The sequence below is a fragment of the Siniperca chuatsi genome, linkage group LG11 (assembly GCF_020085105.1).
Source record: "Siniperca chuatsi isolate FFG_IHB_CAS linkage group LG11, ASM2008510v1, whole genome shotgun sequence".
Taxonomy (NCBI): domain Eukaryota; kingdom Metazoa; phylum Chordata; class Actinopteri; order Centrarchiformes; family Sinipercidae; genus Siniperca; species Siniperca chuatsi.
Window position 1 is genome coordinate 18,704,916 of NC_058052.1, and position 72,089 is coordinate 18,777,004.

At 38.8% G+C, this 72,089-nt stretch overlaps 2 protein-coding genes across 3 annotated transcripts; one reads left to right on the plus strand and one right to left on the minus strand.

Moving 5' to 3' along the window:
• Positions 1 to 2,633: 2,633 nt before the first annotated feature.
• LOC122884663 (carbohydrate sulfotransferase 15-like) lies at positions 2,634 to 21,303 on the plus strand. Its single transcript, XM_044214874.1, has 8 exons — positions 2,634 to 2,941; positions 14,515 to 15,153; positions 16,257 to 16,596; positions 17,669 to 17,806; positions 18,656 to 18,812; positions 19,025 to 19,181; positions 20,489 to 20,636; positions 20,810 to 21,303. The coding sequence occupies exons 2-8, from the start codon at positions 14,680 to 14,682 to the stop codon at positions 20,998 to 21,000; spliced, it is 1,605 nt and encodes a 534-aa protein (XP_044070809.1). The 5' UTR covers positions 2,634 to 2,941; positions 14,515 to 14,679; the 3' UTR covers positions 21,001 to 21,303.
• A 140-nt stretch (positions 21,304 to 21,443) lies between these two features.
• Positions 21,444 to 44,020, minus strand: LOC122884664 (G-protein coupled receptor 26-like). 2 transcript variants are annotated; one of them, XM_044214877.1, is made up of 3 exons: positions 42,795 to 44,020; positions 42,098 to 42,211; positions 21,444 to 23,510 (listed from the first exon to the last, which is right to left on the minus strand). In XM_044214877.1, the coding sequence occupies exons 1-3, from the start codon at positions 43,463 to 43,465 to the stop codon at positions 23,402 to 23,404; spliced, it is 894 nt and encodes a 297-aa protein (XP_044070812.1). In that variant the 5' UTR covers positions 43,466 to 44,020; the 3' UTR covers positions 21,444 to 23,401. The 2 variants fall into 2 exon arrangements, with proteins under 2 accessions (XP_044070812.1, XP_044070810.1); XM_044214875.1 differs by lacking the exon at positions 21,444 to 23,510 and adding an exon at positions 39,069 to 41,012.
• Between the last annotated feature and the right edge of the window lie 28,069 nt (positions 44,021 to 72,089).

Genomic DNA, 72,089 nt, shown 5'->3' on the forward strand with positions numbered 1-72,089 from the left:
CTGAACAAAGTTTAATATATATATATATATATATATATATATATATATATATATATATATATATATATATATATATATATATATATATATATACAACAGCTGCATAAAATGGTGCTACAACCAAATTAAACCAATTATTATTCAGTAGGAATAAAACTAAAACACAATAACAGTTGGAACAGCCAAAGGTAAAACACTAAAAGAGGGCAAAGTCATGATTCCTAGTTTAAAAGGTGAGTTTTGAATAAACTGCATTAACAGATTTTTTTGGCCCCTCGAGGGCAGCGGAAACACTGAGTTAATATGGTGAACTTGCTAGCAAACACTTGCTAATTTACACATTTCACTCTCTTTTACCCTCTTTGTTTGGTCTCTACCAACTCCTGAGGGAAATATCTGGCTCTTTAGCTGCTAAATGCTCCACAATGTTCATCAGCTAGTCGCTAACTGTGTCTGTCTGCTGTTTGGTGCTGAGCAGATGGTGTACAGTAAGTTTTTTAGAGCTAAAAACAGCTGCCTGCTGTGGCTGAAAACAACAATATGAGAGTGGCGAGAGCTGGCCAACGTGGTGGACCGACTGACCGACATTGCTATCCCTAGAGTGATATCATCATTGAATGGTGTGTTTGAAAATGAGTACATCTATTAACATAAACCACATGTGATACATTCAAACTGATCAAAACTGATTCAGGTGACTGTGGGGAAATCTATCTGTTAGACTGCATTCAGTCACACAGCTTGTGCATCTCTGTGAGATGTGAATAAATCATAATCAATTTAACAGGAATTAACAGCAATTAGACTCAGAGTCTCATGCATATGGATAAGCTCGAAAGGGGAGGCAGTTTATTCAAATGAGACTTTATCTTCATAGACCAGCGTCAGTTTCCCAGGGCAGGCTCTTTCACTTGTCAGAAATGAACCATCTCACCTCTTTAAATTTACAACCGGTGGGAGCTCCAAAGATGAACATCATGGCAGCCCTCAACATTTAATTTCATTTCTCTTATTTTTTTCTGTTTATTCCCCGCAAGAAACAGATGTCATGACGAATGGTGAGAGAGTTGGCTTTTGACAACAGAATTAATTTCCTTCCTGTAAAGAGGAGGAAATGTGTGAATGGCAGGGCTTATAGAGAATGCTCTATCTTGTGTGATGTAGAGTGAACTGAAAGGATTTCATTTAATCATGATAGGTCTTTTCGCAGTGTTAAACCCGTCCATGCTGACAAAAACTGTAACTGGTAATGCACTTTGCTTTCTTGGACATACTTTGTTTTTTGGTGGTGTCTTTTTTGGATTTAATGACAATGTTGACAATGTGATGTCACACCTAAAATTCACAGTGCTGTTGCAATGGAGTTTAATAGTAGGCCTATAAATAATGTATATGAAATATCAGATAAATGTCAGCCTTATAGAATGAAAGACTAATGTCTTATTAGCAATCCGACCAGTGGTGAAACATGTCAATTGTACAAGAGACATTGATGTCAGTGATATTGAATAGATCAGAATGCATAAACCATGTTTTTAGTAAAAGACAGTGTTTTATATTTTATAAACAAAGTGATGAATACCATTCTGCCACATTTGTCTGGACCTGCAGTTTAGTTTTGTTTCAACAGAGCTTGTGGTTTTATCATTAGGCCTAATGTGCCATTGTGAAACATCCACACTGACTCCCACTCACACAGAATGAGTCATGACAAGTAATGAAGAAAAAATTCTGTAGTTTTAAAGAACAGCATGACCTCATTTAAAAAACAGAGATAACCACCTGTCATGTGCATGTGACAGCTGCTCCGGTAATAATAAGGTATGCTGTAGACACTTAACCAACAAATGTCAATGATTGCACAATATTGCTACAAAAACATCAGCATTTGTCAGTCCACAATAAGAACAGTTTGTCCTTAAGAATAAAAGCACAATTTAGAAATTATAAAAATTTAGAAAATCATACACTGAAAGCTGGTGAATGATAAAATATTATCTTCAAAGACACCTATTCCCCAGTATTTTGCCTCAATACCTTTTCATCTTTGTTTCAAAATGGACAAGGGGTGAACATCCAAACAGAGATGAAATAATATGGGGATTATTTCAAGGCTGGAGCGCTGTTGTGTATTCAAAGAGTCTGGCATGTCTATCAAAATTAAACTGCTGTGATGTAGCCAAATTAAATAAAATTAAGCATTTACAGGAAATGGTGTGCATGTGATATGTTATTGATTTCTGTGGAGCTTCATGAGGACTCTGGGGCATTGTGCATCAAAATTTGATCATAAACACTAGAGGTGATAGCTTTAATGAGGGGTCTTCTAACAATAAATTCATACATGAAATTATCCATAAATGTATTTTTTTGTCACAGACTTTAATCCATGGAATCCAGATGTTGCTTTTGTTGATTCTTGAATCTCATCAAGTGTGTTTGAGCATTTCCCTAATTAGGATAACTTTATGATTTTACCCTCCACACAGTGACCAATAGGACTCCTTAGGGAAGTTGGCAGAGGTAGCTAGCCTGCATGTATTGATTTGCTTTTAAAGTGCTGTACCATTCATCATAACGCCGCGTCAAACCTAGTCAATAAAAGCATTTCGAGGTTGAAATGTAGATAAGATTGGTTCTGCTGCCGGTGTTGCCTGCGCTGCTCCACATGCGCACCTCCCCTCTCTCCTCTTCACCCTCTGTTGCGCGCAGGGGAGCTCAGTCAGATGGAGACTCCAGAAAGTCTCGCATTTCTGCGACAAACCCCAGCCGGCGTTTATCAACATGAACACCGTTCATGCTGAGGATACAATCACATTTATTTCACACAACGTTTCATGCAGACACCTATCAGGTCGTTTTAATCGCCTTGATCAATGGTCATCATGGCTCGTGAGCGGCTACACAAGAGGCACCTGGATTAAACCGACTCAACTCCGGTGTGAGTATCCTTGTTCAACAAGATAATCAATTTTTTAAAAAATGAGGAAAAAGGATTTTGTTGTTTGTTTATTCCTTAGCCGAATGGTGTTTTTGTTCAATAATTCCTCAACAATTTTAATAATTTTGTTCATTATTCTGATATTAAAAAGTGTTGCGTGTTTTGTAATAAATGCACGTTATTTTCAGTTTTTATCATTAATCTCAAATGAAACGTTGTGATATTCTATTGTCAATTTGACAATTTGACTGCATACAAAAGTGTCTAAAATGAGCTATAAAGTCCCCCAAAAGTGATACTATGTGTTTAAGACTTTGTCATGCTTAAAACCAAGATCATCCTGGTTACATTTTCTCCCTCCATGAACAGCTGCATAAAATCTTAGTGTCACGTGGGGGGGTTACCATCTTTGTCTACCAGAAACTGAACCACAAACAAGACTGTGTTATGATGCAACTATTATTTTGTTTATTGTAACATAACAAACTGGATCATTCTCTGTCTACATCTAACTATTTGACAGATTTCCCCTGGCTAATTCCTTCCATTATGCCTAAATGGTTTTTCTCATGCATCCAAGCAAACAAGCCAAGAAGTGACTTGTGTATTCCTTTTCAAGCTCATTGCCAGGGTTTGGTTTGAAGTCTGGGGCCGGATCTGTTGATGTGTAAGATGTTTGTGCACTCACAGTTTCTGTTTGACATTTAGTTCATTTTCCTCCCCTGCTTCCCACATTTTAGTCTATTAAAGGGGCTGCAGCGCCGCTCAGGGTGCAGAGCAGAGGTCCTGACAGGTAGGCAGATGACCTTTGGACAAACCTGCCTCTGTGGATTCTCAGTGCAGCTTCTAAATCTCTAAAGTTGTATTTTATTGTTAATTGGAGGGAGAAAGTGGGAGCTGAGCATGACAGAAGGAGGACATAGGTAGTGTCAGTTTGTAGCACCTCTCCATGCCCCATAACTCTGCACACACCCAAGCCAAACCTCACTCCAGCTGCTGCACCCAGCCCTGCAGTCTGTCTGGTGTACTGGGCAGGAAGGTTTTAGGTTGCCCCCCGAGTTTGCGGAACAAATGTCTGGAGCTGCTGAAATGCCAAAGCCATGCTTCTTTTGGCAAGGGCTGACGTCCTAAGGCTTAGGTAATGCTAAAAGTATGAGAGGGGAGAGGGAGAGAGTTGTACCATATTAGATTGTATGGGGGTCCAACACAAATGGAAGAAAAGGATTCTGTAACAGAACACATTAGGAATGTGGGAGGATTGCATGCTACTTAAGTGTTTTGGCAACAGCTTCAAGTTTCTATTTCAAGAGTTGGTAAATTCAGATGACAACAATCCTCAGTAATGTAAAATTGACTCTGCATTATTTGTAACATGAAATCTGTTTTAGAAAAGATGATTCAGTGTAGTCAAACTTTTTTCTGCATCTGTCACTCCCTTGTTGTTAAATCTGATGATGTGTTGTTTTCACATATTTCCTACAGTTGTAACAGAAAGCGTTCTCCTTCACTGCAGTTGATTTTTAAAATACATTCTGTCATTTTTTCTCCTTTAAGATTTAGTTGTTTGCTTGAATTTGCATGTATCACAAGAAAAGAATCTTTATCTATAATGTGTAGTAATATTACTCAATTAAGCTGATCCATTCTGATGCACTTAATGAACATGGTCATACGTACTACAATACATAATATGTTGATTTACACTTTAGCGTGAGTACTCAGGGCATTTCTCTCATATTGCTTTTGAAACCAAGGCTATTCTGAAATGATACCAATTTTATAACACTTTACCCAACATTTTAACTTTTTAAAAAAAAGTCATTTTAACACTGACTGCAATCTTTAGCTAAGAAAAGATTTTATCCCCAAATGGCTAAAAATCAACAGTAAAAGTTCAACAAATGCAACAATGTCTTTAATTAGCTGCATACGTGCTGTAGCCCTGAATGAGATCCAGTCTGAGTCACTTGCCAAGACAAATATTTTCAATCTGGGATCAGGCAAAGGGAAACGTAGGCACAGACGTCATAAGTGATTCATAATATATAATTTTTATGTTCATGACGCATAGTAATTACAGTCCAATTATAAATGTTTAAAATTTTAGTATTTACCTCTTGCACCTTTTAGATGTATATTGAGTGTGTGAACAGCTTTTGACTCACAAGTTAATAAAGAAATCCAACAAGTACGATCAAGCTGCTACATGTCCATGTGGCAATGTTTTGTGTGCGCAAACAGGATTTTTTAACTTGCTTGTTTTACTGTAGTTCATCATCTTTGAGCAACAATTAAGAATAAGCACATGCTGCTTTGTTGCCATTTTAGCCTGGAATCTTGGTTTTATCAACACAAATTAATAAACTAAATCAGGCTTTCAGTAATCTATATTCAGAACAGTTTCCTTCAATCTTGTGTTAAGAGCATTTGGTTCTGACAGCTGCAAGTCCACTGTGGTCAGATGTTCTTGACAAGAATGAATTAGCCTCATTGTCATTTTGTAACCATAACGAAAAAAAAAAAATAAATTCTTTCTTGGAATAGGAAACAAAGCCAAAATTATAACCTAAACTGTTGTGAACATCCAGTTGATCAAGCCTGCAAAAGCAGTGCTGGGCTGTGAGGTGATTTTGGCTTAGTGGCCACAGTTGTAATTGCAGGTCACATGACACCCACTGGCTAAATAATACTTTTTGCCATGCACAATCATTACAAAAGAAATGAATGTAAAACAATGTATACATTTTTTTTATGTCACAAAGTTGGAAGTGAGTCTTTGTATTATCACAATTAATTCCAGGTCCAATAGAAATGACAAAATCTTGAATAGCCATATAAGTCAATTATTTTAATGCTGTATGTGTTTGGGGAATTAGCAGGAAGTCACCCAGCTCAGCCAGAGAAGGACTCTAATATACATTCTCTACGAGGCAAAAAAAGCCTGAAGAACATTTTTCTGTGTATACGTCTGGTGAGCAGCTTTCATTGGAATGAATGGAGCGCCATCCTGGAACGTGGTACCTACTGTCCACTTCTCTTAATAAATCCATGCAGTTTACAGAGTGACATCCTGGGTCAACTTTGACTTAATGCATTTGCTGTAGTTTTCCTGTGCAATGATGGAATATTACCAACATTTTGCATACACTCACTTTCAGTTTCAACTAAGTTCTTTAGCTAAGATGGCAAAATTGTTTTCGACCTGTCGGATGATCTGAACGCCTGTTTTTGTTGGACTTTTATGCCGAGTCCCAGATCTCAGCAATCACTTTGGTGAGCACAATAGCCGATAGAAGCAATGGCCAGAACTCTGAAAATAAGACCCAAATAGTAATAACTGGAATTACCCTTTAAGTGACAAGGGCTGCACTGCCCACCCAGGCTGACCTCAGATCCACCTCTTGTTTTCAGAACTGCCCATTCCTTCTCCCTCGCTCTCATTAAATGGTAGGACAAATGTTTCAGATGTTCTCTGCTTGTTGTTAATGTCACATTGGTTTTAAAGTTCTGCTAAAACAAACAACCTGTAGCTATTGGAAAAACATATACATGCATATGTATACACTTACATGCATGCACAAATAAACAGTTTAGCTAAGGACCACATCTGCACGCCAGATGTCAAGGTAGACTGTGGTGACCTGGCTAATCAAGACAGACACCACTGTTAAACAAGAGGTTTAATATTTCTAGAGCTCTATTTTGTTTAGACTGTACTATTGCTTCAACGGCCTGCTTATTTAGCAGATTAAGGAGTGAGATTCCTGTGAAGACAAACATCATTCTCCAGTGACGAAAAACCAACCCGCTCATATTTTCTCTTAGTGGGAAGTGAAAAGGAAAGGGAGGACTAGTCCAGCATTATGAGACGGATGAAACCCACTTCCTGAGATATTTGTGCTCTCAGGGAGCTGTTAGATTTCCTGCCAAGATTTCATCCATAATCTGATTGTGAAAAAGACCAGAGAAAGAAAAAAACCTGATCTCTGAGTACCTTTGACTTTTGATTTCTTTGTCATCCACATAGAGAACGTTTTATTATTACCACAGTTTGGTATCCCATCCGTCTTTGTTTGACTTCCACATCAACAGGGAGCCTGTCTTATTTCCTTTTGTGGCATTGGTTTCTCTTGTGCCTCCCATTTCCCAGCGCTGGGATTAAGCCAAGTCCCAGTCACAGAGTGTACTGTACAAGGTCAGGCTGTGTTTAAACACTTATAAACATGAAGACATGATTAAAACATGTTTCAGGAGAGGTGAGAATATGTGTGTGTGCTAAGTGCTGGCTCTTGGAACTGATTGTCTCCTCTGTAACTGATTTTGTGGTCACAGTGGATCCTCTCAAGGCGTTCTTTACAATTGTAGAAGCTCTACTTCATGCTAAGATTTCATAATGTTGAATTTAAACAAAGCTGTACATCTGCATACAGCATGCAGTATTTTGTTTCTTGAAGAGCTCTGCAGGGATGCTGATTTTCATTTGCTGTTTAATTGGTATCTTTGCAGCACAGAATGGGTTGCGGCTGATTGGCATAATTCTGTCACAAAGCATAGACAGAGAGGGATAAATGAGAGGGTGCAAGACAGTGTGTAAGGAGCATGGCTTTGTGTTTCTGAGTGCTTAAAATGTGCATAAATGTGTATGAGTGGTTTAAACTCCCATGTAATGTCATAACCTGCACCCAATTTAACACCCCAAACAGAATTTCAGTGAACAAATCAAATAGAGCCCTTCTGAAATCTGAAATGTCATAATACATGCAATCAAGTTTTAATATGCTGTCACCTTGTCTTTTATCTGAAGGAGGTAGAACAAGAAGGAAGCTCAGAGAAGGAACAAGAAATAGGCCTGTAGTTTGACAATAGTAACTGTCAATATTTATCAGCAGTGCAAATGGTTGAATTCCAAATTTGACACACAGCTATGGAATCTGTACAGCTAGGGCTAATTAAAAATAATGAGCTTTATGGTTTGTCCATGTAGCAGCCACAAGCTACTGATATGACAGACCTTTATCACAGATGAATATATTGTTATTACAAATCAGTTGAAAATTTATTTCACTATAGCCTTTGTGAGGTTCAATAGCCTCCAGACAGAGGGTAAAGACACAATTTCTCAAAAGTAAAGAAACAAATTTTTTCATTTACAGTTTTGACAGTTGCTATTCTACAAATTACATTTATGTGTGCTAAAGACATGATAATTAAAGCCACTATGTGTAGAATTTGAAAACGTCCATCTTTGGTGCCCCTGGTGATAGTATCAAAAAAGTCACTATAGCAGAGAGCAAAATATGAGCCCTCTTCTTAGACTGCATCAAGTTCCACAAGGATTGTCTCAATCATGCAGTTGTAGTGACATATGGTTTAATAAAGCATTGAAATTATTATAGCGAATTACCTTAATTTGGCAATAGGAGGGAACAGATTTACACTTGCTTCTGGCTATCAGAAGTAATCAATATTTACTAAATGAGAGAATTCAATTCACATTAAATTCACCTCGGGGCACCACCCTTAGAAATGGGACAATTATAGGAGAAATTAATTAATTCAGTCTCAGTTCTGGAGGTTGCTGCTAAGTTCCTGACTTAACCTAACTGCTATTACTAACTACAAACCCAATAGCTACTAACTACACACATAACTAATAACTACTAAACAACCAATAAATGAACAAATGCAACCATGAATAAAAGTGAACAAATGCAATCAATTCAGCAATGAATGATTAATGCATGAATTAAATTTTGAATACAGCCCAAACAATTAATGACTGAATGAAAACCAGTGTGTACCAAGTAAAGCAGTGGATTGTGGTAGGGAGGGTGTTTGCTCGTTCTGTCTATCCAACCTTCATCAAGTACCTGTTGACGTTGTGATTTAATAAACATTTCAACAGTAAGTGAGACAGTGTGCAGCAGTTCGTAGTGTTTTCAGATAGGAGAACAGCCACTATACACATTTGGTTCCACAGCTATTTATTTATCTGAAAAAATATAAAATACAAAAAAATACAAATACAAAATACAGTGTTTGTGTGCTTCAGCAGGAGTAGAGGGCTGGTGGTGGTTGCAGGAGTAATGCAAAGACACTGGTCTATGCAGCCTGCAGTTCAGTATGTCTGCCGTTTCATCTGAAAAACACGCTGAAAAAAAAACACCTTAGGTTTTGTCTCACTGCGACAACATTGACATTGTCATTGTCATTAGCATGTAGCTATGTTAGCTTTTGGCTAATGTTATAGCATTTAACAAGCATCATGTGGGCCATATGTGATTTACCTTCAACTGACTGGTCATCCGTTTCCGTGTCTTCCACCATGGCTTCCAACAGCACAGTAGCTGAGTCTTTTGTTGTCGCTGCTGCGCCAGAGAAGGCCAGCCTGTGACCCAGACAGCAACGCATCCAGATGAAACTACTCAAACCACTTACTAGTCTGGTCAGAGCTTGACCAATCAGAAATTTTCAACGCAGCAAGTCCCACCCCCAAAGCTCCTGTACTTTTGGAAAGTACTACCCCCAGAGCAGGGACTTTTTAGTGGGGTAAAATAATGTCCCTGGAACTTAATTCAGACCCTGGTCCCTGCAAGGAAATGGAGTTGGAGTTCCTCCAAAGGTTTCTAGTCCCTGGGGAAAGTTCCTGTGGTTGAAACGCGGCTATACATATGTCCCTATATACAGTAGGCTATATATATCCCCCTGAGAGGGATGAGAAAAGGAGTGGGGGCAGGCAGCCCCCAGACACACAAATGCACTCTGGGGGAATGTGAGATTTGGCATTCCAACTTACATTTTGTCTTTTTGCAAGATATGATCCATTAATTTGTTTCGTAAATGCATATTCACATTCCCTGTTTCATTAGCTAATAATGAGTGCATGCACCAACGTGCATGCTCCGTCTTGTCGTCTTACTTTTTCCAACTTTTAGCTTTCCTTTTTTTTGCTTAGTACTTCTATTCCTGTGTGCACTGACATGATAGTGAGCTGCTGTAACAAAAGAGCTTCCCCTCGGGGATCAATAAAGTATTTCTGATTCTGATTCTATTAAACAAAACCAAACATCACATCTTTATCTTTTATGGACTAGACTGTATAGCATTCCGGTTGATTTCAGTTTTTATTGTTCTTTGTCAGCATCAGCATGACAACATCAAGCTTCACATTTTTCTAATATTGTTAATTAAACATAACATTAGTTGATACATTTTGATTCTGCATGGCAAATTAATTTCTCTATTCTCTATATCTTTTAGCCTTAGGAGTCCTGGATATTGGCCATTACAAGAGTCAGTGATAGGTCAGTACTATACACGATCTGTGAAAGCAGGTCATAAATTAATAAACTGGCTTAGGTTCATCTCCAATTGGCTCTCAACATTCCTTTGTAAGTTCTTGTGAGTCCTGCAACATAGTGCGACAGCATATGGGAACAGGAGAGGAGTGGGGTTTACAAGCCTATTAATTATCTAGAGAAGAGACCATGAAGTGTAAGAGATAGCAGCTCTTGAATTCTTGGCCTCATGGTCGGCGTTAGAAATAAAAAGCTATGGGTTAATAAAATCAAATGGTTTTACCCACTCAGCCTGAATAGATTCCACAAATTTGATGTCAGTCTGCCCATTATTTCATGGAATATCTTGTGCAAAGTTGATATTTTGACCTGAGGATGGGGAAAGAGGAATATTCAGTGTTCAAAATGGAAAAAGTTCATCCTGAGGGAGCATGGGTGTGCTCTCTAAATTCCATGGCAATCTGCCCATTTAATTTCAACATTTCTTTTCTAGAAATGGGAAATTTTGGCCTGATAGTGGCACGGAAAGGTCAGGGACTTACCAAACATATTAGGATTAATTGTCTGGGGACCGTCAGTATCCAAGCCATCAAAAAATCCAGCTAGCAGTTGTTGTGATATGTTGATTTGGTCTGAAGTGTTGGACAGACTGAACAACTGTCTGCTCTACACCACCAGCTTGGGGTTTTGAAATCACTGTAGAGGTGAGAAGAGATGTGTGTGCATATGAGAATATTTGTGTGGGGTATTTAGCCATGCTAGTGGAGTGGCTCTATGGATGGCAATGTTGGTCTGTCGGTCGGTCCACCACTTTGGTCCAGACTGAAAGATCTGAACAACTATATGATGAATTGCCATGAAATTTTGTACAGACATTCACGATGTTCAGAGGATGAATCCTAATAACTTTTGCCCCTTCTCTAGTGCCACAATGAGGTTGACATATGTGGTTTTTAGTGAAATACCTCAACAACTATTGCATGGGCTACCATGCAATTTAGTATACACATTCATGTTCCCCCAGGATGAATTGTAATAACTTTGGTGATCTTTTCATTTTCTTGTCTTTTCATCTAGTGCCATTATTAGGTAAAATGTTTTATTTGTCCAATACTTTGGTTCATTACTAAATACCTGCAAAACTAATGGCATTCCCATCAGCCTCAGTTGGAACTATTGGTATTGTTATCTTGGAGAATATAAACCAATACAGAATATGGAAGATACAGAAAGGAAAGATATTGCCAGTACAGTAGCTGCATAAGAAAAGAAAGGAACACAATATACTACACAACAGAGATCGATGATACTAAGCAGTAGTTGTGTATATTTTAGATATGTATGTAGCTTATACTTACTGTGCTGTGTGAAATACTGAGTGGAATTACATCAAGGCTTGCCTATTCAGAAAAGCAGCCTTGAGTTTGAAAGATTCCAGTTAATCCGACAAATTCACAGTGTAAACATCCCATTGCATCAACAACATGAGTAATATCCCCTTCTGGCTTTGATACCAGATCAGTCTTGACATTTTGTGCTCTTAGGACAACAAATGCATCTAATGCAATGATGAATGCAGGTTTTATTTTGAGTCAGCAGGATTTTAATGGTGGGGTTTCACCTTAGTCAATACCACCTGCTGTTTGCTTCCCGCCACAGATCGATTTTTAGACCAAAGAGGTCTAAAGGCTGCCTTTCCTGCTCTTTCTCACAGTTTTTCTCATCTCTGCTGCTTCGTTTCTCCACTCCGTGCTTTACCTTTGTATCTCACTGTCCTCTTTATGGTCTGTCACATTTCCAAATCTCTCTCTTCTCTCACACTTTGAATTTTTTGCTTGAACTAGACATTCATCTTTAATGGGAATAATAGATTGATAGTTACAGAGAGGATAACAATCACCTGCATTTGTAAAAATAAAGATATGTAGAGACATGAAGAAAATGAGACCAGAGAACAGTCAAATTCATTGATATGATACCTTTCAAAACACAGCTAGAATGGGCTTTACACTTCATTAAAAAGCAAAAAAACATAAAAATATGGAAATATAAGACATATAAAGGTGAGGTATCAGGATTAGTATCAGAAGCAGCACCATTCACTAATAAATTAAAATATTAACTACTGTAGATGTCAGAGTTGCATTTAGCAATTGGTGTCATTAACATTGAAAGAGCCCACCTTCTGTCTACTGATATTTCATTAATTTAGACCCATAACACCTCTATAGATCAAAAATATGTTCTTTGCCTGATCCCAGCATCTACCCACGCAGGCTTGTAGATATTACCATGAATTCCTGATAAGTCTGCAAGGACCCAGAGCTGTCCCATCATGAAATCTGCAAGTGTGCGAGGGCTTTCTTGTGGACTTATCAAGCCCTTTGTGCACACATTCAGCAAGTTCGCACTGCTGCAGACTTTGCTTGAGTAACCCACAATTTATAACATTGTTGCAACATTAAAACAGACATGAGGGGAAGGCTGTAAGCATAAAAAAACCCCAAAACAACATATGGAAAAAGCTGGCGAGACCAAATGTACACTTACACAGGTCAAAAGCGAGCACTGTGTGTTTGTGTTAGTTGAGTATCCTACGATGGCATGATCGTTATTTAAAAATGTCTTAAAAGGGTACTCCAGCGATTTGGTATTGCACTTCCATAAGGTTGGGGGACTCACAAGAGACGGGATAAAAAACAGTGGTCAAAATCGAAGCAGCCATAGTATGCATCAAGCTACAAAAACACTGGATCCTATACTTCCCATAATGCAACTTGATAGTGTCTTTCATTAGACTCTCCCTGCCTAAATGCTGATGTCTTTCAAACTCCATGCCCTCAGTTTGTAACACAGGCTTTCTGTTAAAATGTTTTAGTTTCTAAGTCCAGGTTGAGATAACCCTGATGACATCACTATGACATAAGGGTTATTTCTTCAGGCTTTGGAAAGCACACTCCAGAGCCACAGAAGACATGATTCAACTGTTTTTAAAGGCTGAGTAGCAATCCTCATGATGAGTAAACTGGACTTGATGTGTAAAATTGGTGGAGGGCCCCTTTCATCTGATTTAATCTGACAAGATTACTATTATTTTACATATGAACAAAAAAACTCCCTTTGCCCTTTGTAACATTTTGATGTCACAAAGTGCTGTCCCCTCCTCATATTATCAAGTCTTTGCGCCCTATTGCACTCATGCAATTACACTTTGGTGAAATGGTTGTGAGCTGGTTGGAGTTTCTCATTTACTTACAGAGATCAAATAGTATTGCTAGAATTGGTTTTATTACTTTCATGCAACAAAATCAAGTGATGTCGCCTAAGTTGCCTGAGAAGGAGGGCCCTTTTATTATACTCTGAATTTGCACCTTTAATGGTGTAAGTGTGAACATGTTGAGTCACATCATGTTTTTGTGGCTACACTTTGACAAGCCCCTGTTGTGCAGCAACAAAAAACACTGTAAAATTAGAGAATGCTCCTTGTAGTTCGCTAGAACTGGTGCAGATTTAACAATCCCACTCGGCCATGGAATGAACCATGCTCCAGTGGGATTGTTAACTCTTACAAATTCTACAACAAAAGAAAAAGAAATGTTACTGGCTGAGGAAGTGTCAGAGAAGTGTTTTAAAAACATTGTACACTTGGAATTTATTAGCACTGGACCCCAGAAATAATAATGCCTACTTTCTTATTATTCATGCGGAAGGAAAAGAAAACAAAATGCATGCACTTGCCACACTGTGTGTGCACCTGTATCAATACCTAACTTGGTTTTCTCTGTGAAAAACCTTGATCTTGAAAATAATATTTCCAGGTTAACAAAATAGAGCTCACAGTGGGCTTTTAGCTCACAGAGAATAATCATGTGTTTTTAGTTTTGAATTACAGAGTAACTATTTTTCTGACCTCGAAAATCTCTTAGTAGAGCTTGTCTTTGCATGTGCTATATAGCCCTCATCATAAAGCAAGGGATCTCCATCCAGCAGACCACACACACTCTGCAGCTGACCTCAAACAATTTAGAGGTGACTTGTGCTATAGAAGGGAGGATAGTTTGAAATTCACATACTGGTACCCCAGAGAGGAAATAAAGCTCCCTCAAACACCCTAATATTAAAAATGCTCATGCCACACCTATCTTGGCATTATGTGAGATGACTGAAATACTTCAAAGGAAACTACACTGCTGCACTTTTGGTGAAAAGAAAACTGAAGCCATATAAAAACAGAAAGCCATTTGCTTTTTTTTAACAACTGTTTCTGATTTACAGGAGGCCATGCTGAAGACTGGGGAGCATGCAAGGAATGAAGACAAATGATGACCTGCATTATGAATGAATGGACACGTAAGGACACACAACCTCCTGTAGGTGAAGCTTTGAAAGATTAATTTCCCGGCTACTTTTTCTACATGCCTACTGTGCTTCTATGTCAGTATGTCACTATCAGACTGCAAAAATGGGAGCAACACCCAAACAGACCACAATTACAGCCTCCACAGCTTGCCCATGGCTGAGAACTATGAGAAAAGGACTGTCAGGACATCTTTTGACTTCAATCACACAAATGTGCCTGAAAATCTGGATGTCAAGTGGGTTCATTTGTTGTCACTGACCAACCTGCGAAGCATCTCTAAAGTCAAAGTGGTTAGCTTCCTGATGGGCTTGACACTGACGTTCCTCATCATGGCTTCCTACATCCTGACGTGTGAAAAGAAAGGACTTTTGTTCACCCCCTCACCCTATCAGGTCAGACCTATGGTTGTCCTGACCAGCGCAGCAGCAGCTGAAGATTCCTCTGGAAAGATTTTAAGAGACATGAAACTACTGGTGAAGATCATCGGCTCCAAACTGGAATACAAACCCAGGAAGGTGCCTGTTGAAAAGGATGTCATTGAAACGGACCCCCATGTAAGTCTATGGAAAAACAGTCTGACCCATTTTTGTTGCACATCAGTAGGCCAACTAAAATAAAAAAAGCGTTTTTTGTTATAATTCCAGGCTGCAATTATGCAATGTTTTCACCCAACAATGACAAAAACATGCTGGCAAATGATAATTCAGTCTAAACTGAAAGAAATTAATAAGTGACCACTATGATTGTTTTATTTTTTCTGTTGACAAAAGTGAATTGTAGGAGACTGACAAATAACAAACACATTACAATCAACCCTGTAGTAACTGCCTGTTTGGTGAAGCTCATAATGACCAGTGTTTATTGAGACTGACAGAGGTGTTGATTCAGCTTAATGTTTTTAGAGCCAAAGTTTGTAGGGCTGTTAAGTAAATATCAGGTTACATGTCTCGCTAAGTTTTGCTAAGGGCCTACTGACTGCTGTAACTATGTGCTAATGTACTGTAATTCTCCTGTGTTTGGTGTGTGTTCTCATCATACTTTTCCACGTTACCCTACATCATTTTGCAGTGTTTTTGGCTAAGGCATTAGAAGTTCTGACAGTTACACTGTAAATCACAATTACAGAGGTAGCAACACAGGTGAGTCAGTAAGTCGAATACCAATTAGTGGTATGTGTCAGTGTTAGACATATGAATATCTAACTGAGTTTTCAAAGCAACATAATGCAACTAACAGCTGTACAAAACGGCCAAATACTTAAGGTATTGATGCAACAGTTGCAACGCTGCAAAATCATGTCATGTGGCTCTAAATTATGGATGTTTTGATACTTTTTATGTTATGAGAACTTGTAACTGTTGGTGTACAGTGTAAATGACATGAATTCAAGGTGAAAATTTCTCTGTGAAAATAGAAACAAGCATCTTTTGCCAGCCACCTTTCAAGCCCACAGATACTGAAGGAGTACACTGTGGAAGGACTTCTGCTGTAACAACACCACAAGCTGCAAGTTTCACAAGAATAACAAATGTTACCTCTGAAACACAATATCCTTCTCCAAATCATGATTTACCAAAAGGCTACACTGTATTATACACCATTCCCGTTATTTTGTCCACCCTCTGTCTGCCTAATGTCAATTTGTTCCTCTCTGCAGTTGTTCTCTATAATTCCTCGCCATTTTCTGCCCGGCATCAAGAGCCCGTGCTGGTATGAGGAGTTCTCCAGCGAACTCAGCACTGATCTGTACAGGAGGAACCTCTTCACTCTGCGCTCAAAGAGCTTCAAGACTGTATGTGACCACCTGAGGGCCAACTTCCACCAGCACTTATACCACAGAAATGGCAAACTGTTTCGTCTACGCTGCTTGCCGTTCTTCTACATCATCGGCCAACCAAAGTGTGGCACAACGGACTTGTTCCACAGGCTGCTGCTGCATCCTGAGGTCAAGTTCAACACAATGAAGGAGCCACACTGGTGGACGAGGAAACGCTTTGGTAAGTCATCAGGAGATGGATGTTGTTTCTGAATGTTTGTGGAAGCTGAAGGATTGAAAGATAGTTTATTAGATAGATAGATAGTAACTGACGATTTATTCATCCTAAAGAATAAAATGGAGACACAGAAAATACAGTGATTTAGAATAGAGCTGCAACAATTAGTTGATTAATCGATCGAAAGAAAATTAGTCCGAAAATATTTTGATAATTGATTAATCGTTTAGTCCCCTTTCAAGCAAAAATGGTTTATGGTTTCAATGTCTCAGATGTGAGAATTTTGTGCTTTCCCCGGTTTTACATTCTACGATATTGTACTAGGCATTTTTCACAGTTTTATAGACAAATTGATTAATTCAAGAAAATAAGGCAGATAAATTTAGAATGAAAAAAATAACATTAATAACAATAATAACAATTTACTTTCATCTAATAACATATAAAGAACAGCCTGTCATCATCATATCTCCCATTTAAATTTGTCTTCTAGGCTTTGTAGATGTGACATAAAAAACACAGTTGATCATTTAAACTCTTTTCATGTCAGCCTTCCACTGATTTTATTGTTGTGTCCATATTTCTTTTTCCTCTGGTTCATGTTTTGTCCTGTAAGGATGCTCTTTCAATGTACCTTTAACAAAAATTATTTTCAATTCAGTTCTAATTCAGCAGTATAAAAATGCTCAAATGCAGAGATAAACTGCTAACCTGCAAGCTAGAAAACTAACCTACCACCACTGACTATACTTGAAGACCTTCTACAGCTCCTAATAAAATGCTCCATTAATTATCTTCACTGGCGAGCTTTTACTGTGAGCCACTTGCAGAAAGTGCTGTCTATTAACAGGATATTGTGAAAAAAGAAAAATAGCTCTGTTTGTTGTTTGTATGTTGTTTGTGCAAGTACTTCAAATATTGTCAAACCTCTGGTTATTCTCCAGTAACTAAGGCTTTTACATTTTTTTTGTTCACCTGATTCAAAGCTTATACAATCCATTAAATGCATTTTATGGAGAATAAATCTATAAAAGAGTATATAATGAGTGTTATTTTGGTGTACCTCGGGCTGCAGGTTATATCCGTTTCAAAGATGGCTTCCAGGAAAGTTTTCCTGTGGAAGACTACCTGGATCTGTTTGACTTGGCAGCCCACAACATCCAAGAAAAAATCAGTGGAAATTCATCTGGAGACCACTGCACACTCATAACAGGTGAACACATGTGAAACTGCTTGTTTGTGTGTGGGTGGGTATGATTTGGTATTGTTAGCGTGCATTGTGCATCAGATGGAAGAATCTCTTGCCTGTCTAGTTTTCATTTGGCATTTTCTGAAGACCTTTGAACGGCGAAACAATTGGATCCTGACCATGATTCAAATTACAGCTCTCTTTTGTCACCCTTTCCTTTATTGTCAGGCCTCGCTCATTTTCAGTGGTTTTTCCACAAGTGGCTCTGACCTAAGGAGCACTACAGTGGTGGCACATTATTCTAGATATTCTGTGGTCAAAGAGAACAGCAAGGTGTTTTTTGAAGTGTACACAGAATCTCAAACACCTCGACGCTGTTACAACCACCTTTATTCATTCTATGCATCTGTGTTTAGAAATTAAACTTTGCTATCCTGGGCCTGGCCCTGAGAGACAGTAGAGAATATCAGTATAGGGAATAGACAATAGGGAAATCCTTAATATTAACTTGGTTTTGTAGGTTTTCTTCTATGAAAATGTGCTGATATGAAGGTTCTGCTTACTTGGCTTTGGTTGCTGAAGTCAAATAAACTCCTTATTTGGATTTTGCATGGTTACAGATAATAAATGACACTATTCATTTTTAAAATGTAAAAAGCGGCAACTGTATTGTCACTAATCTGTTCAAGTGTAGATTAGGAAGACATAATATTCCCAGATAAGGAAAGTGTTTGCAACATCTCTTGCATATTTTGGCATAAAATTCAGCTCAACTTCGCTACATTATTATGCCCTTGTGTCTACGCTACTCACTGCATTTTAAATGAACTGTTGTTACCCAAGGTGATGCCAAGACTGTCAATGTCTTGACAGGTGAAGCCAGTGCATCCACTATGTGGGATAACCAAGCCTGGAGCTATCTTCACGGAGACAGGGAGGAGACAGAGCCCCCATTTCTGGCCCAGGACTTCATCCACACAGTCCAGCCTGGTGCCAAAATCATCATCATGCTTAGAGATCCAGTAGAGAGGTACTGTAGAGAAATCCATCCACACATCTGCCTGTGTAGATACAGATGTGAGTTTCTCTGGTGAAACAATTTGGTTTGGGTTGCTTCTAATGGATTTTCCTGTAATCTTTCATTGTTGCAGAATATATTTGTTTTAAATCATAACTCCTACTGTACATCCAGCAAAATGTCCTTTTGTATTTCCTTACAACTTGGTTTCTTTCTGTTTCCAGGCTTTATTCTGACTACCTGTACTTTAAGATGGCCAATAAGTCAGCAGAGGACTTCCATCAGAAGGTCATAGAGTCTGTACAGTTGTTTCAGTCCTGCCTGTCTGAGAGGTCACTTCGGTCCTGCATCTACAACACCAGCCTCTCCAACGCCATGCCGGTTAGCTGAAATAATCTTCTCCGTTTTCTGAATATCACTTTATGTAATAATGACAACTTTTATAACTATATTTAATTATACTTAATAACAAACACCTAATTTCTTCTTTGAGAACTTCTACCTCCAAGTGGTTGTAAATAGATATTACTGCACTGAAGTGCATCTCGTTCTGTGCAGGGAAAAATACAACCAACTCGCTGCCCAGAGTCATTTTAGACCCTCATGAGTAAGTTGAGTTATGAGCTCTGTCGGTTGTCACCCCTAATCACAACATGTAGGTGACAGCACTGTTGTCCTGGGAAATATACTACAGTAAAAGCAGCAATCAGCTTGACCTGAAACCATTGAAACAGACACATAATCCATCTCAAATCAAAGAAAAACATTCAGGAAAAACACCATTAGATTCTTTCTGTTTACACGATGAAGACAAGGGCTTTCAAAATCTGTGCCACTCTGCTAAGCACAGTATCTTAGTTTCAGCAGGTGTTGTTGTACTGTGGTGCCCTCTTAAGGACTCATAGTGTCAGTGCATCTGGATGAAAAAAAAGTCTTACTCTTAATTTTACAATTTTACATTTTTCAGATAACAGGAATGACTTCATGAAGGACTCAGAGTCAGAAATGGATCATTACAGTTACTGCTATAAGTGCGGGTCACATGAGTTTGCTTCAAACTTAGAAGAATATTTTGTTCTTCTCATTTATACTGAATGTATCCATCATGTCACCTGTTGGTTTGTTTCAACTTGTGGCTGCTGTTCCAGTAAAAACAGCTTGTCTCTGTTTGGCATAAGTTGTTATGATTTTTGAAACATATTCCTTTTACATTGTCAACAATGTTTTGATTTTTTTTGACTGGTCTGACCTGAAGCACGCTGAAACATCCATGCACATCAAATAATATTTTTCAAGTCAAGCTGACAGTTTCAGTTTCTATATGTATCAGTTTTGAAGTTCTAGCACTTGTGGCTCATTGATTTGTTTTTAATAGCCTAGTTGTCTGACAATGATGGAGCTCTATGGCACAGAGGTACAAGCTATATCAGGCTTTGGATACACAGACAATCCTTGTTACTAGTCAGTTCATTGTTTGTTTTGTCTTTTCAGTGGATTTAAAAAAATGTATCCTTTAAAGTCAATTTCCATGCGTTGTTTGCATTATTTTGTCTTCCATCTCATTCATATTTAATTAACAGTTGAGACTGAAAGTTCACTTTTGACCTTGACCTCTGTGTCAGCAGTTGACAAAACAATGTCACCGCAAGAGACTCATGATCTTGACTTGATTTGATTTTTCCCCACAGGTGAGGCTACATTTGGGGATGTACATCATCTTCTTACTGGACTGGCTGACAGTTTTCCACAGGGAGCAGATTCTTGTTCTCCGACTAGAGGACTACGCAGCCAACCTTAAAGTGACAATCAAGAAAGTTTTTGATTTTCTGAGTGTAGGTACGTATCCAAAAAGCTACAGTAGCATGCTTTTTGTAAATTCAAATCTTTTAAATATCAGGAATAAAAGAGCCTATATCTTCCTAGCTGTGGATTCATCTAGTTGTTTCTGCCTCAAACCTTCACTTCTGTATTTTAAGGACTCTGACATCAACCTCCCATCCTCACTGCAGGTCCTCTGTCGGAGCAGGTGGAGGCAGCACTGACCAAACGGCCCCTGTCTAACACCCGGCGGGCGGCAGACAGGAACCTGGGTCCTATGCTTCCAGCCACCAGAGACCTCCTCAAGAAATTTCACCAGCCCTTCAACCATAAACTGGCCAGTGTGTTGGAGAACGAGGCCTTCCTCTGGAGTAACACCTGAAGGGGGATGAAATGTGGATGGATGTGAATGAACAACCAGAGCAAAAAGCTAAAGCAGGAATGCCTATTGATAGAAATTAATTTACAGTGGGAGAACTCAGCCACAGATGTATAGTTGTATATGGAATTATATGGAGCTCTGAATAAGTGTATGGGTTTTGTTGTGTTATTTATTTGCTTTTGAAAGAATGTGAGTGACTCATCAAATCAAGATGATTGACTGAATTTGTGTTTTAATCTAACGCTTTTATGGTGTTGAAAAGCCATTTTACTGCTGCTGAATAAAAGTCCACAAGATGCACTATTACAATCTCCACAAATTCATTAATCTACACCTCTGAATACATTTTTCACTTAATATATGGCTCAAAAGGCTGGATTGAATATCATGTGGTGATGATACTGTGACTTGAACTTGGCTTTCATATAAAGAAACATCTCCTGTCCCATTTTTATTTTATTTCCCCTGAATATTAGCTAGAAAGATACACAAAAAACGATTTATACATTTCAGAGAGGCTAAGAGAAAGTCAACAGTCCTCACATGAAACATATTATTACAATTACAGCACTGGTTTGTGCAGAAAGTGGGTCTGGGGAAAGTCATCAAGGAACATTTCGAAAGACAAGATATTTCAATACCAGCAGTCGAAGTGTTAAAACCTCTTAAACCTCACTGACCTGACAGTGGGTCAGTCAGTAGAAACTCATAGAGCAAACTATTTAAACCCACAACTTGAATTAAAATTCTGGTGGAGATCCCTAAGTAGTACTGAAATGATCAGTCCATAATCGATTGATCACTTAAGTAATTTATCAAGATAATATTCTCTGGTTCCAATTTCTCAAAATGAGGATTTGCTGTTTTTATCTGTTTTATATAATTGTAAATTGAATATCTTTAAGTTTTGGACTTAGTCATGCTAAACACTCAGTTTGAAGATGTTGCCTTGGGTTCTGGGAGATTGTGATTTTAGCATTTTCCCCAATTTTCTGACATTTAATAGGCTAGACAATTAACTGGGAAAAAAAAAGATAAACTGACAATGCAAATAATTGTTAGTTGAAGTGGACTGGCAATGTTTCATAAAATACCAAACATGTAATGCTGAGATATGGGAAAATGTGCCTAAAATGATGGACATATATTTAAAATACTTCCATGTGACTGGATAGTGCAGCCATAAAAAACATGGAGTCTTGGGTTTAAATATATGTTACACTCAGTGTAAACATCATATATAGCTTCAATGAATAGCTGGAACAAAATTATACAGAATATACAGTGTATGATACTGCCAGACGGTGTGGAAAAAGCATTTTAACACCCTTAAAGCTACTTTAGGAGAAATAAAAGAGTAAAAGTGGATGGTAAGGAGTTATCTTTAAAAATAGAGTAGATTTTGTACAAATAATGGTGTTTGAGTGACATCATCTTCATGTTCTGGGATTAATCACAAGATGGCACTAAAACACAAATCATAACTCCAATCAAATTCCTCCAGGTGATTATAATAAGTATATGTATTTATAATCAGTCCCAAATATTTACACAGAAAATCACCTAGACTAAAAAGTGCAATGCAACCACCCCAAAACAAACTCATCTTGCACAGGTACCCACAGTAATAGACCTATATACCCACGTTGGTATACACATATACAAGTAGCCTATAGCTATAGGATACAATGTTGAAATGTCATACTAAAGGTGTGCTTAATAAAGATTCTGAGAGCATTATTTTGTTTATGGGAACATTTTCTAAGCAATAATTTTTCATTTCTGACATTTCCACTGAGAGCAAAACTAACCGATTAAATGCATTTTTTGGCAATAATCCATGAGCTAATTTCTACACATTTCATGATTTTATCTTTTTTTGTATATGATATGATAATGTCATGTGTTCTTTTATTCAAGCATTGCTTGTAAAGAGCTGTAATGCTATCATGAAATGCTACTGCCACAGAAATTGTAATTTGCTTGAGAATTGATCAATCGATCATATTTGGATTTGGAAGGTGTTGTAAACAAAACCAAAAGCCAAACAAAAACAAAAGGAGGTTTGTGGGTGCAGGCGGGGAAAAGGAGTCATTCAGAATGCTGCGACTTTAGGAGTAATACTAATAATAATTATAATAATAGTAACTTTATTTGTATGGCACTGTTCAAAAGCAGTGTTACAAAGTGCTGTATATATACAAAACAGAGCAAAGCAAATAAAAAGGCATAGGAAAAGAGACAGTGAGTCAGTGAGCACTGAGCACCATGTATTACAGGGCCAATTTTATATATGAATATAGAAACAATAAAATGAGTAAAACAAACAAACAGACAAGTAAATAATAATAATAATAATAATAATAATAATAATAATAATAATTCAGCATGCCTGATCTCCTCAGGAAGGGCATTCCTGATCTGGACCCAGGTGCTCCAGATCTGGTTGGCCGCTGCAATCAGGCTCCTCAGCTTCATCCTCTTGCCTGTGATCCCCAGCACTCTTTTTTCTGTCACATAAAAACGACACTGTGTCTTATAAAATGAACTGCTTTCGCACATTGTTTTAAGGACTAAATTGCTTTCACTTCAAATAGAATTACTGTCTCATTATGTTGCACTAAGCATATGAAATACCATCAGCTTCAACTGGTACTTAACATGGATGAGTTACTCATGTAAACACTTTTCATTATTCACTGTCATTCAAGAAGATTACAACCCTTAACTATGCCCCATTTGAAGGGTTGGCTACCTATGCCATTCAGATTACAGGTGACATTTTCCCAATATCATTATCAATATACACTTATGGAGGAAAGAAAATGATCAGAGATTGAGGAGGGACCTGCACCAGAAAATCACCTTGTTTAGCTCTTTGATTATGTGCATTTACAATTTGATTGGTCTCATGGATGACGCAGGGCTGAAGAGTGACAGGCAGTCAGGGATGGCTGATTGCCCGCTTCATGTGATATTGATGGTAATCCTCTCCAGGATTTTCAAAGGCAGAAGAAACCGATAAGGTGTCTTCTGACATTCCTTCATTTTGTCAAGGACGTAAGCCATTATATTGTGTACATAAGTGTGTGTGTGTGTGTGAGAATGTGTGTGTGGATGTATTTTAGCAGCTAGAATGATGTGAGAGTCAACTGAGCATCCATCCCTTTTTCTTACATCATTCTTCACACTCAGTTTCACAGTTTCAACTCACACCTGGGGACTGACGAAAAACCACCACCACCATCATCATCATCATCATCATCATCATCATCATCATCATCATCATCATCATCATCTCTACTGTCCACAGAGCAGTTTCACTACAGCAGTCTGATGTCCAATGTCTTGCTCAAGGGAACATTGAAGTTTGTCACTCACAGTGAGGTTTGTATTTCTCATCACTTCAAAATGGAAAACTGTAGCTGCACTTCTGTGTTTTCCTTCTGTGTAGTTTTTTTTATTGTTTTGGTGTTCTTTGTTACTTCTTGTTATTTTCTGTTTTTAATTTTGTGTTTTTCCTCATGGTTTGCATTGTACAGCACCTTGTAGCTCTGGTTTCGAAAAGCGCTTCATAAATAAAGTTTACTTACTCACTACTGAGAACTGGAGGTGAGGTTGACACTGAAACGACAGCTGACAGCAGCAAAGAGAGGACCACTTTTTAAAGTTTGACAGCAATGAGATGATTGGCTCAGAGAGGTCGTGATCTGGTTTGAATGAAAAAGTGAACACCCTCAGTAAGCTGACTGAGTTGTAAGGGGAAAAGGAAGAGAGAGATAAAAGAGCGATAAAATAAACGAGTAGCATGAAAACAGTCCTCCTGATTGAACTTTCGCTAAGCTTCATTACTAACACCTGGGTTTTTTCTGCTACAAGTCAAAATGTCTATGAAAAAGATCTACGGCAAACAATAACTTCAACTCTAGAACTTGTTGATGCCCTTTCCGCATCACTTATGATTGCTTGACAATATTGATTACAATCAAGTATTTATTGGTTTTACCTATCTTCATTTTTTAAACTGCTATTTTGTGTTTCTTTCTTATTATCTTATTTCTAATTGATATTTTTTATTCAGTTTTACTGATTAATGAGACTGATGAATGAGTTTTGGTGTGTCTGTTTTTTCCATGCTGCAAGCCAAATTTCCCAATAAAGACTTGATTTAATTGAACTGACTTCTGCTAGTTAATCTTGTAAAAATAGGTTGCTTTAGGTTTATGTATCATGACATTTTTCACTGATTACATCATCTGCCGGCAGTCCACTAATAGAGTGATATTCACTGATATGTGTATTTCAATTCATTCATCTAACAATTTCCCAGCCTGTCCATGTATTCACTGGTAATGTGTAACATATCTAACTAACAGGCTACTCTAACCCATGAGACCTGTTATTCCTTTGCAGAAGCTTTTCCCAACAGTGATAATAGTTAGAAAAGATTAAATTCATGTGGTGAATAATTTGAATTTCTTTACTGTCTATGTTGATTCACACATCGATCTGATCCTTTGCTTAAAATGTCTTCTTACTTGGTTTTGTTTGGCACTTCAGTGCGGCTCATCTGTGATGACCTGAGGTAAATTATGCATGATGGGGAGGAAAAAGGCAATTGAAGCTTTGGAGCATCCTCAACTCACTGATTAGTGAATCAATGGAGGACACAATGAATATAAATCATTAGCCTAGACCTAGAGCACCAGAAGCTCAAAGCTACTGAAGGAGGCACAGGCATAATGGAAGAAGGGGGGAAAGAGAAGGAACATCCTAAAGGACATTATTAGAAAAGTAATTGGTCATGTTACCTGTTCACCACAAGTAATGCTGTTATTCAGTTAAATTCTGAATATTGACTTTTGTATAGGGCTATAGGCTTAAATCACTTTTTTAAAATTATTTTTATCTGTTACTTAAATCAACTGTTACTTAATGTTTAAACACACAATGTGTCATTTCTGCTGCTACGGGTCTCTCACATCAAAACAATGACAAAAGACGTAGTTTGATGACGTCGTGAAGTAGTGTGGGATCATGGGAGTTGTTGTCTTCACCACATTTGCCATCATTGCAGTCAGCTTCTCCCAGTTAGGATTCCTTCAGTGTTCAACGTTCAGGAGGTTTTTAGGAGCAGAATTACCCGCAGAGGTCTCCTCCTCTCCAAAAACAAACGGACCATAACAGGTGATTTAAACTGGAAAAAAACCACAATGAATCAAGCAGTTTCACACTAAAAATATTTTTTTCTCTGCCGCTGTTTGGCGGACAAAGGACGTCCTGGAGGACCTGTGAGCTGAGCTGCCGCTAACATTGGCTCAGCTTGTTTCTCTGATAGCTTAAGATCCAGGCCTCCGATGACTAAAATCTGTCATCCGGTTAAAATATATAGTTAAAAACTATCCAGATCTAAAAAGTGTATTGTAAAAATGTGGCTTAAAAATGGATAAAAAGTCTATTTATGACAGCTTTTGGCAGACAACCACAACCCTGACGCATGTGCAAAAGGGACATGACGCCATTGACCAAATGAAACACACTGTTAAAAATTAAAAATTACAGATTTCTCTGGGTTTGAAAATTGTTGGAAACATTTGGGATAATGTAAGTACGCAGCTCAACAAAATATATAACATAGGTCTAGCCGTTTTTGGACATTTTAGTGTGGAAAAGTTACATATTATACCGTTAACAAACAAACAAAAAAACTCACGAACATTTAAGTATTTTGTGCACACTGGAGAATGAACAATCGATCCCCATGTGCAAAATTTTGGTTCTTTTTATTATGACCACTCTATTTAATATTATATTTTGATGAAAACTTGCATTTACTAGCACTAGCCCACATTTTGGGGGACATTTTCTTTTTGGCCGAGAGTTAAATGAGAAGTATCATATCCCTCTCATGTTTGTCCGTTAAAGCAGAGAACACGAGTGTTTACATGTTGAAAAGAACCCTTCCCAGCGCTTGCAGACTATTACAGCGATAACTACCAAAAACAGCCCAAACTCGGTTGGAACGCTCAGAGAGTCTCCCCATGATGTGACATAATCAAACATTACCTGCAATGGTGATGTGATTAAAATGTCGAACTCACAGAGAACTGAAGCAGTTTTGTTATCCGTGTGATTCAGTGCTGATTTTATTTTTATGGCAATTTTTGTTATTTCAAAAGATTCACTAGTTCACTGAGGAAACATGGTCAAAGTAAGAGCAAAGTTTTATAGAAACTGGATTTCAACGTAACAAACTGTAATGGAAATAACAAGGAAAAAATCTTCTTGAAAAGCTTTATAATTGGGTTGTTGTTGTAGATAAAGTATAGACAATACTGATAATCCTGGAGCTACATCAGTGCTGAGCTAAAAACAGCCCACTTATCAACAGAACACTTGTCCACTCCAACCACAAAGTCCATACTTGACTGGAAAATATGTTTTGTACAAGACATTTAGTAGGAACAAATCATGCTGTTGTCCATTTAACTTTGCACCTTAATTTTCTGTGTGTTCTTTACTGTCCTCCGCTAAACTTGTAAACTTTGTTCTTCACTGAAAATTGTATGTAACAAGTTTAAAAAGTTGACTGCAGCCACAGAATTAAAAGGTTACCCAGTAAAACCTCTTAAAAAATGTCTTTGGTCCGCAGAAGGACAATGGCGTTGTTGCTGACAATGATATAAAAAAATCCAATTATATTCAAATTGTGCAAAAAAAGATAGTTTGAGGCATGCACATTATTGTTCAGCATCAAGCATGTATGATTTTGTTGTGACATCAGCTGTACTGAGAACAGCAAATTGCGAACAGTCTGGTACTATGATTCAGATAGTGCTCAGCCCAATTAATCCAATTAAATGGCGGTTCATCTCTACTCTGGTCAGACAGAGAATCAGACCTGATTCTGAATCATTCTCATAATTGTAACGCCACAAACATTTTGAGATTCATCTAGTAATTTTTTGAACAGGTCCATGATTATGAAAAGACAGTTTTGAGACATTTTTAATTGAATTGAAATGTGTAATTAAAAAAAGACTGGCAAAGGGCTTCTATTAAAGGAATACATTGCCAATTTTAATGTTCATATTAGTCATAGATGTGTCATAGATAGATGTGGCATGTGGAATATGGACTGAATATCCAAGTGTACTTCTTTTCATGTTAAAATACATCACTGTATAATGAAAGTAAAGAACGTGGAGTTGAATGATGTAGTTAGTTTCACTGAGGACTGTTTTGCTGGTGCTAGTTTGAGCATAAAGTGTATGTATGTGTGACAACAGGGTGCTTGAAATGAAACACAGGGCTTACAGCCATGAAAATGTGAAAATCACTATGGGTGCTGTGTCCCAGGAGTTGTTCCATATGTGAAGCACCAGGATTGTTCACTGGATGACATCAGTCTGTCTCTCTGTTGTTCATATAACGAGACTGGCTTGGATTTACAAATTAAGACTCAGTTTATAGAAATATTATGTGAATAATAGTTCCAGGGGGATTTTCATTTTTGATTTACACAGAGCAGAACACACACATCTAACTCTGTATTGAACCAGCCATGTGTTGCAGAGGCATATGTCCTGACCCTTTGTGTATTGGCTCTGTTTCCTCATGACCACCCATCAGCAGCAACAGCAGTCAGCAACATCAGAAGGCGGCATGTCTCGTTTTACGCTCGCAGACACACAGAGTAAAGGAATGATAGAGATAAATCTCTGTGTACTACTGGGCCTGAGCAAAGGCAATCAGTCATGGTTGAACTGTGCTATGACTTCAATTTCAGAGAGAGGAAACTCATCCTGCTATCTCATTTGATTGCACAATACAGGGGCCCACTGCTGGGATTTCATTCTGGTTAAATGGAGAAATGCAACATTTTGGTGAATGATTTTTTTTCCATGTCAGTGTTACAAAGAAATTCACACATGCTACATGATATGAATGACAATGTGCAAAAAGCCACACGTGTCTACACATACAGGTCTTTTTACTTTATTCCTTACCTTTTAATATTAAAATAAACGCAAGCACAAAAATGACACCATAGTAACACAAATAGATAAAAAATTAATACAGAAACAGCAACAAAGAGCCAAAAATGGGTTTTCTATCTTTTTATATTTTAACTTGTGTTTCACCATAACATCTTGATGGCATAGCTAAAAAGACAAATAAGTCTGTGATAAAATTTAGTCAGATGTCAGATTTTCCTCTTAAACTTTTAGTAGTAGTAGTTTTAAAGATAAGAAGAAATGTTTTTATCATCATATGATAGCATCACATTTATATTCTGTATCTTTTTATATTTACGTTGAGTGTCGTGTTAAAACCCACGATTTTTGGGACTGTTGTCCTAAAAATGTATGTACAAAATGGAAATATTCTAAATTTTGTCCTTAAAATTCTCACTTTCCCCTGAATTCAGTTTGACGTTATCTGGTGTCTTGTGAAACTTTGGAATTGAGATGAAAATTTTGAAGCTAATCTCTAACATGCGGTGTTTTTACTCAGAAACCAGTCGCAGAGTTTTGTGTTTTGTGATTGATTTATTCAATTCAATTCAATTTTATTTTATTTATATAGCACTAATTCATAACAGAAGTTATCTAATTGCACTTTTCCTACAGAGCAGGTCTAGACCGTACTCTTTAGATTTATGTGCTTTAATATTTTTTTCTCTATTCCATGAATTATTTTTTTTTTAATTTAAAACTAAATATGGACATGGAGAATGAATAATCCAAGCCCATGTGTATTAAATGTTTGAATCTTTCTCCATTTTTATCAAAATTTTGATTAAATTTAATAGCCGACCAAAACACCTACAGTTTTGCAAAGATTTTCCTAATTGTTAATGCAAGGAAAATCAGTTTACTTAGTAAATGCAAATATTAATGTCTTTTCTATACCTGGCATAGCAAATGCTTTTGTTCTTTCCACAACCCAATCAGGGAAGTCAGATCAGGTGTGATGGACTACACCATCACTGATGGGAGTTTAGCAATGTGCTATAAATTTCAACCCACAGAGAACTGCAGCAGCAGCTTCGAGCTCTGTGTGACTCAGCGTTGATTTTTCACATTCACTTTTGTCACTTTAAAGTTTTCACTCCTGATAAAACACTGTCACTAAAGTCAGTAGGTGACATGTGAACTGAGAAATTTTGTGAATTATTATTTTTCCATGGCAGTGTTACAAAGTGTTACACATGTGCTACACTATATGCATATGCATATTCACAAGAGCATATAATTGTGTAACTGTGGATGATTTAATTAAGGTGGATGCGGCATGTGTTATTGTGCTTCCACAACATGTCACTCAAAGATGGATAGAAGACGTTCTTTGCTGTCTTCAGAGGGCTGAATAGTGAGTTATATACCAAGGCCACTGAAAATAGTTATTGGAATATAATCGGTCAAGAGCTCATCCACTGTTCTAAATCAACGTGCTAGATATAAAAAAAAATTAAGGTAACCAGGTAACCAAGTGAGAAGAACAATATCTGAGCCTCACAAAAATTTCTGCATAATGCACATACATGCGGTTCCAGCTCTGAATCGTTGCATAACTTGCTTAACATGATAAAAATGCTACAAATATTAGACCATCTGAATCATACCTAAACTCATAAAGTTGCCTGGCTGCCTTAGGTAATGTGTTTTCTTCACTTCGACGTCCAACAAGAATGTCAAATGTAAAACTCTCCATCCACAGACACACAGCATGTTTCCAAAAGTTACATGGCCCTGAAACCATGGCAACTGAGGTTATGTTTTATTCTTTGGTGTTATGCAGGACACCACATTTTTTGCCTGCCATAAATCACACTATCTCACCAGTGTGTGTCTGTGTGTGCGTGTGTGTGTGACAATTAAGTATCTGTCAATATCAATCTGCATCTGTCATCTGAGCTGCTGTGTTGATTTACTTCTGACTCATTCATCTCATCCTCTCATCTCTCCCAAATAGTAATTATGTTGAACTTAAAATGCAGATAGTCGCTTCTCTAATGTGATAATGTGACAAATTGTGACTCAGAATTGTATGAAATATGAATCTATTTTGTTGTTGTTGTTTTTATTATGTCACTTTTGCATTTAAATTTTGACATTTGTTAATGACACAGTCATTAAATCTGAATCTATCACATTTTATGTTCAGGTTAAAAACCGACAAATATTAAAATCTCCCTGGTGAAGATTTATATAAAAGTCCTGTACTGTGTAAACGACTTCTGAGATCCTGCGCCTTATTAAAAAATCTTATCAGTTGGATCTTTCCCATACTAGCATACATATCTTCATTCCTCTCTCTCCTTATTAGTGAGAGATATGGCCAGTGGTACAGTGGAAATGAATGAGGAGCCTTCGTAGTTCACAGCAGGTGATGATGTTTCCCTTCTGTCAGGTTTAATGTTATTCCAGTCTTGTTATTCCCCTTCCTTTTTAGTTCTCTCTCTACACAAACATGCACACACATTCACACATGCCTGCTAATAAATGTCCGCTGCTGTCAGTGATGATATTGCTTGTATTAATTGAGTGAAGGCTCACTAGTGTGTGTGTAGGTGTGTGTTACATGTACATGTGTGCTGCTGTGCGCACGAGTGTTTGCAAAGAGAGCCTACGTAGTTAGCACAACACAGTTGAATACACACACACACACACACACACACCGTTGATACTCCATAACCTAGTATTGTCCACTACTGTAGTCGGTACTCTTCAGCCATAGACTATGCACTATGTTCCATTTGTACAGCAGGTATACCGTAGCAGGTATAGCGTGTTAGCATGCTAACATTTGCTAATTCACACAAAGTAAAGCTGAGGATGATAGGACAAATTGATATTTTGGCATCATGATAGCGCACGATGAAAAGTCAAAGGATTACCAAAATGATTAGAATTAATCAGGGAACCATGAATATCAGTACCAAACTTTATGGCAATCCATCCAAATGTTGTCAAAACATTTCACTCAAAAGGACAAACGTCAACCTCATTGTGGTGCTAGAGGAATAGGGATGGGATCACCAAAATCAGTAGGATACATTGTTTGGAAACCACAAACATCCCTCTAGTGGATGTTGAGATATTTACAGGAAAAGTGAACAGTGCCATCTGCTGGTGACGCTAGGGTAAAATTCTGAGGATTGCCAAAGTCATTAAAATTCATTCTTGGGGCACCATGAATGTCTGTGCCAGATTTCATGGCAACCAATTATGTAGTTGTCCTCATATATCACTAAAATCCCAAAATGTCAACCTTATGGTGGCACTACAGTAAAAGTCACGGTATCACTAAAGTCAGTAGGATTCATCGTCTGGGGACCATGAATATCTGTACAAATATCCATCCAATAATTGTTGAGATATTTCAGTCTGGGCCAAAGTGGTGGATAGACTAACTGACCGACATTGCCATCAATAGAGCCATGCCACTAGCATGACTAAAAATATGTAAAAAGATGTGATGCACCAACCAACAGCTTAGAAAACAAGTACTAAACCACTGGAAACACTGAATGTTTTCATTTTCAGTCGGTTGCCATCTATCCATTACCTGTGCCTGCTTATCCTGTGCAGGGTCGTGGGGGACTGGAACCTATCCCAGCTCACACTGGGCAAGAGGTAGCATTTACTCTGGACAGGTTAGCAGTCTAACAAGGCTGACACAGACAAAGCAATCACACCTACGGTTTCCAGTTCACCTGACCCACAAGTGTTTAGACTGTGGGAGGAAGCTGGAGCACTCAGAGAGACACTGGGGAACATGAGAACTCCAGGCCGGTGGACGAACCCAGGATCTTCTTGCTGTGAAGCGACTCCGCTAACCACTCCAGCACTTGGTTCCACAAATGTTGAAAACTTTCACTTTAAATTGCACCTCAGGTGCTACAGATCAACATCTGCCTTGCATCATTTCTTGCCAGTGTGCAAAGAAAAAATACATTAATTTCATGTATACTTCCAAAATAGTATCCATTCAACATTACTAGACAGTGTAGATTATATAGTAAGGAACTAGAATAAGTTTTCATTTCTCATCAGATCACCTCCCTTTTTTCCTTAGATAATTCAAGCATTTTCCCGTGTGTACTCATGAATTACATCAGGGTAATTACAAGAAAGGCATCTGCAAATCCAAGTCTCCCCTGTTTATTGTTATCAAGTGTTTTCACTTGACAGTAATTCTCCTTTTCACAGGACATGAGCTTGCTTGTTCATTTGACCTCTGTGAGAGTGACTTATTCATGTTTAACCACCGTTCTCCAGAAAGTGGCTCCATTGTCTCCAGATCTTTTCACTGCTGAGGCCTCTCCTAATGAAATGACTTGATGGATTTTCCCTAAGCCATGGGCTCTTAGCTGGCTGAAACAATGATTGTGTGGATCAGTTTTGTTCTCTGTCCTTTTGATAGATTCCCAATCCCTCCCATTTTTTTCTGTCCCTTATCATGGCAATCTCCTTACATTTGTCTTTTAGATTTCCTCTGTGGCTGAGGGTATTGACTGAGTGGAACTGGGCTAGAAAAAGACGTACAGTATATGGTCACTGAGCCAAAGTCACATCCTGTTGCATTTGAACGTCACACTCTCCTCACCACATTGTGCCACTCAGCATTAGCGGATATTTTGTCCTAGGGTGTGAAACTGTGAATGCTATCTATTAAAATATAACAAAACCCTGAGTGGTGTCTTCACTTCTGCTTTACCTTTAACCCTCTCTGAGCTCTAACGCACCTTAAAAAAAGAATATGTCCTCCCTGTGTCAGTTTAGATGTGCCCCTCTTTGGTCTCAATTATTGTCTGATGGGATTTCTAATAGTACCTCATGTCAGTGTGGGTCTTTTTGGCACATTTTTATCACACTCAACCTTCACTGCAGCTGACAGCAGGGTAATGAAAAAGGTGGAATCACCTGTCAGATGCATTTCATAGCTCGTAGCCTTCGGTTTATCTGAGGGTTTTATAGCAAAATGACACAAGGCAAAGGTATAACAGTGTGTTTATTTGACATTGAGGAAATAAGTAAAGTGGCTGTGAATGGATATGAGATTGAAAAAAACATAGAATAATTATATTATTGCAGTGCCACATTATTGCCTGTGACAAATAAAGCCATGGACTTTGAAACGTCTCATGGATGTTGGGCAAAAGAAATGGCTTTCATTTAAATTGAAACACTGTCGAGTCACGTTAATGGATTTTAGCAAGTTGGGAGTCTGCGTGCAGCGCTCCATCAATGAAGTAGGAGGCGGCTGTCTGAATATGTGCCTTGTATACTGGGCAGCACTGGTAAACATGGGCAGCATGCTAACTGGAGACATGAAGGTCAGATTAGACTCAGAAAAGACCAGAGAGCATTTGTTGCACTTGCAGCTTGGTATCAGTTTGTTTGAATCTGGCTTTAAACACCTTAAACAAGATGTTCAGATGCAGCTGTGTTATAGTTGATGTATTGTACTTCCTCAGCCCACTTCACATAACGTACAAGCTGTGGCTTAGATCACTTTCTAGGTAATTTTTTTTTAAATAATTAATCTCAGGACAAACAGATTTTAATACCTATACAGTATTTCACCAGGGAAAGTCATACCATGTGAATAGTAATAGTCATACCATTGAAACAAAGTCACATTTAGTCTATTAGTTACTTATTTATTATCGGTTTGTATCATATTTGCTACTATTCCTTCTAGCTTACCTACATTGTCAAAAGAGAAATCACTAAGTAAATAAAATAAATTCCTTCATTATGTCCCGACTATGTATCATGGTGCTTTAGTTATTTGATACCAATCAAAAGTTTCACTGGGTACCATCTGTTGTACATCCAAATCACGTATTCACCAAAATTTTCTCCAGTTATTGTATCTTCTGATCATTTAAACAGATGGTTGAAGACGGAAGCCACATACATCATACTCTCATTAACTGTCAGCAGCAGGCGCAGTCACACTAGGCCTAGTCAATGTGGCCATGCAGGATATCATTGAGTGCTCTTGAGTATAAAAAGCATTCACGATACCCGTAGCAAGCATTTGAATGTAGATCAATTCACTTGGTATTCACATGCAAATAAAAGCCTTGTGGTTACACCTTAATGTGTCTGCTGTCTTGTCTTGAATTTTGATTAGGAATAAAAAAAAATATGGAGCACTTTTTACCCTCTGATCTATTTTTAAGCACAGAGTGTAGCAGAATTCCCTCCCCTGGAGTTTTGCTGTTGTTTGATTCAGGGCAGCATTACTCAGCTGTGGATGTGACTCAGACATGAAGCTACACTTCTAGGAGCAGCCAGTGTTTCTACTTCAACTGGAAGCTATTAATGCAGCTGCAGGAGAAGACTCTGTATTTGTGTATTTTTTTAAGTAAAGTGCCTTTGTATAGCCTCATCTTTTCTTTTACTATACATCTGCGTGTCTGTCTTTCTTTTTTCCTCTCTCCATTCATTTAATTTACAGATATAACAATGACTAAATCTCTAACTCATATATGCAACCTGATAAGTGTTAATGGTGTCATTAGGACAGAACACACATCATTTCAAAACATATATTTGAACTCGTCTGCTGATTATTCTGAAGCAATTGCTCGAAAGGTGGATCTTATAGTTCTTATAGCTGGACACTGGTCTAATCTATTCACATAAAGGCCAGATTGGGTTAAGTGCTTTTATTGCTTTGAATCTGGAACAATGTGGTGCTCAAGTTATGCAGAGTGCTGCCAGGCGATTATCAATTTTTGCAGAAGAGAAACCAAGCACATCTTGATTGGTGCTTGTTTGGAGCATGGGAAAACTCAGATCATTAATGTACTATTTAATGCATGTGTCTACCAGTGTCTGTGCTTGACATTTCTGTCACTGAATGACAAATGTGTAGAATCAAGAAATCACAATCAGGTTTCATTGCAATAAGATTTGGCTATAGTATTATCTGTGTATAAATTACATTACATTCATTTGGCAGATGCTTTGATCCAAAACAACTTACAATTAATACAGTTGTGTAAACAAGTAAAATATGGCAGCGTTTTTTTATGCTATTAATTTTTTTAACCAACGTCATCAAATCCCTATTTAATGATGATGATTTTTAGCCATGCTAGTGGCAGGGCTCTAGTGATGGCAATGTTGGTCTGTTGGTTGGTCCATCAATTTGGTCCGCGAAACCATGAGGTTGACATGTTTGTTTTTTAATGAAATGTCTCAAGAACTATTGAATAGATTGCCAATCCATTTGGTTTAGATATTCATGGTCCCCAGAGGACTAATCCTGATGACTTTGGTGATCCTCTGACTTTTCATCTAGCACCATCATCAGGTTAAGGTTTTCAATCATCCAGTGTAATATCTCCCCATCTACAAGATGGATTGATACCAATTTTGGTACAGTCTTGTTCCCCAGAGGAAAATCCCAATAACTTTGGTGAGCCATTGATCCCTCCTATAGTGTCAGCAGGTTGACATTTGTGATTCAGAGTGAAATGTCTCAACTATTGGATGGATTACAATGTAATTTGATGCAGACAAGTATGGTCTTTGTGATCCTTGGTGATCCCTTAACGATTCATCTTGCGCCATCATCAGGTAAAATTTTCAATTTGTCCCAAACAGTTTGCTTTGCTTTACAGTAAGCATTGTAGCCTCACAGAGCTGCTAGTGTGGCTGTAGACTCGTAGCCTTGCTTATTGTTTGATTGTGACATTTTATCTAATTTTGGACAAAACAAGTAGGCATCAATATACAGTAGTTGCTCAGACACACAGATACAGAAACACACACAGGTACACTCACAAGCAGAATAAATGTTTACCAATCGAACAGATGACTGCAACATTGTATACTTGTAATGGTCTTACCATAATATTAGCTTGACATTTTTGCTGTAGACATTGGCATGTGGAGCAGACCTTGCGTCATGTGTAATGTGATGACACATGATATCAAAACAAACAACTTCCACTATCGCTGCTTATTAATGTTCTTCTTTGGAAAACTTCTGAATCAGGTTTTGTTGATCTTCATGAATCCAGTTGAATTGCATTATCTCCTCTTTAAATTGACACAGTTATGCTTATGAAACCTTTTCCAAACGTGTTGGATAAAATCAAAAGACTAAATCAAAGCTGTTTGTCTGAAGTGCCTGAGGATCCTCAAAACTGTATTTTAGAGGTACAAGATTTTCACTTCAAGGCAATGATACTGCAAATACATTTGAGACAAAAAATAATAATTTTACTGCCCACAGCAAAAACAAATACAGCATTCCTGGATGGAAATAGATGATCTTTTTTTATTTGTTATGTGAGCAGTGCAGGCTGTTTGCTTGAGGGCATGGGGAATACCATGACATCCAGGTCCAACATTCCCATGATTCACATGAAATCAGGCTGCTGTTCAAGTTAAAGCTCAGAGGTTGAGGGCGAAGAGAATGAGAGTAAATTAAACAATAAGACCTAATGGAAACACATATCTACTGTATTCATTATCACTTCATGTTTTGGTTACTGTGATCAAGTGATTTGTTTGAACACAGACTGCTGTGTAACACCTGCTATGTATTAGTATAGTTAATGAGCAAACCTGAGGGAGCGTACAGTGAAACGCATTGTTTGCTCTTTTGTTGGCATAAAGACATTAAAAAAATCAATCGGTAAAGTTTTCTCAGTGTATGGTGGATGATTCATTACTTATGCAGCTCATTGTTGCTGTCACTGATTAAAAGAAGTTGCTCTGCATGGAAGACTCCAGTTACTCTGATGTTCTGCACTACGCAGTCAGTTAAAAATACATACGTCAAATACATCTAGCTTTCCAGCCCTTTCAGCTGTGTGCAATTCCAGTATACTTATTTCATGGTCTAGCCAGGATATTGCTGTGTGTCTGTCAAGTATGGACTAATGTTTTGCATCTGACCTTTACTCAGCTGCTGTCTTTATGCCACATTTGGACATACTGTATGTATCTTTCTATTTTGCCTAAAAATCTGTATTTGTCATAAGGAATTATAATAGCTTGAACAATAAGGTCAGATGACACTGCACAACAAACACAACAAATACTTATCTCAAATCTCTAACGAGAAATTTTACTTTCTACAGGCTTTGATGATGCTTCATGGGGACAAATTTTACTTTATGAGACTGGCAGAACCACTCTTGCCCTGACATCTGGGTTGTGTTAAGTCAGCCAGTGCACTTGTCTTCCCTGCCTTCCTCTTCTGCTTTCTTGTACTTCCTACGCACTGTGGCTTAATCACAACGTCTGTACACAGCGTTTCGTGTATGGCAGGTTTGTGTCTGACTCTCACCCACTCACTGAGTCTCCCAGGGAGATTAGGTATACAAACACCTCCAGACTGGGGATCCTTCCAAACTTTCAGAATACTTTCCTCTAACTGCCCTTGGTTGATGTGCTCTGTGAAAACAGTGATGTGGTAAATGCAGCTTTTGCCCCCCTTGGTGAATAATAAAAAACCAATGGTGACAAGTCATGATTGTTTCATGTTTTTGACAGAGACAGGATAAATATTGTTTCAGGCCATTGCTATCAAAGTGAGTACAAGGAAAAGAGGTTAACCAGAGAGTTTGTGATGGACAGATGACAGAAATTTAGTTTATGATGAAGGTGAGGAGGATGGATAATGCAGATTTGCAGAATCTTTTAGTACTGTCCCAGCTGCCTAAACTTTGTGAGGTAGTGCCTACTTTCCTCTCTTCTTCTTGGCTCCTTTTCTTCTTTTCCCACTTCCTCGAGCAGCTCTACAATTAAGAAAGCCTTTAACTCTCAGCCCTGATGCTTTTGTAAAAAGTCTTTGTTCTGCTGCCACATCAACAGCAGCAGTGGTGGGTGGAACACATCTTAAATGATTTTTCAAATTAATTATTCCTATTCCTTGACTTAATCAGCGTGGGAGAATAAAGGTGTTAAGACTTGGCAGACTTGTCTTTTGGTGAAGCACCGTTCAACTAAAAAACTGTCTATGCATCAATTAAAGTCATATAGCAATGAATTCAAACATTAATAAATGTATAAGAAAAATTAGTGAAGTTTTAAAATGTCAAAATGCACAGCATTTATTGAAATATAATCACAAACATATTTAGCAAAAATCAGACACAGTTCTGACAAAAATAAATAGCTTTTATGCCTTTTAAAGGCTTCATACTGTCACAGTAAAGTAAAAACACAACATCCTGATTTGCCGTTGTTGTCAAAATGAATCATTTTTACAATCCAGGCATCACACAGCCGCTCATATGGCATGAGCTGGAATGTTAATTACACATCACTGAATAGTTGCTACCGCATTCAAATATTATTTCACCCTGTTTTGCCTGATGTAACAATACAATGTGGTGGTATTACAAAATAAACATTACTTAAAACTTTCTTACAATTTGACCAACAGGCTCTATCATCATGTTTAACCACAGCACAGATTACCAAGAAAATGGCAGAATGTGAAAGTTTTCCTATGATGTGTTTTGATTAATTTAGAGACTCATAGTGTAAAAGGCACTTTAGAACTCAGGCCTCACAGCTACAACATACAGTAATTTCAACTAAACCATCGTTGCACTGCTGTGCAAACAACATGACTGTACTGTCAAAATAATCATCTATTTTATATTATCCATTGAACACATATACTACTTTATCCAGCCAGAGAATCATCATTGAGGTCAGAAGTTATGCTTGAATTTTAAATAAAGAAATTCAGCCATTCGGTTCAGGTGGGATGTAAAACTTTTTACATTTAAACAGTGATTTTTTTAGACCATATAATTTACAACTATACTGACTTGAGGTAACGAAAAAATACTCTTGGAGTTTAACTCTTGTGTTAATACATTAATGATTTCACCAAACCTTCAACAGTATCAGAGAATGTTAATACTTAAGATTTAGTTTTTTAATTTACCAGTAGGCTATGCTACAAAATGGTCTCATTAGAAACTCTTTGCAGAAAAAGACTGTATTGCTGTACACTTGTATTGAAATGCTTAATGCCATTACAATCTACACATACAACTTACAAAAGTGGTCGGTCTATTCTCCTTTAAAGGATAAGGATTGTGATATTCTATATTTTTCAATGAATTCATCCTACTGACAATTATTACCTGTGTAGCCAAAGCCTGATATGGCTTATTCCTCTGTGCCATAGACTTCCATTGTCATCCAAATGCTATTAAAAACACATCTATGAGCCACACTGTTGCACTGGGTAACATGTTCCTCCATCCATGTGCACTGCAGTTTACCACTGTACCAAATCTACTGCTGAAAGTATTCCCCTACAAATGCACTTTTTACTGTTTAATTTAAGGAATATTTACAAAAAAACTGCAGTGCCCAGCTGTTTAAGGCAATTATTGAGCCTTTTTTTTAATGAAAGTATTTATGTGTGACCTAATTTTAAGACTTATGTCCTCTGTAGGAACAAATGAGCTTGGGGCTGAGTGCCACAGACAGGCTGGGAATGTATTGAGAGACGGACTTGTGCATCGTTGGTTTTGGCCTTATCATGGGATTTGTTGACAATAAGAAAAATATAGAGTATTGTCAGCCTTATCCTTCAGCAAGTAATTAGGTGACAAGCTTGTTCACTCTGATGTTACACCATCACACAGAGGTCAATCTACTGTCATAACCCCGTTCTCATGAGTGTTAACATGGTACAGTACCCTAATTGTCTCTGAAAGTTATGATCTTCACTGGCCAAGTGGCTTGTTGGTAGGTGGTTGGATGTTGTTGGTTGCATTTGAGTTGTTGTTGCTTCTCCCTGCGCTGCTCTCCATCCTGAGGGAGGAGGAGTTGAGTGGACTCCTCTTGAGGAGTTTGTTAGCCAGATGGCTGCAGGTCTTCCTGTACTGGTGACGCAGTAGCGAGTAGACAAACGGGTCGCTTGCTGCCTTGCTGTAGGCCAAACATTTGGACAGCACACCCCAGTGAGGGCTTATGGGCCCTGGGGAGAAGAGCTCTACAATTCTACCTCAAATAAAGCAAAAAGATTTTAAAAAAAAGTCACACACCATCCATGAGCAAAATGTAGCAGTTGAGCCAAGTCTTAGATCAGTGTAACTGGAGTGGAAGACATCTAAAGCAAATAACCCTCCCCCAGTGCTGTAATATTATAAAAACGTCATCTTTCACTTCATTGAAATGTCATCACTGTGTTGGGGAATGAGGAATGTGATCTGATGGGTGTCATTTTTGCTGCTTCTGGACTTCTTGCTGGATAAAATCATTTTACAACAAATCCAGTGCTTGACACTTATTTTGTCCTAATAAATCAAATTAAGGCCAAGACAAAGTAAAAACCAACACGCACATTGTTTTGTTGTTAATCTGTCTTTTTAATTTGTGTAATCTCCTTAAATCTAACATGTCTTACCCCCACAAAGCTCCTAATGTGCTTCCTTTCGATTTCCATTCCACAATTCTAACAGCTTCTGACAGGTTGCCACCACTAATACCGGGGCTAATACTAATGAGAGCCAGTGATACAATCACTGACTCATTTGCTATCTCCCTCTTTCTCTGTCTCTCTCCCTCTCATCTCCCCATTTGTGGAGGCTCAGTGACAAGGATTAGAAATGTGTGTAGAACCAATAAGATATGACATTATGAAAAGGTAGCAGTTAAACATGTTTAAAATGTTAACAGATAACAAGACAGAATTGAAAACAATTATCGGCATCTGTATTCAGACGATAAGCCAAGCATAACCACATTAGCAGCCACTACAAGGTAAGTGAAAACCCAGAATCACTCTGTCAAATAGATTAAGTCTTGGGAGATTTGTTCTACTTATGAAGCTGAATGAGGAAGATAATTTGAAACCTTTTTTATTGCTGAGCAAAGACAAAATGTGCAGAATTCAACTATAGTTCAATGGTCTATCTCTTTGATGCTGTATGTTAAGCATTTCTTTTCAATCTTGTGATTCGAGACAGGAAAAGGCAGGAAACCTTCACATGTTTTGATGATACTGTACATGGGGATAAATACCTCACACACATGCATTCCCATACACACACACACCATATACATTATAATAAATCTCTACTCACCTTGTAATGACATAAGGGGTGAAGCACACCACAAATGTGCCGATGAATGTACTGATCTTCTTGGTGGCTCTCAGCCTCCTCCGTTTCTGCTCATCCAAGCATTTCTGGCGCACACTACCAAAGCACAGAGGTACCATTATCTACACAGGAGGCATGATCAGAGACATGCAGACATAATGAAGCAAGCAGTCCACACACAGAGACAACATGTGGGATGGACTGGAAGAAAGCAGTGAACTGTGCACTGTTATCTCTGAGGATTACATTGGAGAAATTTCACACTGCACTGATTATCAATTATGTAAATGAAGAGCAATTTAAAGTTTCATTGTTTGACTAAATCAGGATGGATAGCAACTCAAAACATGAGGAAGGCCTTGCTGACCTTTATAAGACATGATAATGTAAACACTGACTGACAGCAAGCTTGACAGAGTTCAATCATCATCAGTGAAGCACTTTAAATTCATGAGTAGTCATGTAGAGGGATGCCCTCTATATGAGCAGAACATGCTCCAATGAAGGTTTCCCTTCATTGGAGCATGTTCTGATTTTGCCACAGGATCAACATGCTCCTTCTGAAATACTTTACATACTGGACAAAATGAAAGGGAACAGACGCAAACATTTCAGTGAAAGACAAATGCATTTAAAGGACAAATGGATTAGACTGAATACATCTCTAATGATTGTTTACCTGGGGTGAATATCCACAAGCAGCACCAACGTCTGCATAGTGATCACGTCGATGCGTTTACAGTGAAACCGTGCAACTTTCAGCACTTTGAGATACGTTACACACAACACGATCAGCGTCAGGAGGAAAGTGAGAGAGTGCAAAGCCACTGTGAAAATGATAAACTGCGTCCCGGCTCCCTTCGCCCTGACATTGCAGAGAGTGCACGATGCGTAAAGGTGGTGGTACCCGACCCAGGAGCGGCAGGTGGCTACTGTGGAGAAGCAAAGTGAGTGTATCCACGTGTATCCCAGCGTTATCACTGCATCCCGGTGCCGTATTCTTGAGTGGTAGCTCAGCGGGAACACCACCGCCACCCATCTATCTATGCTGAGAGCTGCCATGCTGAGCATGGAGTTTGTGGTGAGAAAAGTGTCGAGGAAACCCACAATTTGACAGAAGCCGCTGCCTCCGGGGTGGCCCTTGGTGATGAGCCCGACCAGAGTTAGTGGCATGCTGGACACGCTAAGCAACAGGTTACAAAACGTCAAGTTAAGAATAAAAAGACCGGGTACCTGTTTGCGGATCTCCGGGTTGTACAGAAAGCAGATCAGCACCACAACGTTGGACAGCAGTGACACGACATTAATCACCAAAACCAACACAGAAGCAACTATGTCCGCTGCGTCCATGGTGCTTGCGCTCAAATATCTAGACTTTTGATGAGTGCATCCACAGTCCTGATGCAAACTGTCATCGTGAGTTGCAGTCACAACATATCCAATATATTGTCATGCTTGCCCTCCCCTAACACCAAATGTTTTCAATAAACGAAGCGGTCCCTCCAACAGCGTCCAAGGTTAGGTCGCAGGAAATTCATAGAGAGAATGCTCACCTGATTATTGTGAGGAAATTTGGAAGTCCGTTTCACGGGAATAGGGTCACAGCAGGAGGCTTGTTCTCGTAAGGCGCTGCGGTACTTTTCAAGCACCCTTGTCATGCCACTGGTCTCACAGCTCAGGGTTTCCTGGCTGCGCAATTGCGCATTGACATGATGGCAGCTTTGAAAATGACATAAAAGTACTACAAGCTTTCGGTCTGACTGCCTACTTATATTGTCTTCTCTGCCAGAGTCTAAAGCACGTTGGTGCACCCCTGTTCAAAAATAGCTTTTTAGAGTAAAAATAGAAGCACGACGCACGATTGCGTGGCTGGCGGTAAGGCTGATGTCATGAGCATCACGTTGAACACAGCAGTTTTGGTAAGGAGATGTTTTTGTGCAAATAATACATACGTAGATCAAGTTCGTGAACATTAAAATCGTGCAGTGTAATTCGTTAATTAATAATTATATTTGCAAATCTGACAAAATTGAATCACATCACCACCGTCACTTTATTTATTCAAATTTCGAAAGCAGCAAACACAGCCTACAGTTTGATCCACCGCTCAGACATCATTGCGATAGAATAGGGAGCCCTAGAGCTTCGTCAGTGCAGTGTTCAAAGCCTTATATGGCGCTTTAAACGGAGGCAGTGTAGCTGGACTAGGCTACTCCATCCAGATTATTAGTCCACAGTACAGCAGCACCGCCGCCTCTGGCATACAACAATACTGTGTGTGTGCAGCCTCCAGCCTCGCAAGGGAGGGCATTCTGTGTATTCACACTTTTAGCCCGAAATATGTTGCTACAATTTAATCTGCTTTGCATATTTCTGCGCCAGCTGAAATTAGCTGCATTATCTCATAGGGGCTTCCGGTCATTTTGGGGGAGGATGCTTCTAACTTGCTCAAGAGTAGCTCAGTCAGTAATTTTATTTTACATTTTAAGATATTAACGCTCAGTGATTCCAGCAAGCTCGTGCAAACAAATCATGGTTCACTGGTAAAATGAGAGTACTACTTACAAATGTTAACTGGCAATATTATGCCCTTTCTTTCTTGTCTCTCACACTCTAGGATATTGATGATGAGGACCCCGTCAAAGATGTTCCTGTTGGAGTCCTCTGCCTTCAGGATGATGTGGCCCAAAACCTGGCTTCTCCTCACCTGAACCCATCAGAAGCAGGGAACATCTTGGAAGGCAGTGTTGTCATGGATGAACTGAAGACACCCCCTCAGACAATGTGCCTCTGAAACATTTTAACTAAGACCTGAGCTGAGACCCAAATTTCAAAATCAAAAAAATCAGCTTTCAAGTATAGGGCTGGCCTGCCCTGACAAAATGTATACAAACATATTTTTTTAGGATGAAAATGGTACATTGAATGTTTTGTATGTATATGCCACCAACAAATAATGTGTGTTTAATTTCTGTTATGTCATTTTAAATAATATTCAAATGGGTTTATGAGTTTTCTCAACTTAAATATTTTACTTAAATGAATGATAAAGAACCCTAAATTAAACTGAAAAATTCAGTCATTGTAGCTTAAAATGCTGAGTTGAACAGTTGGCAAACAATAAATTTTATTGCTGACAAGTACAAATAATAGAGCTTTTAGTGTATTGAATTAACTGTTATTTCCAATCTAATAGCATTCAAGTCCATTTTACTCAGACACATTTTCTCCATTATTGATTACGTTTAATATAAATACAAATTATTATTTTTTAAGGCAATCGTTTGCCTTACATTTTTTAAGTTGAGTCAAATTGTCTGGGTTAACAGTGCAGTGTCCCAAGTGTGCAAGTGGAATTGACCACAATGACCAGCTTTGCTGTCTTTTCTGCACAAGGTTAAAGGTCAGTAGGGGTCATAAGGTCATAAATAATAACCAATGGTGGAAAAAGTATTCAGTAAAAGTCCTGTATTCAAAATCTTAAGTAAAAGTACATAAGTATTATGAGCAAAAGTGTCAGTACTACTTGTTACACTGAAAAATGGCCCCTGTGAGTGTTATTTTATTATATGTCATATTATTTACTTATTATTATGGTTGCATTAATGTCTGAGAAGCATTTCAATGTTGTAGCTCAAGGTAGAGCCAATTTTAACTACTTTATATATTATTGGGTAGTTAAATCTATAGCAATGTGTCATATTTTATAAACTGATCATATATTTTGTATGTAAAATTTTAATCTGCAAAGTAACTTGCAGCTATAGCTGTCAAATAAATTAAGTAGAGTAAGAGTACATTTCCCTCTGTAAAGTAGCATAAAATGGAAATACTCATGCAAATTCTAAGTACCTCAGAATTGTACTTAAGTACAGTACTTGGGTAACTGTACTTAGGTACATTCCACCACTGATAATAACAAATAATGTGGCTCTGTGATTGTAGTTCATGGCCCATATACCTATCACAGTAACCTTGCTGATAACTAAATAACTTGTTCTAACTATAGTCTGTATAAAATAGGTTCTAACGCGTGATGTTTCAAGCATACTTCATACAACTCTGCTTTATAAAGATAACATGATTCCCACTTTTGAATTACATGCAGTGTGCAATAGCGATTAGTGCTTCAGTGATGCTCAGAAGAATTACATATTCAAATTGTATCCTCTCTTCAGTTCAGTTAACAACCAACTGAAATAAAAAAAATGGAATACAGTTCAGGTCCTATCTGTTTGGCAATATCCAATGAAAGAAAGTCTCAGGAACTGACCCTCTAAAGTTGCTCAATGTCCTCCCGGAGCCATAATCTTCATATATGTCTACAATCCATCTAGAATTTTGTCATCCTGAGTGTCCATATTGTAATTTTACTATGTTGGTCTATTCTGTACACAAACATTTTTCCCCATTAAATGTTTTTTGGAGAGTTTTTTCTTATCCAAATTGAGGGTCTAAGCATAGAGGGTGTCATATGCTGTACAGAGTGTAAAGCCCCTTGAGGCTAATTTGTGATAAGTAATATTGGACTATATGAATAAATCTGACATGACTTCAGGCTGCAATAGCCTCTGCAGTAGTGCATGAAGTTGATGGTTGTGCAGATGTTGCTATTGAATTAAAATTTTTCACATCTAGTGTCAGGCAGTATTATTATTATTATTATTTAACTGTACTGAGTGGTGAAGACCTTGAGAAAATACTTTTTGTATGAGTGAGAGCATTGTGAGAGTTACCATTTTTGCCAGAGAGTTCATACATTTGTCAAGCAAGCAGTGGATAGTGTAGAAAGTATATTTTCCTGTGATTTGCCCCAATCTATGCAGTAAACTCCACTGATCTAGTACTCCAGTAGATTAGAACAAACTATTATTTGATACAGGTCTGGTGTCATGTCTGAGGCAGAGAGGTCTGCTGATCGTCCTGCTGATGGGAGAAGACGTACATGGTCTCTGTCATCCTGTAGCTGTAATGTGTTGTGGTAGAGGGTGGTGGGATCTCAACAACACAGCAGAACTTACAGAATAAACTTACAGAAAGAGCCTATTCATGTGAAGACTGTGATATATGACCATTATATTATATTAGTCATATAGTAGTTTCTTCTTTCACCTATTCTTTGAATACAGAATAGACTCATTTACCACTGTCACAGACCACCATACATCTGAGCTCGTTGAAAATTAAAATTAACATGCTCAATGAGACCACCCCCCCAACTAAGGATGAAAGTTAAAATTACTCTTAAAATTAAATTAAAAAAGGAACAAAATTAAAAGCATGGATGTGATCTATAGTATTTAATTGGAAGATATTTCTCCACTGTCCGGCTACAAGGATAAGAGAAACCAGTCTATTTGTTATAACAGTGGTCAGCTGTCTAGCCATCCTATAAATTATCAGTAATGACAAATTGACAATAGTGGCTGTGCAGATTTTCTAATTAATTCCACAGAGAGAGAAGTTTTTTACTTCTGCTCCCTCCACAAAGTGAAGGAACAGATGGTGAAACATTGGATTTTTTTACACAGCATCAAGTCTCTGCAGTGCTCCTTTAAATAGGATAAAGTTCAACTTAATTTCCTTACAGACTTTGAGTTAATGAGGTAAAAGGTTACAGCTCCACAGGGCCATACATACAATCCTCCAAATGTCTTTGCAGACCCCTGTAAGTTTTTCCATAATTGACATTTACAGCAGATGTATTTTTATTTCTATAAACCCAGAAGTGATTGTAAATGCATTCCAAAACCATGCTTGTTTTACACACTTTGGTGAACTATTTATCTTTAATGTTCTACATGACAGAAGAAAAATATAACTAGGGACCATAATGAACATTCTTCTTTGTTTTTGTTTTTAAAGCCTCTGATCTGAAAATGTCTTTCCTTTGGCGTCAGTTGAACAAAAAATAAACTTGCACGCTTGAATTTGTCTGTGCAATAGAAATGAATGGGAAACGGAGTGAATATTTACATACCATAAATGTAATTTGACCATGCCTTTAGTTCAGACAGAGCACTGAAGTCGCGTACAAACAAAATATCCTATGAATAAGCAATAAGTCAACGAGTGAATGTCATTATCCAACATGGCAATCCCTCATACTTTTCCACACTTTACTATAAAATTACTTAAGCCTGGTTTATGCTTGATGCAGCATCCCTGGCGCAAGGGTCCGCGGGCCAAAAATGACGTCATTGCACCTTTCGCATAGAGCCGCAAGCTGTCGCGGCGCTAGGTCGTGCACCTCTGAATGTTTGTAGGCTCCCCAGGCACGCGGTTCACTTTAATTTCAACATGGACGCCAAAGGTAGACTGACCGAGCAGGTTCACCTCTACAAACACCTATACCACCTTTTTTTGAGAAGCCACAGAGACAGCCAAACACCTCGCAATTCATGGAGAGAGATCACCACCACCACACTGTCAAAAGATAAGTAATTTTGTAGGAAAATGTGGATAATTACATTCTTGACAATGACATTCTTCCGGTAACACTCCTTGACTTCCTCTCGCAGCTCTTCGGAGGCCCGCGCCACCGTGTCTTGCGCGTGTATCAACAAAGCTATATCTTTTGCCAGTGTGGCAGACCTGTGAGCATGCACAGAGGTGTTTGTTCGTTGCAGTATTCTCTGACATGCCAGGGGGCATACAAACAAAATACCCTGTAAATAAGCAAGAAGTTAACGACTGCTCCCAGAGCAATGTCATTATCCAACACAGCGATCCCTCATACTTTTCCACACTTTCTTAGAAAATTACTCGTCTTTTGCACCAGTGTGGTGGTGATCTCTCTTCATGAACTGAGAGTCATTTGGCTGTCCCTGTGGTCTCTCAAAAAAGGGTGGTAGAGGTGTTTGTAGAGACAAACCTGCTCGGCCGGTCTACCTTCAGCATTCATGTTAAAATGAAAGCGCCCCAGGCCTGGAGTCCTTGTTACAAAAATTCTGGGGTGCACGACAAAGCATTATATGGAATATAATGGGATCTATAGCTGAACTCATGCTCATTGCTAATTTGGTTATCTTTATAATAGGAGAGGAGGCCTGGCTTGCATAGAACAACATGTGTTTCTGTACATTTTAGTTGTAGAATATTTCCCTTGTATCAAGATACTATTAGTTCTTACTGTATGTTCATCTGAGTATGTTTGAGCTACATCTTGGATGAGGAGAGCTTGATAGCATTCAAGGGAAATTGCAATATGCTGTTGCTACACATAGGTTAGGTACATTATAGTTTAGAATACTTCCCTTGCATCCAGATACTGTTAGTATCCTGCCACATCTTCATCTGAGGCTAGCCAGGATGTTGCCTGAGCCTGACTCAGATGAGAAGGGCTTTGCTAGCATTCAAGGGAAATTGCAACATACTCAATGCATAGATTTAGGATGGCGAATGATTTTGTTTTGGGGGATTAGCTCTCTCAGCAGAATTCTTAAGCTGTGAGCTAAGCTCTGATTCATTGAAAGCTCCCTCAAACAGCAGAGCCAACTCTAACTGTATAACTATTTGCTATTAATGTTGTGTAAAATTCCTTGACCTAAGTGTCTCTGACTGAAATAGATTACTTTGGCTGCTTGGGGGCAGCAGAACAAACTGTAAACACAAGATTGACATATTTTATTACCTTATAAATTTGTTGTGGCAAATGTGTTAGCAAAACAAGTTACCTATATACCCATCTAGTTCATTTGGAAACATGTCTCAGGCGACCTGATAAATGTAAGTCCAATATTCCCTCTCCTTTCAACTCTGTTTTGGGTTCCACCAGCACCTGAAAAGATTTTGTGCTCTAGCTGCTAAATTTTCCATTAGTTCACCATCTATGGTTGCTAACTTTGTCTGTCTGCCGTTTGGTGCTGCTTAGGTAGAGAACAGTGGGTTTTCACATTTCTTTTGCTGACAACAGTTGCCTGCTGTGCTGGAAATGAAGAGGACGGTGAAAGTGAACCAAAACAGCAAAGTTGCAGACCTTAAAACCAAAACAACGAGATGAAATATGTTGCGTAGAGCTGAAGGGAACTGCAGAGTTGGGTGATAATTCTCTCAGAGTTGGTCACTATGAGTGACACCTTCACATTACATGTTTGATCCATCCATAATATTGCTTAGTGCAGCTTTATCACCAGTTTGATTTCTTGCTTTCTTCTGTGGGTTGAGAAAACTCTACTCTGCTTTGTCTTATAAAGCGACAACAAGCATAATGCCAACCAGTAGAATGTTCTTGAGGCTTTGACCCCACAAATCAAGCCTGTTCTCAAGATCAAGTTGTAGTCAGTCGCACGTTCTGCAAACAAAGCAATATCAACAATCAGCATTGTCTGTTTTGTGTAGTTGTATGAATTGGCTAATTAAAACGGACTGTAATATTGATTTGTCTGCTCAGCTGGACGTCTCCTGTGTTTTCTTGCACAGCTGCTGCTTCATCAACCTGCAGTAGCAGATTGTTTTACTTTCTCTACCATGCTATGATTAGAGAAGAAGTTGATACCATGCATGTTAGCACTGAAACAAAGCTCACGGTTATATCCCAGCTAGGAATATCAGTGTGGCTTTAGTTCTGGTTATTCAGTCATAAGATGATTATGACTCCAATTTGGCCATAACAACTGAATTTCAAAATCTTACAGTTTGTATCTGCATTTTCCTCCCTCTGATAGTGTCACTCTTATACACCTGTAAAACAGAGCTTACTGTATACACTCAGTGTTCTCCTCTCTTTAGATGTAGAGCCACTTTCATGTTGAATTTACTGTAGATCCAAAGGCTGTGGTTTTTCTATTGGCTGAATCTCAAATGGCTGGTTGTATCTTGGCTGCACATAAATTCTCGCAGCCATTCCAGGCTCAGTTAATCGTGCTCGCCCATCTGCTTTGATGTCCTTTCTCTGGTAATGAGTGTGACATCGCTGTACATGAGCATGACAGTAAGCAGCTCCCAGTAGTTTTTTAAATGAAGTGAGGAGTATGAGTCTTAATGAGAGATCATGGTGGTACATGTCAGGACCTTCATGCACTGGGCATATGTGGTTTGTCTTGTGATGCATGTTATGAAGCTGACTGGCTTTATTCCATTGTTATTGGGCTTCTGCTGGCAGCTACAAATTGGTGCATGTGTGTGCATCCCTAACCTTCAATTCTTGTGGGAATTAGATGTTTCTACAAGGACAGAAATCTTAAGAATTTCCTCCATAAAAGATATGTGTCAGCTCTTGATTTTAAAAAAAGGAACAAGTTAGTGATTGAAACGTGCTCATGAGAATAGTAAAGCAAATATACAGTATGCATGATGCAGAGCAGTGCTATGACTAGTGCCCGTGGCAGGATAAATGCAAGCCTGGCTGCAGCCCCAACTGGCTCATGCACAATTTCAGAGGCTGTCTTTCTGTAATATTCTTTGTTTGTTTGTGCTTGGACATGGACAGCTGTCTCACTTCTCTAGAGTAAGATTCACATCCACAGACACGGCCAGTCTCCTTGTCCGTGTCATGATTCATATCATCATAAGTTGGTTTGGTGACTCAGAGGAACAACAGCTAAATCATAAGCATGCAAGTATGTTTCTACATTTTAATCTCTTTGGGGGGATGTTTTGTTGTAAACGCACAGTCCATGAAGGTCAAATACTAGTGGGAGCACACAAAGTATTTGTAATAACCAGTTAAATTAATTTTATTTATTTTGAAGTACTTCTAAAAATAAATCGAGGGCTCTTTGTGGGGGCCTTTTTGGTAGTACATAACATAACTAATGACATGATGCTTCGCTGACTTGCAGAGAAATAGTTCTGAAAAATATTGTTCTATTCTAATGGACCTATAATTTAGCTTGTCCAAGACTGATTTGAGTATTTCATCTTTTCTCTCTTTTTTGCTCCGTAGCTGTTAGGTAGCATTGTTCATTTCACACTTGTTACATAAAATAAAACACATCTTAAGTGCAGGACTGAAATTAACAAAACAACCTTTTCTACCCTGCCTGACTGCCCTCCCCACAGGAGGGGAGATCTCTGATTACAAGGTGTCATAGTTAATACACTTCACTCACTTTTAAGTTATAAGAAAAATCATTTGGCTACAAAGTGAAGTCTTGACTTGTAGTAATTACCTGTCAAGTGTTGACAGGTAATTGCTACAAGTCAAAAAACCCAGATGTAACCATGCTTCTCCAGCCCTGAAATGAAATGATTTTCCCTAATCTCAGCTAAGGCACAAAGAGTCTTATGAGAGGTAAACATTCCGTGTTACAGCTTTGTTTTGGCTTGGTTGTACACCAAATTGTTTACACTCTCCTTTTAGGATGTGGGATGATGGTTTCAAGTGTACACAGCATTAGAAGAAATGGGTTTAAGTGGGGAAGAGGAGTAATTTTTTTCCAGAAAGCTAATGCATCATGTCCATTCAGAGAGGTCCAGCTGGTACTTTGACAGAAAAAAAACATGTCAAAAGGAATGAAAACTTGAAACCTTGGTAATGTTTAAGTACAGGCTGTTCAGACAGTCATAACAATGCAATATAACTCAGTTTCTTCCTTTCCTCTGACCATGACAGCTTTACCAAAGAGAAATGAGGGAAGCAAGACTAAATGTGATTGAATGGCTGAATGTTGCTGGTTCACTGACTCATCTCAGTGAAAAACTCTGTTAAAGGCCTCAACGTGGTGTGTGGAAGAAGTTACTGGGCCCCTTCTTGGGGAATGAGGAAATCTGTCGTGTTTCTTTGTCTACTTGCTGTGTTTAAGAAGCCACTGTTGTCACGCAGCAGTGGCACCAATCATTACTCCCACCCTGTCTGGGGTGTGGGTGGATGGATGTGCTGATCTGTCTGTCCCCTGCTCCTCCCTGACAGTTGGGACTGCTGCTGCTACAGTTCATTGCACTCACATACAGCTGTTTGAGCATGATGGTGGGAGGAAAAGAGCTTTACACGATTTTGACATCTTTCCAAAATTTCTTCAAGCAACGGTTTCTGATTCTGTGAAAAAAAATACAGACAAAACTAACATAGGTCATTAATTTTATTAGAATATTAGACATTTACTGTAAAAAATGCACTTGTCATGTCTTTTTCACCTTTTAGGAAGTATTGTATAGCTTCTGTTATCACTTTTGAGACAGTGCTTCCCTCTAGTGGATAGGAAATTATATGAATGAATGAAATAAATGACTGCTAAATGATACTTTTAAATAGTAATTGTATGACATAATTTAATATTATTCCAAATACAATTATTTAAAATTATTTCATTTTCAAAATGTTAATGAGGAGGTTTCTATTCTATTCACCGATTGAGGTTATAGCTATGCTTAATCGGTTGTTGTTATTTTAAACTGATTTGTGTGTGATTATTCACATGAAATTTTACTCTATTTAACCCGTCATATTAACAGGTGACAGAGACAGGAAATGACAGGGGGACGGTATTTGCTGTAGCACCTCTGGGCCTTGTAGTGGTCATTTCCTCTTTTGACCTAAGGAGGGCACTCTCTGTACATGCTGCCTGCTGAACCTGGTGGAGGTGGGCTGATGTGGTGGTGTGCTGTCTGAGCTGTCAGCACTCATTAGTGCTGTCTCATTAAAGTGATGTCAGTGGCACTCCATTAGCAGTGAAATGAACAGCTGCCCTGCCTCGAGGCTAAGTCAGCAAATGAACTTTGATGGTCAGGAAGGTCTGCAGGTTAACCAGCTATAAGCAGGAACAGAGAACAAACTTGTATTTGTTTTGTTTTTCTCAAATGATCTGCAAAGCTGTTTAAGGTCAAATTATACAGTATGGTATATTTAGGGTCATTAAGATAATCTATAACCCCAGATTTAAGTAATTTTACTCTTAAAATAAAGTGAGATTTGATAGGACGAAGTTGCACTCACATATTGTACTCTTAGTGCTTGACTAACTCAAGAACATTCTAGCTGCCGTCTGTTTTTTCTGCTTTTAACTTTCCATCTAATCAGCACAGCAGTAAAACACCTTTATGTATGAGTTTTTCAAGCAGGATGACATAATATTCAGAGGGATACATGACAGTATTTAAAGCTCTAAGCAAGATGTAGGACATTATTTCCTGTAAAGTAAACACATATTATCAGCTTAAATCAAAGTGTAATGCTGTACTAGAAAAGATCATCCCATCCCTCTAATCATGATGCTGTAGGTTCGATAATTAGTTGACATGAATTCTGGATATTGAAGTTAAAGTTTCTCAAACTGTTACCACTCTCTGCCATGTGGGGGCACCAGTGTGTGAAGTTGCCCCATTTGACTTTGACATCTAGGATTTTAGTGTAAGTCAAAATGTAATGTAAAATGGTTTTAAAAAGAATGTTGATATGGTACTAATTCCTTTCCCGAGATTGAAACGTGGCATTATATGTGATTTTAGCAAACCCCTCGCAATTGACACAGAAAACATTTGATCTTTTGGAATGTCTCAAACACTGAAGGCCAGCCACACTCTCTCTTTTACACACAGCTCTTTAACCACCATCCCCTTCCTCTCCCTTAGCTCCTTGTGACCCAACACATGCTACATGTCAGGCAGCCACTCAGATAGACCAGGATCTGACTGGTATTTGGGGTCAAAACCACGATATCCCCCATTTGCCTTCCTCCATTCATGGCCTATTTAACGTACCGCCGATGGCAGTAAAGAGATAGCTGGGCTTTTATACCTTCTGACTGGATATATTAGCAGGTAATGTCCTTAAAGAGGATTAGCGGATGGAAAGGAGAAGGAGAAGGAAAGTGGCTGAAAGCGCCGTAGGGATGGCATGGTAGTAAATAGGCAGGTGATAGCAGGGAGGACAGGAGAGCTTATGCTGCCTTGTGCTGCCTCTGGCTATGGATAGGGGATTAGCAGCCGTTGTGGATTCTCTGGTATCCTGGAGCATGTTGAGTCATAGCTGTTTTATTGTTTGCATATAAAAATATTAGTCAAAAGATGTTAGATGTTATTTGCCCCATTATATTGAGCGGCCCTCTCTTTTAAATGCACACAATTAGGAAAATTAGTTGTCAAGGTCAATAAGTGGTTTATGCAACACTGGTTGCATCTCATGGTTAACGTTTCCTTCTGATCCCATGTAGTCAGTCAGTTAAGAATGTGCCGTGGGTCGAGGTCAAGAGTCCCAACAAACCAAACAAATCATCTTGTTTACTGTTTTCAGTAGTTAACCTGCTTTCTACTCATTCACATTCTTGAACAGGCATTGCGACCTTTGAGGGTGACCTTTTAAGGAAGTGAATGTATGTGTGTACATATGATATAGAAATTATGAAGTAGGATGTAGGACAACAAGTAGTGTTGTCACGATACCAAAATTATGACTTTGATACGATACCTGTCTAAATATCTCGATACTGATACTGAAATGATACCATGGCAAAAACCTAAAACATCAAGAAAAGTAATGGAAAAATATATTATGACAGAAGGCCCTGCACACTATAGTGTACTAAAGTAGCCTGAACTCAAATGATTCCTACACCTCCTTGGCAGAGGTCTGCGCTCTACTGTGCATTTTCTACTAATAGAAATAATTATTGACAAAAATGCACATGCCATGACAACCATTAACAGTACTGATTGAGTATAAACTGATAATTTATAACTGGTGTTGTTGATCTGCATACTTGTGAACCCCTGATGTTTAGCAGCTTGTAAGTCATGGTAAACTTAATGTTACCAGTGTGAATGTTGCGTTTGCATATGGAGATGTTTGCCACATTGGTAAGTTAGCTAAAAAGCTAAAGCCAAATTAAACAGTTATCATTGCCCTTAATTGCCTTGTCAAACTTCAATGGTGAAAAAAGTTTGCTTGTCACAAACTTGTACTTGCAGCCATGTCTCTCATTCTGTTATCATGAAAGCTGCACCATACATATGAGAGAAAGTGGAAGCAGAGTGCTGCACTGACAAACTGCCCCGCTGTCGCACATCTCATAGGAAATACGGCTCTTATTAAAACACTGTCATTCTTAAAGTACTACTACTACTAATAAAATGGGGTATAGTACTGTTTTTAACGGTAGGGTATTGCAATACTTTTCTACTATCGGTATACCATGCAACACTAATGACAAGGGATGAAGCAAGACACAGACAAAAAAAGGAAAAAGAGAAAAGGTGAATGATTAAGTAATAAAAATAGAGTCACTCAGTAACAGCATAGCACACTCTCTTGCAAGGTCTTAGGGGTATTGGACTATTGGTAATACTAATTTGTCTATTGTATTTATCTAATGTTATTTGTAAACAAAAATAAAATTTGTATGGATACTGTTTTTCTGGTTTGTGACTGGTGGACTTTTCCAGCCCAATATCAATAGGATTAACATCCATATTGGACGATTCTGCGCCATATTACGTCCAATACCAATGTTCAGAGCCAAAGCAGGAAGTGTGAGGTGGAATAGTAAGGATGTGAGTGGAGGATGGACTTCCCGTCCGTCATAGACTTGCAATTAATGTTTGAGTTTTTGTTAACCATAAGCATAATCTTTTCTTAGACCTTAAAGATGAAAGACACTTTTGAATGAGCTTCTTAGTCCAATCTGCTCCTCCCTTCCTCCACCATTCTAACTGCCATATGACTAATGCCCTAGGCCCGAGACCTTGGCTCGGCCCAGCTAAGCTGTTTTGGGGGGATTTGATCATGCATAGATGACATTAAGTTAGAATGGGTCACTGCAGAATCTCCTTTAGCCACAGTCTCCTGGAAAGGAGTCAAGTGGAGGGCAAGCACCTGGGCTAGCTGACCTTTACCTGGAGAGAGGAAACGGAGAGTGATCCGGGGGGGCTGCGAGACCCAGTTTGTCAAGAGTTGGTTTCAAAATTTCAGGGAAGAGTAAGTGAAGCATTTAGCATTGCATGAATTGCTGTCACCAAAACTGGAATGGTATTATTCCTAATCACTCTCTGTTCCATTTCCTTATCCACCTTAACTTCTCTGAGTGTGTGCGTGTCACACATCAATACTGCCTCATGGTCACTCAAGTTTCTAAAGTGTGAGACTTTACTCTCTCCAGGCGAGGTATGTACAAAATCTAGTCCGTGCCAAGACATCCCTGTGACCATCTCTGCTATCAGCAGCACCAAGGATATGAAAGGAGCATTGTGTGCTGCTTCACGCTCCATGGCCAATTGACTTCTTTTCCCATTAATCAAATGCCCTGTTTACCTAATCTTTCATAGCATTTCAAAACCATTAAAACCAAGAGGATTATCCTAGTATTTCTGACGGTGTTTCTTTACCTCAGGAACAGGTGCCCCGATAACACTCCCTCTTTTGCTCCCTCTCCTGCTCCTTTTTCATCCATTACTCTCTTTAGTCTTTCCCCCTTTATCACTTTCTTTTTCCTATTTTCACTTTCTTTCCCTTTCTCAACTTTCCTGTCTCTCCAAGGATTGCAAAGTACAACCTCTCCATCTCACCAATGGACAACTCTACCCCACTCTGAAATTATTGTCCGATTAAAGCAGATTAAGCAGATGGAAAGGGAGTCAATCTGAAATTGGGTTTAATTCTGTACTTATCTGAATTCTTGACTGCTTTCATAGTGTACACTTTTGTGTCTTTGAGCAGGAAGTTGCTGTGGGTTAGAGGGGCTACATTTCAGAGAGTGTGTCTTACTGTAGAGCTAAAAGAGGAAATTGTGAATTGAATTGCACTTAAAACCCTCTTTGTAAAACTAGACGTAGCAAACTCGCATGCCAGAACAGTCTGTTATGCCCTGTAGCTGTGGGAGCATTCTTTAATTTGCTTCAACCAGCAGACAACAGCACATTAGATCATGGAAGTGGCCAGAATTTGATTACTGTCAAAGACCTGCAATTAACTTTCATGTTTTCATTAACCGTAACCATGATCTTTCCCTAACCTTAATCATACAATAGTTGTACAGTTACACAGACATTGTAGGAAGCAAGAATTTTGAAAATGTTGGCATTGGATGTAAGAAAAACAATGTCTTGAATGTATTGCAGGTTTTCATAGAATTGTCCAATATTGACGTTCTTGACTGGTGATAGGGTTGCTTTATTGGGTTGTTAGAGTTCTTTGGCGTCCCACATATTATCTGAATGAAATATATATTTAACTTGAAAGTCTTCAAATTTGGCACTTAGAAAAATTAAGAGCATATGATATCTTTTAATAGACCAAATATAAAATCCCGTTAAAATATCAGTATTTATCACTACTGAAGACTGTATAGTCTTATGAAGTGCAAGTTGTGTGTATAAGTATGCTTGCACACACACACACGCACAAGTGAGTCAGTCATGCTGAGTGAGTGACTGCTGATGATGCTGAGGGTTAATCTGTATTTAGTTGGTCCATCCGGATGCCTTAGAGGCCATCTTATTAAAGGAAATGAGACGTTGTGAGGCCTTTTTCAACAGACAGTTACTGAGCTCTGCATGCATTCCTTCATGTCTCCTGCATAGTGGACAGGAACAGCACTGTCCACAGTGGGTCCTGACAGAACAAAGCTAGACAAAAAGGCCCTTGTGCTGTTACACATGTTAGAGAGGACATGCCGGTGTGTCAATCCAATGCAATTTTGAAAGTTTATCTCTAAACAGAACGTGACCACTGCAGATGGCTGAAGTTCTGAGCTATTTGGATCAAGATAGCTGAAGAATCTAGAACCGTAATGCTTTAAAAGATTGCCCAACCCCTCCGGTTACAGGGCAGAGGTTAAAAAAATAGGGACTTGTTGAAATAGACTAATAACGTCTTATTCGGGTCATTTTTTGGCTTGCCAAGGAGTTGACTGTACGTTTAGATGAAAGGGTTTAATTGGAAATGATAACCTGCTGACAGAGGGGATCTGTCAGCCCACAAGCCCTGTCTGTCTGTCTGCCAGTACTGCAACAATATCCACAGGGAGATTGGCAGATAGAAGTTGCTGTCAACACCCTCAAGCTCAGGGTTGTTCCAGTATAAGCCCTGCACTTGTGTTTGCTTCAGCTAGGGTACGTGGCACTATTGCTGGCTGTGTGCAAGTACACACAGCTAAACTTGCACACACAACAAGCATGGAGTTCATGTACACACACAAACAATTTTTGATAATTTACAAGCTAAGGATAAAAGGATAAAGACACAAGGGAGATGAGCATCACCGAAAGCAGGACTCAAATGCTTTCAGACCATCAGAGCAGTTCAACAAGATCCAGGACATCAAAGCCACTTAAATATTTTTCATTCTTGGGGCCACAAAATGCAGGATGATATGACAGACACACAATAGGCCCACAGTTTCCTCTTGGCCCCTGCAGTAGTGTTGACATGAGTAGAAATTAAGTTATCACCCCTTTTTAAAGTCCAGACGGCTGTCAGACAAGGCCCAGTGGCACGGGGGAAGATTTGATGGTTCTAGCAGAGGGCTACTTTACATGGAAAGCTTTGTCTCACATCTCCTTCTCCACTAGTACTGCACTGCATCTCATACCTGCTTCCTACATGTTTATCGGGAATGTCTTATAGTTGACTGATGTTTTGAATAAACCTAGTGGTCAGGCATGTGTTTCAATTTGCGGAACACAAGAATATTTAGTTGCTGCATGAGTTGATAATACTGTATGTGACCACCCTTTATTTATTGTTTTCCAATACATTTCATATAACCAATATTTGTAACTGATTGTTTATTGTTATGGTGATGCCTTCAACATCCTCCCTCTTCCCCTTCCTTATAGTTTGAATGTGCTGCCCTCTTGTCACCCTCAGTAAGTTTTCCTCCTTGATCACCTAACTTACTCACCAGCCTGTGTGTCTGCATTTGAGTCCTGCTTATTGTTGGCAGTTACAGGCGTGGTAACAGTATAATCGGTCTGAAAATAGACCCAACAGAGCCCGTATTTTGCATATAGATGGTGACCGAATTGAATCCAGGTAGCCTTGTCAAACCTCACTCCAGGTCCTGTAACTGCTACCTTCTGATCCCCTCATTTCAGTTCCTACTAGAGCTTCGTTGGAGTGTCCTAGCACTTCACCTCTCGGCCCTCTGCCAGTGTCCTTGTAGCCCAGTTCCACTCAGCTTCTTTAGTAATTTTACCTGGTGTCTAAGCACCCCAATGTCTCAGATACCTGAGCTCAGCCTCAAGACCCCCAGTCCCCAATCTGTTTGAGAGCCATCCAAGCCACCTTGGTTTATCATCTTCTTGGGTTCATGTTGACCCCGAACCCCCAGATGTGGTTGTCCGCCAGCAACTGGCTTATTCAGGTTCAGTCATACAGAATGGCACATCTGTTTGTGGCGCTCTTCACCATTGCTAATACCAGCAACCCTGGCTGCTGTGCACCTGTGTTTGTCCAGGAACACTGGTCTGACCCAGCAGATACTGGATTATTGGGTCCATCTGGACTGTCCATGGATTTCTACCCTGTGGTTCCTTTAAAAAGCTTGGTGACACAAACTTCCAAGTTTTGAAAGGGCTGTGCTCTGCCAACAAAGTGACAAAGCATAGTGCTTTTTGCAAAAGCAGTCACCTTTGATGTGTTGCTCCTGTGTATTTCCATTTAGAAAAATATGCTGGCAAGTTGGAAATATTACATGTGAGTGAACACAACCCAAATCAAAATTCCCATATCTTTGTACCTCATGAAAGGGTTCATGAGGATGTAGAACCATGTAGGCCTACTGTAAATGTAGCTACTATAGCTAGCAAACTAGTACATCATGACCATGAATGCTGTGCCTTTATCAGATCACTCTGGTCTTTAAATTAAAGGTGGTAAATTGGTGCAATAAGCAGATGACTACCCACAGGTGTTCTTTCTCACACAATATCCTGTTAGTGTCAGAACTCTCAAGTGCTTTAATATTATTGTGTGTGTGGCATTCCTGGTGAGGGTGTATTATGAAACTTCCACTGAATATGAGCAAATGTTGGTATTGCATTACTGCCTGTTAATGCCCAATCATGTTCAACTGGCAACAAATACCGTCTTCTTTATTAAAAAAACTACCAGAAATGAAGCAATCACATGAGACTGTGCCAAGAGTCCTAGAGCAGTATTAATATTATACTGATACCAACCAACCTAAACAAATCACAAACGCACAGAAATCATTAAGGACACTTTCTCTTCCTGTTTTAGGGGTTTGGTTACATGTATAAAACATGTTGACCCCATCAAGGGTTTGCCCCACCCTAACTCATCCCCACAGAAACAAACGTTAAGATGTTGCTGCTTTAAAAGGGGAGTCGCTCGCCATCAGAGAGTCACCATTTAATTACGACACACAGGAAATTATCCCTAGAACGGGCCCAGTGCTGATAAGAAGTCCAAGCCCACTGGATGACAGCTCTAGAAACCTGAGAGAACTTATCACCAAAGTGGGGGGTGGGGGCCCATGACCGGGCGCCTGACAATCTGATTGGACTGTCATCCCCAGGTCATAATTAATATATTTATCAAATTAATAACTGAAAAGAAAATCTCAGCATCATTGGCGCTATTGTAAAAAGAGGCTTGCCCTGGCCCCAGAGGTGAACAGGGGGCAAATTCATGTGGCTGCTGGTTTCCCTTGTGGCTAATAAGGCTGCTGTCAGTATAATGGGGCAGAGTGGGGGCAAAGCAAGCTGCCTCTTTTGGGAGCCATGACAGATAAATTGCCTCCCCCCTGCACAGAATGAAACAGACTTTAGATGAAGAAAAGAAATATGGTACTATCTGCTGACAATTACAACCACAGTCCTTGCATATGAATATTTCTTATTGTATAGAAAGTAACACACAGTATGTACTAGGCATCACAATGTACCAAGTGATTTGTTTTTTGTTTCTAGCTTTTCATAGAAAACTGTTAACAGATGTCAAAGCATTTGTGTTTTATTCATGTAAAATTTATATATGATTTAATTGGAAGGTATACTCTCTTAGTTCAATGAAGAGATAGACAGGAAAGGTGTGAGAGAGGGGATGACATGCAGCAAAGGGCCACGAGTTGGAATCAAACCCGGGCCACTGCAGTAAGGGCTCAGGGTTAATACGTGGGGTGTGCACTCTACCAGGTCAGCTACCACTGCGCCCCCAGATTTTTCATTTTAATAAAAAAAATGTATACTGTGATGTCATAAACTGTGGCCATGTGACAATAATAGGAGATGAACATCTGTGGGTCAATGTTTTTTTTAGATTTTCTCCTCAGTGGTGTTCTTTTGTCTGTGGATTGTAAAATGTCAACACTATCTGGTCCAAAAAATCAAAAATACTTGTAGCCACACTGAGCATATTTTGTTTTAATCATTGCAAAAACAGAGAATTGCAGTAACATTTTTTGTTGCACTGGTCTGAAAATGTTTTTTGGCACAATATTAGTGTGGTTTGTCTGTATTTTTTATATCCACACATGGCCGGACTGGGATAATAATTTAGAATCAAATTTCAGCCCAGGCCAATCTCCACACATTCACAACAGACCACAGATACTGTAACCGGTTTGTTGAAATATTTTTTCTGTTTATGCCAGTAACATATCTTTTATTTTTATTACTGCAGACAAAAACTGCTTCAAAATTGTTAAAAGCAAAAGCTCATTTTCAAGAGTTAGTCAGTTGCACCTCCATAATTATAATAATTATAATCAGGAATAAATATTAATTTATCAAATTTCTGTGCACTTTGTTTTTGTTTGTTTTGCACCTGGCATTTCCTCAGAGCACTGACTGGACTTCTGTTGATCATCGTGAAGCTCAGAGTTACTGGAGACTCCATCTGACAGAAAAAAAGTATGCAGGTCTTTATTTTCATGAACATTTTATTTTCGTGAACATGTCACAAGCAAGGGATGTTTTGCAGCATTGAGCTGCACTTTCCTGCAATGATTTTCTCCTTTATAATGCGCTGCCTCTCAGCTCAACTGCGATGTACATTTTTTCACCACTGCTTGGCACGCGCACTGTCTCAATGCTACGTGCATGCAAGCAATCGTGTGTGATGACAGCCAGAGATCATACCATCAGGTTAAAAGCAGGCAGTAGAGGGGCTGATGGTCTACAGTTCTAACTGTACATCCCCTGTGTTGTTTTTGCTTTGATTTACTCATTTCATTTAGCAGGTTTAACACTGGGCCTGACACTCTGGGCCAATCAGCTGGCCAGGCCATCAGGAATTCTCCCGATAGCCAGTCTGGACCTGTATTTGCATATATATATATATCCAGGTACCAACAGTGTATAATTCACTACCAGCGATCCTTTTCACATACAAGTAGTCATGTGATCTATTGTTAATATAAAATTATTGATTATAGCCACTTTAAAGAATTTGACCATTGATGTGATTATATTTCATCAGTTATATTTGCCATATTTGCATATTTTATGTTAATATGCAATATGTTAAGTTATGTTGATACTTAATAATTTGTACATTTCATTAATATAACCTCCTAGCCTTTGTGAGAGGGTAATATTGTGTAGATTCCCCATGGGGCTGCATATTAATTCTGACCCCAGACTACTGCCATATCCTCTCTTGTGCAGGTGGAAAGCCACAGTGGGGATACTTTTATCGGCATTCCAAGGTTACAAAACAGGAAGGAGGGGAAGCCGAATTGTAAAGGTAACACAATCGGCCGCTAAAGTAGTCACAGGAGTATCAGTTTCTTTAAGCTGCGCTGAGCGCGGCACAAGATTAAGATGTGGATTACTGAACATTTACTTCATGTCACACAGATGGAGGCATTCGGTTTGTTCTATAAAGCGATACGGCACCTTGACCTTCTTGCAATGCTGTCACGTGATAAGATTTACCAAAGGGATGTGCTCATAATTTCTGTGCATTTGATTGTCACAGTTGGGATGGTGCAGCTTCTCTGTGACTGACTAAACCAAAATAAAACCAAATAATAAAGGAAGCACTATATATATATATATATATATATATATATATATATATATATATATATATATATATATATATATATATATATATAAAACATTGTAATGTAGTTCAATAAAAGATAGCATGTAGCTTGGGATTTAGCAGTATTCATCTAAAAGTCACTTCTTGGACCATTAAAGGACTACTCCTGCCCATTCACACTCAATATTTTTTTTGTATTTCCCCACAGACTGGAATTTAATCCTCTGGGGCAGACTTCACCTTTGACTCTTGTACTTGACCCTGTACCTTGAGAATGAGTTTGTGGAAGTGAGACATGCTCAGACTCTGTTATGCATCTCCGCTTGACCAATCTCAGGTTGATCTGGGAGACCCAGCTGAAGAGAGAAAGTAATAGAAGTGTGTGTGTGTGTGTGTGTGTGTGTGTGTGGGTGTGATAGAGACAGTGATTTTAATAACTGACTAGTGACACACCTTTGCAGTACACATGATATGATACACTCAAACCTCAACAGTAGATTTGATTCTGCTCTTGAAATTGAAACATTAATCTCCAATGGGCTGTCTCTGAACACAACTGTGGAATTTTAAAGAAATCAAACACACAACTGTCAATCAATAACTGGTGTGTAAGTTAAACCTGCTATGTGTCAGATGTTAATCACCTTTTGTTCTATGTACTCAGGGGTTCAACCCACTCTTCTCCGGGACCCTGCATCCACTGCTGCAAGTGAATGGGTAGCACAGGTGCACATTGGCGCACAGTTACATAGACCCCTTCCTTGTGCATTGTGTCCATTTTCTTTAGGTCCGTGTTCCATAGGGGCAACAGTATGTGTGGTTCCATCTTCCAAAAAGGCCTTTGAGATCCTACCCACTACACACCTGCCCTCGTCCTTGTGGCAAACAAATGTACAGCTTTCCACTAACCTGGGGAAAATGTGGGTGAAGATATAGAGTGAGCAAAGGAGTGAGGGTGAGTAGGGGCTCACCAACCCACCCTACAGACTTTCTTTCAGGTTCTTGCTGTAGAGAGAGGCCGGCCGGCTGTTCCAAAGCGTTTCGCCTCTGTGAGCACGCACAAGATGTCCATTCATGCCCCATGGTCCTACAACTCCCCCCCCCTTCAACTCCAGCTGAGGCAATTCAACTCGGGCCAGAAGCAGGGACCTTTAATCTAACAGAATGTAGCAGGCACCTGAACTACTTAACCGCTGTGCTTGTTCAAGGGGGTGGGCACAGAGGCTAAGGTAACTGGCGTGTAACAAAAAGCCCCGAACTTTATCCCTGGCCAGGATGAGTACATTTCCTTTCTGTTGTTACCAACAAAGGCCAGCAGGCACAAATGGTCTGCTATCTGTGTCACCGGGAAGTGGGGAGCAATTTGTTTCTATTAAACAGGACAGTCCTCATCTTCCCCAACCAACCCCCCTTCCTCCCCACCCATATTGATTCGGATGGCTTTTGTACTGCAGGTAAAACCCTGCCAGTCAGTTGGTTTCATTTGAGCTTACCTTGACCAGGTGGAGACCTTGTAGTCTTTACTAGGTGCCCCCTGAGAGAACAAAAGAGGACCCCCCTCATTTTGTTGTTCAGGTTAATGTGAGTATTTATGGGGGGCACATGGGGCTTCAGGTACAATAAACGGTAAAGGTTGGAGGAAAACGAAAACTTGACTGCAGCATTCAGGGAAATGTTCTGCTTTTGATCTGTCCTTTGCAGTTCATGGCTGCACGTCTCAGTGATGCACAGCAATTCAACCCTTGTGCACATACACAAAGCACACACACATACACTCCACAGCATAACCCATCCCTGTGCTTCCTTACTACATCATATCAGTGGCAGCTTGACCTCTTTGATTTATCCAGATTCCTGTAGAGGGCAGAAATACAAGTGTGAGCCACTGTATTTCACCCGCATTGGTTCCAATACCACACAGACCCATTCCACCACTTTGACAGAGGCAAGATGGCTGCTTTCATAAGAGGTTGTTTCTCTTTTTTATTTAAACCCCAGTATCAGCCCATTCGTTTGGTCCCTGCTACAGATATGAAACCTTTTGAGTACGATTGTATATTAGTCATGATACCACAAATCAAGCCACAGGAAACCTTGCTATTGTTTTTGTGCAGTGTAAATGTGTATACGGCTTCTGAAACAAAGCAACATGGTTATAGGTGGATGCCTACAGGAAATCACATATCATATCAGTGTTGTTCCCTCCATTATTATTATTATTGATTGCATTTTTATATATTTCTACCATTTGCACAATCATTACTTGATGAAATAAATATAACTAGTACCCTGAAAGAGATCAAAATTACTAAGAATTGTGATTAAGAAATTTTGTCATATTAAGATTGCCGTATATAACAATCATAGATATATAAAGTGTTTTCAGTTTGCTTCTATTTTTCCATTTCCTTTCCTTTCTGTTTCTTCTCCTTTCATCCAGTTAATTGGGAATCTGACACATATGGTTCAATTCATTTAGCTAATGAGCACCTCTAAATGGTTAAGGCGAGACACTATCCCTCCTCAGTTTCTCTTCATCTGTCTTTCCCTTTCTTCACATTTTCCTCCCTCATCCCCATTTTTTCCTGCCCCCCTCCCTTCCTTTGTATTGACGCCCTGGGACCCCATCTGGGCCCTTTGGAGGCGTGAAATGCACAGTAATTATTAGTAATCATCACACACCATCAGAAACGGATCCTAGTGCTGTAATTACATGATAAATGTCTGCCTAACACATGCCCTCTATTTAGCAGCCCCCTGGAGACCGCGGATAATAGACAGCTAACAGGGATCTGCAGAATGGGCCTTTCAGCGCTGGCCGGGTCTCATTGTCTAGACGCCAATACACCCTCACCCCCCGTTTGGCAACAACGCAGACCCCGATCAATCCCCTGCACTGCCCCCCCCCACCAGCCTACTGACCCCTCCCCATACACACACACATCCCTTGTCACTGCTAAGTGGACAGCAACGTCAATCACTGGCATTACACTGCATTGCTAATGGCTGCCAAACAATTTCACAGGAGAGAAAAGAGTTTTGTTCAGCCATTTATCAGGTAATGGTGACTTGGTTTAATGCTGTTGCCTCTGACCCCTCAGCAAAATGTGATAATTGGAATTACTATCATCACCGTGTCTTTTGTTGCTTTTTCATGTATCGTTCTGATCAGAAATCAGCCAACATCTGGCAGTTTTTGATTGTGTTCTGCTGTCACCAACCTAAGGAGTGTGACATGCTTTGTCTGCATACTTTGTATTACTATCTATAATCTTCAAACATCTGTTCTAGTTATTTCAACGTATGCTCACAAGACTTATAATCACCTTTTACGAGCAGATTTACATTGACTGCCTTGCATCCATTAAAAACCAAAACACTCCAGTAACCACAGCTAGGCAAATAAAAGTGGCAAATGTCACTTTTACAGTTACAGGTGTGTATTTCACACTTATAATGTAAATTATTAATTTATATACATTAGCATCATCACCACAACATAGTAACAGCTTTCAAAAATTTGCCACAATGCTGAGAAAGAACGTGATACAGACCATACATAACAAAGCATTCAGTGCTACATACAGCACATAAACTATATATAAACCATTGTTTTGTGCACTTTTACATGAGTTTTAGTTATTTAGCAAATGTTTCACAAGGCCTCACTGCCTGACATGCAAAACCACCGACAGGTTGGGTGTGACACTGAAAGCAGCAGTCTGAGCTAACTGTGACATAAAGGAGAATGAAAGAGGGGGGATGTCACCTCAGGCCCCAAAGCCTTAATGAGAATCTATCTCTCTGCAGTTTTTAATGCAAATAAGGCCTAGGTGAGTAAACAGACCACATAGATACTTTCATGCAACACTTTTATATTATGTTTTCATCGAGTGCCTCTGTACTTGTGTAACAACAGTGATGGAGGTCAATGCAGTTTGAATCTGCATTTGGAATGATCAGATATGCATGCAAAGAAGTATGCGCTTATCTAAATACATAGAGTGAAATGAGGAATCGTGTTTGTGAACAACAAGGGAATTTGCCTGAGATTTGCCTAGGTGGCTCTAAACAACGGTCGACTCTTTGGTGATATTTTACACATTAGCCAGGTGAGGCCACAGGGATGTTGACTGTTAAACAAATTTTATATATATTGTTTTACACCTTGTCAAAATATTAACAGTAATTGCTGTAGATTTTGGCATACTTGCTGCTTAATTCTTGTTCCTGTTAACTCATGAAAACATGATAAAACCGATTTACTGGTAGAAGGGTGTCAGTTGGTACCATGGAAAGCCCAGTTAACTTGTTTACCTAAAATGACAGTTGAAATGGTCTGTTACAGGGAAAGGATTGTATTTTAATAAGACAAAGGCAGTTTGAGTTTAAAACAACTGCAACCATAGGTTATCTGCATCAACAGAGGTCCAGGGTTGAACAATGCCAAAGACTTTTATCAACAGAGACTCTGACAATACTTCATTTTCCCTCCAGATGGCAACAATTTTCCTTTTCCCTGGTTTTTGAGAGGATGATTTCAGAGACCAAAACAAATAAAATAAACACAGTTTCATTGTTTTTTAAAGCATTTTTCTATCTATGCTGTGACAAGCTTAATTTGTTAATCTGTTAATCAATGTTTATCCTTTCATTTGTCAACTCTGTCATCTTGGGATTATTGCCCACCATACATAAACACACACACACACACACACACACACACACACACACACACACACACACACACAAACTACAAATGTAACAGCTCTGCCTCGGCACAAAACCAAAAGCAGACATTGAATGAAAAGCAGTGCAATCTCAAACAGAGTCTGACAACAACAGACATATCAACTATCCCCTAATTGATACAGCTAGATGGTCAGTCAGTCACTTAATGAATTCCTAATAGCCCTCAGCAGTGCTATGAATGACAGGGGCCAAGCATTCCACCTGATGGAGGCTGCCTGGGGACTGCGGTGGATGTGGATGCTTCTCATTAATGGAGGTGAGATGCCTGGCGACTGTTCAGTCTTGTGTGGAGAGGCCTCTTGCACATGGAGGCCACGCTTCTCCCTCAGCTAGCCCCCTTAGCCTCAGACATCCAAGCATCACAGAGTCACAGATAATGAAGACTTGATCAAAGAGACATAGCATTCCACTGGGCCTGGCTGAGCAACCGAACAGGACGAGGGATGAGGGCAGAGAGAGCGACTGAAAGAAAGACAAGGAGAGAAATGAATAGAAAGAGAGAGGGGAATGATAAGGAGAAAGAGGTTTTACGCCACTCTGCATAGTAATGCTGCAATTAGAGAGTTTGCAAAGCATACTTCTGCTTGTATAAGAAAATGCATTGACCTAGAAGTCTGGCTATCAAGATTTGGAAAGTGCCTGACAAAATGGGTTGGTATGCAATGGTAAATAAATTGGTTTTAATGGTTAAAAACTGGGCAAGGGTGAATACAGAATGCATGTTGATCACTGTTCTTATTCGTATATGTATACATATATGCTCATTTTAGAGAGAGAGAGAGAGAGAGAGAGAGAATATATATATATATGTATATATATATATATATATATATATATATATATATATATGTATTTTTCTGTTGGAATCAAAAGCTGCAATTAATATGTCTTTAGGTTTTTTCAGCTAAATGCAACCTGTAAACACACTTTTTTTCATGTAAAAAACACATGGATTTTCATACATCAGAGCATTAAAAAAGTAATATCATTAAAAAGTAACACTATTTTAAAACCCAAGAATAAAACTCATACGCATTATGGGAAGAAGCAGAGGTACATATGCTACTCATTCATTTGCTGTACTTGTTACAAGCAGCAGTGTTATTTATCTTAATGCATATAACTGCTAGCCCTTCAACTGACCCATAATTTGCTAATAATAACTACCGTGGGTGGAGTGATTATAGCTTTTCATTAGTGCCAGCAGCTTTTACTAGTGCTATCCCAGCTAAAGGGCCCTTGCTATAATTGTTAGCCATTATAAATATAGTACGTTGAAAGTATAGGGGGGCCACTAACGCCTCTTTGTTAACTGCTGGTGATTGAGCAATTAAACTTTGGCAACTCAATTACCTCTCCACAACAACATGGCTGTGAGGCATTAAGACTGTCATCATGGTAAACATTGTTGTCAGAGAGCAATGGCCTTGAACTGGATGATGATGTATCTGTTTATTGCCAGCTGCTAGCAGAGGTAAACAAAAGCATATCATGTCAGGTGAAAAGTAACAAAGTAATGTTATTTTAAAATGTTTTAATCAATTTAATTATGTAAAACAAATCTTTCAGATATAATTATTATTATTACATTTATTTATAATAGTATATGTTGCAGTAGTAGAATGGGAGTAGTGGTATTTGCATTTGCATTAGAACTGTTATTACAATATTTATTCATACCTGACCACCAGCCTATTAATTAATTGCCTACTTAATGTGACTTATTGTAGAAGACAGAGAGAAAAATCTGGCCCCACAAGGACTGCCTCAGCTAGTTCTTAGCATAGAAAGGCTAACAGATGTTGTATGGAGCAAAACAAAAAACACCAGAATAAAAACCAACATCCATCCGTCAGCCCAAGTAGGAATCACACCATGCTAGCTCCTCATTAAGTGGCATTAAAACTGTGAAGGTCTATAATTATCGAATAAATCCTTTCCCACATGAATGAATTCATCTGCGTGCCATAATTCTTCCCCACACAGAGCAGGTCTGGCAGTGAATGAGTCTTTTGTGCACCACTGTTGGAAGGCTTTTGTGAAATTACACCACTGCATAATGATGCTAATCATAAATTAGCATTTCAAGATGGAGCAGCATGTTTGTGTGTGTGCATATGAGTGTGTGCATGTATACAAATTTGACAAATAAAATTTAAGCAATCAAATTTATATTTTCATCAACAGCTCATTTAATTTCAGAGTATCAGAGGACAAATATTCATATTAGCTTTTTTTCTTGAATTTTTCTGGTTGGGCCATGTTCTTGCAGTTATATAATCAATTCAAACATTTTATTGACAAATGTTATCACTGGAAGCTTTTGTTTCAAGTCTTGTTAAACTGTATCTACCCTCAGGCAGCTGCAGGCCAAAAAGGGTGCATTGCAGACTGTGAGAGAAGTTGAACTCAGGACTGACCTCTCTGCATGAATGTAAGTTTGCTCCCTTCATCTCTCCTTTCCTTTTTCTCCTTTAGCATGTACAAAGACAAATGCAAAATCAACACAAAACACAGGCATTATAAACACTAATAGAAGCCACATGATGGTGATATTAGATTCAAGTTTCTATTCACTGCCTGAGAGTAGCAGGTGTGTGTTTCATTACCCACCAAAGAAAACACGACTCCAGTGTGGGCTTCTTAATGTAGGGGCTTGACCAACTAATGAAAGCAGACAAAGAGACCGATCTAGAGGCTCCCACTCTGTGTCCACTTAGCACCAAGCTGGAACCTTTGCCAATTAGGACCTGTTTGTTTGATATGACAATTAACAAGGAGGCGCTTGGTCATTAATCCCAATATGGTTTCACTCCGCTCACTGTTAAGATGTCCATCTTTGTTACAAACATCCAGGGTAGAGTATGTTTAGAGAAGAGACAAATGAACAGACAAAATTTTCCATTAGCTTGCCTTGTGGTAGATTTTGTGTGTATGACTATTTAGATTATTTATTTTGAATTGTTTACTGCCTCAAAATTAGCAAACAAGTAACTTATTGGCTTTGTTTAGATGGACACTTGTCACAAATGATGATTCAAACTCTGATGTTGGTCATAAGTTCTTGATATTTACTCACAGACTCATAAGCATTGTTTTCAATTACTAGAGCAATGAGTGTGGATATGTATCAGGGTTATACAGAACACATTTGCATGAAAAAGGTATTTGTGACCTCAGAATGAGGAGCACATGTAAATGATAACTGATGCAGCGTGCGACACAACAAAAGAATACTGATAGACATCCAGTCCACACATTAAAATTTTAAATACATTTAACTATCTTTGGCCAGGAAGGGAATCATTTCAAAACATATCGCTGTACATTTACAGT

Excerpts from the sequence above, each read along its gene's own strand:
- LOC122884664 (XM_044214875.1), bottom strand. The coding sequence starts at position 43,465 with ATGGACGCAGCGGACATAGTTGCTTCTGTGTTGGTTTTGGTGATTAAT. Across the intron at positions 42,212-42,794 it reads CTTGTGGATATTCACCCCAG|TGTGCGCCAGAAATGCTTGG; the intron begins GTAAACAATCAT and ends GTGCTTTGGTAG. Across the intron at positions 41,013-42,097 it reads ACCCCTTATGTCATTACAAG|AATTGTAGAGCTCTTCTCCC; the intron begins GTGAGTAGAGAT and ends TATTTGAGGTAG.
- LOC122884663 (XM_044214874.1), top strand. The coding sequence starts at position 14,680 with ATGTCACTATCAGACTGCAAAAATGGGAGCAACACCCAAACAGACCAC. Across the intron at positions 17,807-18,655 it reads CCACTGCACACTCATAACAG|GTGAAGCCAGTGCATCCACT; the intron begins GTGAACACATGT and ends ATGTCTTGACAG. Across the intron at positions 18,813-19,024 it reads CTTAGAGATCCAGTAGAGAG|GCTTTATTCTGACTACCTGT; the intron begins GTACTGTAGAGA and ends TTCTGTTTCCAG.